Consider the following 72089-nt stretch of genomic DNA (forward strand, 5'->3'; position numbering starts at 1 on the left):
TCTGACTTTTCTACATCCAACTCATAGGTTTATCATTGCTTTGAGAATTTTTTTTATTAATTTACCCCTTTTAGAAGTGAAGATATAGTCATTTGTTCTGGGAATGTCATTTTTGAGCCTGAGACCTGAAAAACAGGCTTGGGGCTTAACAGGATAACCAGTGGTGCAATGTAACACACTACTAAAGTACTGTAGTAAAACAATTAAGTACTTGTACCTTACTTGAGTATTTTCCCATTGTGCTACTTTATGTGCCATTGTCTGTAAACGTTATACTCTTCACCCCACTTCATTTATTTTACAGATTTTGTTACTTTGCAGATTTAAATTGTTAATGCAAAAAATAAATGAACTTATAATTGATTATATGTAATTATGGGTTAAACTACACAGTAGTATATAAAGTTGTTCAAATAAACCCTACTTAGGGTTAGGGTTAGTGGTTAGGGGTTAGGGGGTTAGGGTTAGGTAAAAGCCACCAGATCTCCCCATGTCACCCGACGACTTCATGGTTATACAGAGATCCAAGGAGAGGCACGGGCCATCGATAACGTGCCAGCGCTTACCCTAGCTTAGTATCACAGACCGAGTCATAAATATGAAGGGTGTGAAGTGGATAAGGTAAGTTATGTTTGAAGAACAGAGACGAGGAGGCTAGCTGTGGTTACGGCGGACACCCCCCCCCCCCGCCAAAATGGCCGTCTCCGTTTTAACCCGTTAACAGCTCGTCAGACCCCGAAGGACTTGAGCGGAGGAAGGGTCAGGAGTGGAGAGAGCAGAATGAAAAAGTGGGTAGAGAGAATGTGGTTTTCTAAATTAATTTTGAGTTTGGAGATTTAGGTAAAAGTGTACCATTAGTTAATTTTAGTAGTTTGAATTTAAATTCAGGTAGCTATTTGTGGAGATGCATTTTAGGATTAGGTAAGGAGCCAGAGTTTAGGTTTAGGCAGCAAAGCTTGATTGGTTAGGTTTAGTGATTAGATTAATGGTCAGGTACTAGACTTATTGATGAATAAGATGGAGAATTATATGACCAGTTCTCATGGTTGTGAGAATTGGCAGTCTGTATAAAAACAAAAGTGGTACAATATATAGAGCAAGTGGAAAAGGTAGTCAGTTGTTGTTTGTGCTCCAAAATAGAGGTATTTGGGGAACAAAATTAGTCCTTTATGATTTTTGTTTGGAACACATCATCAGTAGTGGACCCAGAGATCATCGGGTGTTTCGGCCATTATCACCAGACACCCTCACCCCGGGGTGGCCCCGCCGAGGCTGATCAAATCCCCGGTAGTGTGTTATTGTTTATTCAATTGATCCCAACTAGGGGAGTAAAAGGACTGGTGAATTGGTCAGGTCAGTGAGATTGAAAGTAGAGAAAGACTGGGTCAACAGACCAGAATTAAATGATCATGACACAGATGGATCCAGTGGAAGAAAAGGCTTGGTTGTTGTTCTGACTTTAAAAGTCTAGGAATTAACTACGAGAGAGCATATAGAACGGTATCCTTATTCTAAAAGATATTGTTTTTATAAATACTATGAGTTGTCTAGGAATGAACTATGAGAGAGCATATAGAATGGTATCCTTATTCTAAAATATATTGTTTTTATGAATACTATGAGTTGTATCAATTGAGTTATTTAAAGGGCCCATGTCATGGCCATTTCCACTGATCATAATTACATTGTTGAGGTATACTAAAATAGATTTATACTGTGCAATTTTCCAAACTCACATTGGTTTCGCATACAGCATCTCTGTCAAGCATGTGTATTTAGCAGTATTCACTTTCTCCACTAAACGACTCGTTGGAGCTCTTGCCCCCCCCTCCCTGTGAGCCTAGTGTGCTCCGATTGGTCAGCTCGGCCACTCGTTCTGATTAGTCAACCACCAGAGAGGCTGCGCCCATGTCTAACAGTGCTTTTCCCGGCTGCTCTCAGCGTAACATCAGTCTTATCATGGCGTCGGCACAGCCGTATATTTTATATACATATATATTTTTAACTGTTGTTATAGAAGAGTGTGACGGCCCCAGGGCCTTTGTCTTACGATGGGGTGGAGCTGAAGAGGCTAATCAGCACGATCACGGACACCTCCGGACACTACGGCCCCAGTCTCTCTCCAAAGCGGCTGCAGGAAGACTAACTCTGCGATCCTCTCAACCACCTATCTCTCCATTTACCACAATAAATGTGCCGTGGTTTTGTAAACTCGTGTATGTCTCCTTGTCTTTGTGGCCTACGAGCTGCTCATAACAAAGAGTAAGTTATTTTTACCCGTTATAAACTACTACTGTTTGATGAGAAATCAAATCATGGTTTGCTATATATGAATTCAGGGAAGAAAGGATAGGCCTACTAAGTATTTCCATTAAACTTTATTTTTAGAAATGTACAAAATGAACATAAATATACATATATACACGGTATATCATCCATTCCTCCTCCTCGCATCTTGCCTGCGCACAGTCGGTGCGGTGCCTTTTAGCACGACGCCTCAGTAGTAGTAGAAGTGCCTTTTAGCACGTCATGGATTGTCCGCCAGGATCTGGCTGGACGAAATCAAATGCAAATCACAAAATATTAGAGAAACTTAGTTGTTTTAGATTCGTTAGTAGTAGTTGTGTAATGAACAGCTTGCCTGCTAATATGCTAACCTAGCTTTGTTTACCTTGGTAGCTAACACGATATGAACGTTAGCTTGGAGGAAAGGCAACTATAATGCAGTGTAATAAAACTACTATGAACAAAAGCTAGTGGTTCATATTAGGCTAGCAATAACGTGTTTATAATTGCAATCGTATACGGGTATTCTGCTACCATACAATGTAACTTGCATGAATACATTGTTTTGCGCTAGCATACAGCTAGCCTCGTTAGCTACATGCAGTATATGTACGGTCACAATGTACGGTAAATCACAGTACAGTATACTGTATGAGTATTCCGTGTGTGTGAATGCAGACCTTCTCCTGCTATGAGATACATGTATGCAAGGCCATCTGCTGATATTAGAGTTGATATATGGAAACTCTAGCAACTTAGTTAGCACAGTTAGCACTGTGTCAATGGCTTAGCAGTCCAACACAGTTTACACATTTAAACAGTCTTGTTTGATAAATACACAAATAACAACGCAAACTTACAGGTTGTATACCCAGATCTTCCCCTGCTCCAAACGGTCCAAACAAGCTGTGCATATCCGGCCTCAAACTGGGCAATGTTTTGGAAGCTTTCGTCTGTGAAATGCCGGTTCGTCGAACCTCTGGAGGAGGAACACGCCGCTGCTGGTGTGGCCATAGCTCTTCGGGATTGGTCCATTTCGTTCCGGGTACCGCATGACATCAGGCGGTACCCGGAACTAAATGGAAGACTCAAATGGGCAGTGACGTATCTCCAACGAGGCGTTTTGGGGAGGTATTTTCTGTGTTAGAGTTTTACTCGCTACAGGGTGTACTTTGAGGGTTTTGACTCTGCACACCGTTTACATGCATAAAAACCTTCATAACACTAGGGATGGGTACCGAGCCCCGGTATTAAACGGGCCCCGGGGCTGAATTATTAAAGACCGTGGTACCGTTAAGCTCCGACGTTATCGGTCTTTTTATCGGTACTGGAGACATCTAAAAAATATGGCATGTGTATTATTGCTACACAAACATTATATTGCAGTTTTAGTGTCGCCAACTCCGTTTCTAATACGCAAAAAGACTGCAAAATGCGTCATTTTTAGTATTTTCGATCTCTCCAATCCAGACGAGAGATCTCTCTCCCCCGCCTGTGTGCGAGGGGGCGGGGCAGTTTACACACACGCAGCTGCTACATGCAGCAACACACACACACGGAGGAGATGGCGGAGAGAACGCGCTCCGAGGTGTGGTTAAACTTTACCCGTCTCGCTCGTTGCCTAAAGTGCAATAAGAGTTTAGCATGTCAGGGCGGTAACACGAGCAATTTGTCTAAACATCTTGCAAAAGTGCACCACGTTCAGACGGAGAAATGCACCGGGTTCGACTGTCTTTCTAGTAGCTCTGTAGCCCCATCCACGAGTAACGTTTCCACGTCAGGTATATTATCTATGCTAGCAGCAACACACGGAGCTAACTCAATGATTCAAACATGGGTTAATGATTAGAGGGAACTGAGTTATTTAGTTTGTTAAAGTTTCAGCCATTCTGTTCACAGTTCTGTCATCAGATTATTTAATATGATTTGTTAAAACGTTGTTGTTTCTGTTGATGTGAAATATTATGTATTTCATTTAAATAAAAAGCAATGTTAGTTTTGTTCACAATTTGTTAATTTTCATTTAATCGTTTATTTGAATAGGGACAATGCACATTAATGAACACTTTAGACAAATAATGCTTCAAGTGTAAATATGCCAGATTTTAGCTTTGAGCTAATTTCCATCCGTAGTCCCTGACATACAACATATAGTTAGTTTACCTCATTTTTCTCTCCAAAAGAACCGATAAGAGTACCGTTAAAAGACCGGACCGATAAGCGGTATCGATAAAAGTAGTAGTACCGTTAAAACCTTAACGATACCCATCCCTACATAACACACAAGGGGACGGGTAATAACCGGAAAAGCATGACATGGGAGCTTTAAGTTTAAGAATTGAATAAATTAATTTTAATTGTTAATAATCTATTTTTAAGTTTTAAATATTTATAAATAGTTATATTATTAATGTTATATTAGTAAAATAAATTCGTATTAATTTATTAAAGTATCAAAATAGATTTAACAGGAGAAAAGGCAGAGGTGTTAAGTCCCGTTGCATCCTACGGCTAGTCCCTAAATGGACCAGAGGACGTGTCATCAGAGGAATCAAATGTACTAGGTCCCGGTGTATCCACGGCCAGTCCCTAAAATGGACTAGTGGATGATGTTTCTACATAGACTTGGGTCTAAAAAGGGAAAATTATTTAAGGGGAAGAAGGATTCAAACTAAACGTATGTGGTGAAAAATGGGCTGTTGCAATGGTGGGTCTAAACCCATAGAATACTTGCCGACGTTTAAGGTCCTGATTGCCTGGACCACCCACCCTGCGTGCTGTTCCAAGTGGAACCCAGGGGGGCCGCATACTTACCATCCAACCCACTTAAAACCAATAGTTTGCACCATTTCTGGCTACCCCAGTCTTAAGTCAATTGGATCTGAAGAAGGATGATCTCCAATCTAGGATGTACCGCACCAGTCCAGACAAGGTCTCACCAGGCCTGGGGGAACCGGGTCCGATCAATATCAGCTGTGATGGGGCACTGCCTAATTGAAACGAACCGCACCTCCCGTATCCGTCCTTTCAGGGGTTCGCAGCCCCCAAATGCTCCCTTAGCGTTTTTGACCAGTGCAATCAAAAGAAAGAACTCTTACCCTAAGGTGAAGCTCAGTCAATCGGTGGTGAATATAGGCTGGGAATGCCAGTCAACCGATGTAATTGGCAACCTCCCTGACTTATGGTGCCATATGAACATTTTATTTTATTTGAAAAAAGGCAATTTTATGATGGTATATTGTTCTTTGATATTAGAAATTAAGTTTTCAAAGAAAAAATATGTTGATTAATAGTTGTTTATAAGGTTTTTAATCCATTTTATCTGTACCCAGGATGCTTTGCAATACTGAACCAGGAAATGCATTGGTTTCAGCATAAGTCTGTGTTGTGGTCAAATGGCGGTACTGCAATTGTTGTATTTAGAATGCTGCGATGGGTCCTGTGGTGGTGGTGCTACAACTTCCGTATAGGGTCATGACGTCACCCATTAGCGTTAGCATTAGCCTGTTAGCATAGCATGTAGCATACAATTAGCATTTCGTTTGAGTTATTTTTGTTATTTTTAATATTGTTATGTTCTTGCTTGTGCTTCTAGCATTAGCATATAGCTTAGCATGTAGCATACAATTAGCATTTCGTTTTTTGAGTTATTTTTGTTATTTTTAATATTGTTATGTTCTTGTTTGTGTTTCTAGCATTAGCATATAGCTTAGCATGTAGCATAAAATTAGTATTTGTTTTTTAGAGGTATTTTTGTTAAGTTTTATTCTTGGTTTATTGTTGTTCCTTTGTTGTGGGTTTTATTGTTGGTATTTAATAATAGTTGTTATAGTCCTAGCCTTTAGTATTTGTAAAAGAGAAGGGTGAGAACATAAGTGTTGTACTAATTGAGTTTTTTAAAAAAGGTTTTATTTGAGATATAATTGTTGTCTATTAGTGTGGGCTTTATTGCTAAAACTAAGTAACAGCTATCATTGGTATTTTAATACTAATAAAAAAAGAGAGAAGGGTATGGACCTCAGTAGTAGTTATGATCCTGTTGTCAGCCGACAGTAGGATTTTAAACATCTTTCCTCATAGGTTCCCCCAAATTCTCTCTTTTAAGAAAAAGATTTGTATTTCTTTTTTTAGGAACAATATATTTTTTTTAATTTATTTTGTTTCCAAGTTTCTTTGAACATACATATTTGGAATCTTTATGACCATTGTGGAAAAAGGAAGGAAATACACATAGGAAAATTTACCAAGAAAGAACAGTTAAACATATTAATAACAATTTAGAGGTCGATGATCGGTCATCTATTTCTTTCAGGAACCCTCTCAGATCAAATGTTCTCATGTCTGAGGCCTCTGAGACCCAGGGAACACCTCCAGTGGTCCCACATCTTCTTTGCTGTATCCGAGGTCCAGTGAATCAGATCCCTTTCAGTGGTAAAGTCCCTTCTACTGAGTTTTGTTATGTGACCTGGGATTTGTTCTATGATTTTGTTCAGATTTGCGATGTTTTGGGCAGTTGTGAGAGGTAGTCTTGTGGAAGAATTGATACTGGGGATATGTATGGCTGCGTTGGGGAACGTGTCCCTGGCCGAGGACAGTAATCGGTTCAGATTGTTGTTCAGGATGGCAGTGTTAGCCTTGTTACGGTCATTGAGACCGAAACAAAGAAGGACTTTTTTCGTGTCAACTGTTGTTGGGGTCTTGTATTTTATTAGGTGGATTGCCTGGATCAAATTTGCCCCCGGGTAACTGTCGACCTGTATTTTTATGTCGTTGATTGGTGGAAGGCGGGAGATGTTAGAGGCCCCTATGATGAGGATTTCCCGGTTGGGGGTTAGAGACCAGTTCTCTTTTTTATTGCCACGGTGTTCGTGGCGTGTGGCAAGGCTTTTTGGAGGGGTGGGAGGAAGGTTGAAATCCTCTAAAGTAAGAGGCCTAGAGCGACCTGGTTCTGGTTCCGGGTGGGTGGTTGTGGTGAGTAGGGGTTTCATCGGAGCTCCGCCCTTCAGGTGGTGAGGGGTTGGGAATTGAGGTATGGTGGGAGATACATCAAGGATTTGGGAGACCACCTCAACAGTTGTTGATCGTGGGTCTCTTGGTTCAGTTGTGGGGGACAGGTTCGTAGTGGGCAAAATACTGGACGTCAGTGAGACTATGGTGTCCCCAATAGAGGGTTGCTCGTTGTTTGGACGTTGGGTTGTGGCGCTCTCGGGATGGGGGGTCGGAGCGGTGGTTTCACGAAAAACAGGTCTGCGAAGGGAGATCTTAATACCCATCAGGTCAAGATCCTCGGCTACTTGAATACAAATCCAGTCCTGTATTTGACAATATTTGGATCTTGCCCAATTGCAAGCCACCTCCCAGGCTTGTTGTTCCTCTTCTTTCGTAATTTTATTTAATTTGAAGAGTAGGGTTGCGATTGTTTGGGTGTGATGTTCGTCCGATATTTGTAGACCGGTTTGGAGCCAGTTACTGGCATTTCCCTGTAGGAGGTGGGAGGTGTCTACTGTTGGGATGCAGGGGTTGAATGCGTTTGCGACCCGGTTTTTCATCCGAATCAGATGTGGGAGGGTGTTCACTGAGCCCTGAATGGTCCGTCTGATGGACTGTTGATGGTAGTAAGTTCGCAGGCACCCAAAAATGGTCCTGGTTAGTACTTGAAAATCTGTGAGTTGTCTTGGAGCCATATTGTTGTTTTTTTTGGAAATCTAGAAAAGGAGCATAGATAAAACGTAAGTAATTGTAATTATAAATAGTGATAATGAAAGGGAAGAGTTAGAATAAATGTATTGATGGGATTTAATGGAGAGGTAACGTAGGTCAGGTACTGGATCTATTGTTGATTCCGGGTTTTTTGCTTGTGCTTCTAGCATTAGCATATAGTTTAGCATGTAGCATAAAAATTAGCATTTGTTTTTTAGAGGTATTTTTGTTTAGTTTTATTCTAGGTTTATTGTTGTTTCCATTTCGGTTTTTAAGGATTTTTTTTAATTATTTTTAGTTTTGTTATGTTTACGCTTGTGTTCCTAGCATCAGCATTTAGTTTAGCATACAAATAGCATTCGTTTTTAAAGGTTATTTGTGGAGATAATTTAGGATTAGGCAGCAAGGCTCGATTGGTTAGGTTTAGTGGTTAAATTAAAGGTTAGGTACTAGACCTATTGATGAGTAGAATATAGAATTATATTTATAGAAAAGAGAAAGAAGATAAAGGTCCCTACTGGGATCTTTGGTTGGAAATGGTGAGAGGTAAGGAGTAGGTCAGTGAATACGTTCCACACTCCCCCGACCGGGATAGGCGTTCTCTCTTAACCTGTTACCCTCTGAGCGGAACCCCGAGAGGTCCGAGAGGGGAAAGGCTGGGAAAGCGATAGATTAAAGGGATGAGGAGTAGATAAAAATGGTCCCTGCTGGGATCTTAGTTGGAGTTGGTGAGAGGTATGGAGGTATGCTGCGTACACGGTGGATACCCTCCCTCTGGTAACCTATACCCCATGTCAAGGATCCAGAGGGTCCGAGAGGGTAACGGTTTAGAATAGAAAGGAGAGAGGTGAGATAGATGAAAGGACTATTTTAGATATTAGATTTCAAATATTTGATGTTAAACTATAATATTAATACTGATTTTGGGGATATTTAACTGTTCAAAATAGTAAAAGTTTAGCATGTTAGCATAAAAATAGCATTTATTTTAAAAGGTTTTTTGTGGAGATGTTTTAGGATTAGGCAGCAAGGCTCGATTGGTTAGGTTTAGGAATCAAATGAAAGGTCAAGTACTAGTCCTATTGATGAGTAGGATAGAGAATTATATTTAGAGTGAAGAGAAAGAAGATAAATTAACCCTAGTGTAGATTTTATTGTTGACATTGAATAATAATTATTATGGTACTGGTCTTTAGTTATTTGTGAAAGAGAAGGGTATGTCACCTCAGTAGTTCTGGTTTTGGTCTTCTATCAGTCGGCAGACAGGACTGACTTTTTTCGTCATTGGTTTCCCCAAGTTCTCTTATTTTTATTTTTTGGGAATTGTAGGAAAACATATTCTTTTCTTTTTCTTAAACATTTTTGTCAAAGGTTGTAAATAGATGGTCAATCAAAAACTTATATTGGCAGGGTTTTTAGAGGAGGGGGAGAAAGGAGAAAAGGTACCCCACGGAACCTTTAGGAATGGTGAGAGGTAAAGAGTAGGTCAGTGAATACGTTCCACACTCCCCCGCCGGGATAGGCTTTCTCTCTTAACCTGTTACCCTCTAAACGGAGCCCCAAGAGGTCCGAGAGGGGAAAGGTTGGGAAAGCGATAGATTAAAGTGATGAGGAGTAGATAAAAAAGGACCCTACTGGGACCTTAGTTGGGGTTGGTGAGAGGTATGGAGGTATGCTGCGTACACGATGGGTATGGCCGGGGTAGGCCACTCTGGTAAACCTATGCCCCATGTCAAGGGTTTAGAAGAGGCCGAGAGGGTAAAGGTTTAGACTAGAAAGGAAAGAGGTGAGATAGATCAAAAAGATTTAGATTTTAAAGATGTTTAGATTTAGATATTAGATTATAAATATTTTAGTGTTGAACTTTAATATTAATGTTAATTTTCGGGATATTCAACTGTTCCATGTTAAGAGGTTCTTTGTATTTATCTGTATGCTTTATTTAACCCCATCGGGTATATTGTCCCGAGTTTTTTAATCCAGTTTCTTTCTTCTTTTTGTCTGTCCGAGGTTGTCCAAAGAGGATTGTGTTCGATTCCTCGGAGATGTAGGTTTTGAAGTCCATGAAGACTAAAATGCTGGACTAAGTGGGTTGAGATTTTTAGTTTCTGTCGGATATTGTATCTGTGGTGTGATAGACGGGTTTTTAATGCGCTTCTGGTTTCGCCGACATAGAGGATTCCGCATTGTTTGCATTTGATTAGGTACACACAATTTGTGTGATTCAATGTGACGCCCTCTTGCAGTGTGTGGGTTTTTTTCGACCTGGGGTTTGTCGCCGTTTTGAGGCCTTGAGGTATTTGGATACTTGTGCCTAATGGGGGAAGTTTAGCCCGGACCAATAGGTCTTTTAGGTTGGGGTTCCTTCTGAACGCTGAAATGACTTTGGTTGGTTGGTTCACGAATTGGTCTCCCATGGTTTCCTGAAAGTTACGTTTTATTTTCCTACCCATGACTGTGGAATGAGATGAGTAGGTTGTGATAAAAGGGATACTTTTGGTGTTTGGGTTAGGGGTTAGGGTAAGGGTTAGGGTTAGGGTTAGGTTAGGGTTAGGGTGCAACACTAAGGGGATGAACACATTTACATTTATGCATCAATAACTATGATACAATTGTTCAAGATATATGGTGCTTCAATGGGACATGATGAATGAATATTTTCACTTTTGGTAATTAAAATATATTTGAATGCTAATACTTTTACTAAAATATATTTTAATGCTAGACCTTTTACACTGTAATATTGCTACTTTTAATGTAAATATTCTGAGTACTTATTCCACCTCTGGCTTTTACTGAGAACAATGGAGGGGTAAAACTATATAAACATAACACCTGGTTTCTAATAAAATGAAACTGAAGTACAGATTGGTATGTATATTTTTTGTTTAAGCAAGCAACAGCACAGCACGGTGAAGCTGAGCTCTGCTGGTCCCAGAGAGTGAGACTGCTGTGTGATGTATTCAGAGAGATCACTCTAAAATAGTTTGGGGGATCACTGAGAGTCAGGGTATGAGCCTCGCAGATTGGAGAGATTGTCAGACTCCAGCAGACTGTGAAATGGAATCCTGTGTGTGTGTGTGTTACAGTCTCATTCTTGGTGAGTATATAGTGTTGGCCTGCAGCGAGACAGGCTGAGCAGCTCGACCTGTCATCGTGTCGTCAAACACTCCAACACGATGGCAGCCATTTTGTAAAACATTGCTCAGTGATTCCTCAGCTCTATGCTGTTCTCCATTAGTTCTCACTCAAACACAGCTGCAGTGATCAGGTCAGGAAGGTGGATGGTAGTAGCCTCGTTTTGGACTAAGCCTTAGTCCCATGGGTGTCAAACATATGACCCCAGCCCGTGTGAGGACTTTGCAAAGTGTAAAACGTACAGATATTAACTGCAATGTTGTTGTCATGTATTTTGTTATACATACATTCCTTATTTTCATTTACATTAAAGTATTCCGTTAGGCCTACTTAACATATTGAAATAAAAAAGTAGGGTTGTTGTTGCAGAGTTTGCGAATTAACATGAACCCAAGCTGTTGTTTATTTATGTACCCTATAAATGTATTTGATGTGACTTAAACTATATCTTTAGATAATGTGTTTCTGATGTGCAACAACTTAACTCTCTATTTAAGATCGAGAAGTTGCAGGTCATCCAAATGTATATCCCTTTAGGCATGCTTGAATGCTCATGGTCAATGATTGCAGCACTGAGGTCTAACATGACAAGCAGAGACTGGTCCTTTGACTGATGCTATTAAAAGGTAATCTGTAACCAGTGCAATATATGTACTAAATCCAGACTAAATATCTTCACATGATCTAATGTTATGTAGAAAATCACACAGCTGTTTTGTGACTGTGAACTGTTGGATTTCAGGTAATAGTTGACTTACACCTTGTGATCAAGACTGAGCATTTTAAGAACAGGTTTCAGTACAGTTCTGTTATTTGGAAGAGCATTCTTATATATGTTAAGCCTATCTAGCCAAACTAAACAACATTTTTCTAGTTTGGAAGAACGCCATTGTTGTGGAGATCTAGCACTCACACAACAGGAAAGAATGAAACAGAGAGGAATCAATAAAACACAAACACAGATATAGCTGATCAGTAATTATTATTTAGTTGTTGCAACAAACAAACAATAATGGGGAGTACATCACCTGCTGCCACAGCAGCCAATCGCGGAACTGCCCCCCAACGAATACAAGAAACACAGGGCAGATATACTTTTCTAAATGACACACGAACATGTTCCCTCAACATGTTTAACGCACACATTGTCAGTTCTCCTGAACTTGGACATGTTCCAACCTTATACAGTCATACATGTTGCATCCTCTGAGTTCTATATGATCCCAGATTTCATGACCTTATTTAGCAGCTACCACACATGCCAATGTATACAACTGCTGGTGAAGAGTTTCAGCTGGTTGCCTAAAGATGGGCCTCCTTCCAGCAAACCAAATGAACACCACACCGTCCACTATACTGTTGCTTAATACCATGTGACATTAATGAATATACCAGAAATACGCTGTAATAAACACTCTGCTATAACACCATTTCCTAAATGTTCTCAACTTTTACATAGCAGGTATTCCATAGAGCTAGCAATATGTTTTACTTCTTAAGAGAGGCGACAGGATCCAATCAATTCTAAACCTTACTGTTTTGCTTCTTCACTTGTGTTTACATTGTTTCTTAGGCTGCATTATACAATGGCATACAGTTTGTACAAATGTAATGAAATTAAATACAATTGTCAATTCGATGTTTTCGGAAAAAAATTAATAATTTAGATTGTTGTTAGTTGATTGATTGATCAATTAAATGTCAGTCGACTAAGGCGTCCTGCCACCACAAACCTCCTAAACTGCTTCAGTGCTTCTTGTCAAGTGTTTGGAAGTCTCCTGGAAGGGTGAACAGTAATGTTCCTTCATTTGCTGTTTTGATGAATTTGAAAATAATGGAAAAGATGGCTGGGTGGAGTACAACATTTTCCCTCAACTGACTCAATGAGGCAAATAACTTGTTTATATAAAGATATATTCCACCGTTACCCCAGATCTTAAAAGCAGAATCTATGTATCGTTGAAGTTCGAAACATGGTTAGAATACATTTGTGATCCAATAGACACTAAATGTAATCCAAAACGATTCTTACACTGTTCCCAAATTCTACGAGAAATATAAACTGGACGTATTACACTTGTAGATATAAAACTCCAATGGAATAGCCGATCCCAGCATACATGGCAGAGAGGTGTTTCTGCAGTATGGCGATTCAATAAGAAGCCAAGCTGGTGTCACCGTAGTAGGAGCACTTTTGAAAATTATGTACATTCATTGCCCAATAATCGAACTGGAAATTGGATAAGGCTAGCCCTGCTGATGGTTTTGTTCTTTGAATGAAATCTTTACTTATCCTAGAGGGTTTTATTATTCCAAATAATTGCAGAAATATTTGTCCGGTCCAACGATTGAGTGGGAAATAATGGGAGTGTGTGGCATTTGTCCTAGCCCGAGCCATCGTGAATTATATAGGAGTTTTAGTAATTAAATACAATTCTGGCCTAGACCAAATGTATTGAGGGTGTAATATAGGTAATCCCACTCCACCCAGTCAACCGCTTTTAAACATCAAGTGATAAGGCTATCTAAGGTAATGGGGATGATGGAGTATACATAATATTTAAAAGCCTACGTAAATTGGGAAAGGCCAAAAATGTCCCCAAAATGCAGCCATGTCTGCCCTTCACAAATCCTGTTTGATCCGAAGGGATTTTTTAGGGCAGATATGGCTGCATTTAGGGGACATTTTTGGCCTTTCCCACTTCTCAGATAGGGTCATTGAAATGACAAACTCTTTCATCAGTTTTGAACTTGTCCCGGCTGTCAGTCTGAGTTTATTCTCTCTGCTTTTTGCAAAACATAAACGTTAATTGGACCTTCACATACAAAATATGAATATTTAAAGTGGACCGATCAAGCTATATTTGAAAAATATATTGTATGTGAAGTTTTTTTTTCAAAATACCAAACAGATCATGCATTTTAGCCATGCCTCATTTCGCTCTATTTGCTCTTTTCCAGCCCTGTTTTTGCAAGGGCTGATTCTGTGACGTAGCTTTAATGCAAATGAGCTGCAGCTGACCACGCCCCCCTGCAGGAGAGGGGGGCGTGCTCAAAGATCAGCTGCTGGGCTCTCAGAAGAGGGGGAGGAAAAGAGGGGCTCCGTCCTCCGTGTATTATTCTTATATTATTATATAGTCGTTATTCATTTGTTTTAAAGCTCAATAAATAACAAAGAAGACCTTTGACCGGCATTTTTCTAATTTTGTCCGGAAGATTTCAACTTTAACGGACATGTTGACCGGCGAAAAAAAATCTAACTTAAACTCTGTCGCACGGTCCCCTCATCCCTAGGAAGAGGCGGAGAGGTGGGTGTTTGTCATCTGCTGGTGGACTAACTGGAGAGAATTACAGCGCTTGCCTCGGGGAGGGATTGCATTGAATTACAGCAGCAGGAGCAAACGCTTGCCTCGGGGAGGGAGAAAAAGAGCCAGAGCGTCCACAGCGGAGAATAAACAGAAGGGCAACCATGCGCGGGAAGTCTTCTTCGCTGCTTTTGTGGCAGACTACAGCGCCACTTACAGGCCTGGCATATGTACTACAGCGTCTCCAGCGCTTTCGAGCGGCAATGGCCGTGACCCAACCTCTCATTCCCCTGATAGGTGGAGAGTTGCCCATATAGGCGGAGCACCCCTTTTCTGACGTCAGAAAAATTAAAATCTGTATCAGATCCGTTGCAGCCCCGTTTTTAGAGATTTGGGTACGGAGGAAAAGAGAGAGGGTTGTGTTTTCTGACACTTGGTGAGTTCTCTGACACACCGGGGACACATATTCATGTATAAAAGACGTACAAAAGTGCATTTTGCATGACAGGTCCCCTTTAACTAAGTGCTGACCATTTTTGATGTGAATTAAGCTTTGGGCAGAAAGGCAAGTGAAGGTATAAGCAGACAAACCATGTTTGATTATATCAGGGGAAATCATTATATCACAAGTATACATCCTCCTTTGTACTGTCACACACACACAAACACACACACACACACACTATACTTTACTTTTATATGAGCTTTCTCTGGGCTGTAAGGAGAGCTGCAGGGCTCTGTTGAGCTCCCCTCAGGTATTTAATATCTCTATTCTAGCCTGCTATACTCCCTCCTGTACAGCTCACACACACACACACACACACACACACACACACACACACACACACACACACACACCCAGCCAGAGTTTCAGTCTCTTTGATTGCCCTCCAGTTCTCTAATGAATAATTTAGCTGCAAATACATTCTGACACAGTGACAGTGAGATAAAGTAAGTGAAGGATGGACTGTGGGAGGAGGAAAAAAGAAAAAAAGAATGAGGGCACATCCCCTTAAAAGAGAGATATGCTTGAGTGTGTGTGTGTGTGTGTGTGTGTGTGTGTGTGTGTGTGTGTGTGTGTGTGTGTGTGTGTGTGTGTGTGTGTGTGTGTGTGTGTGTGTGTGTGTGTGTGTGTGTGTGTGTGGGAGTTGGGAGTTGGGACAGCAGCTTGTATTAAAGGTGGGGTAGGTAAGTTTGAGAAACCGGCTCGAGATCGCTAGAATTTGAAAATACACAACCGGAGAAAATCTGCCACTTCCTTACAGAGCCCCTCCTCCAACACACACGAACGCGCACATGACCAATGAGGGCACGAGATAAGTTTGTGCACAGATGGAAGGCTAACAGGCAGGTAGGCCATCCAGTTATTTTGCTATCGGGATGTTAAGAGCATTCCATGGAATATAACAAAAAGTGTATCTCGAGCCGGTTTCTCAAACTTACCTACCCCACCTTTAACGTACGGTAAATAGTTGGTGTTAATAATAAACAAAGATGAATATGTGTTTAAAATGTTCAATTAAAAAAATCTAAGGCTTTTACAAGGAGGCCTGGATATTATTTTTGTGTTATCGACACCTACTGTTGCTATGAGCAACACATTTGGTTGAGAGTGCACCAGTTGATGTGATGAGCAGACACTGAGTCACTGTTTGTGTTCTGATTGTGATGCAGATGATTTACTCTGTGATCATCGGGTTGCCCTAGTTAGAGCAAATGACATTATTTGGACATCATTATCAAAAGTACCATTAGAGACAATAATATAATAATCTAACACACCATCCGGACTGCGACGTCACTAATCATGGGCACCGTGCACCATAGTTCTACTAACAAACGAGCCAACAGATTGTCATGTTGTCTCTAAGTTGTGCGTCGAGAGAGAGAGAGAGAGAGAGAGAGAGAGAGAGAGAGAGAGAGAGAGAGAGAGAGAGAGAGAGAGAGAGAGAGAGAGAGAGAGAGAGAGAGAGAGAGGATCTATATCTATATATCGCTAAGCGCTATCGCTCGATCTAGCTCTCTCTCTCGTCCTCTACGCTATCTTCGCCGATCTCTCTCTCTCTCTATCCGCTCTCTCGGACTCCGACTCTCTTCTCCAGACGAGGAGCCTATAGAGAGAATTCAGAGTTCTGCTCTTGATTACAATATTTCACCGTTGCTGTTGTATGATTTGGTGTTAACTCGTATTTAGCGTCTACGCACCTCCGCTTTTAGCGGTTGACGTCGACCCAAACGTCGCCCGGCGATTCCCCCGGTGTGGTTAGCGGGAGCTGCCTGACACTAGCTTAACGCTACGAATTAGCATGAACAAACGCACATGTTATTTTGCAAAAGGTGCAGCGGGCTTCAAACAAGTTCCCTCCGCTGGTTTCAACCAAGCACTAAATTCGATGTTTTCCAACCAAATACGGTTGAACTTACACTTCCCCATATTTATTTGGAAGTAGATTTGAAGATACATGAGATTCTGACTGCCGCTAGCTGAAGCTTGGTTGCTAGGTTACTAGCTGGGTGTTCTCCAATAAGGGGCCGGGGGAAACAAAGTTAGTGATTACTGGTTCCATGTTGATTTATTTCAATACAGATTGTTGGGGGGAACTGAAAGGCTCTTACCGTACTGGTTACTTTGCAGCCCGGACATTTCCCCCAAAACACATTTAGACGCGATCGCAACACAGAAGTACCTTTCAAATCCCATCATTTTTAAGACCTTCTAAATCATTTTTAAGACCTTTCTTATTTTTTTTGTCATATTTAAGACCTTTTTAAGGCCTTAAATTCAGATTATCAAATGTAAGACTTTTTAAGACTTTTTAAGACCCCGCAGGAACGCTGGGCAGGAGGAAAGCTTCCGCGATCACCGTCTCCTCTCTCTTCCTCCAAACCCCGCCCCCTCCCTGAAAATAATGAGTGACAGGCTGATAGAAACGTTATTATTCACTTAATCGCTGATTGAGATATGATGAAGCTAACTCATACATTCGTGGGATTTATGTAACAGTAAGACAGAGAATAAGTGTGCACCCACATGCAGTATTTTTGTTTTTATATGCTGTTGTAAATACTCCTGTTGTCTGCTGTGTTCAGACTCAAGTCATGTTTGTGATGCCACATGAAGAAAAAGATGGCTGAACTGTTCAGTGTCAATCCTGTGGAGATGGAGATGGAGGTTATAAATCTCCAAAATCATGTTCAGCTTAAGTCTCAGCAAAACTCACAACATTTCTGGAGCCTTGCAGACCCAGAAAACTATAAGAACATCACCAAGCAGCACTGAAAATGTCTGCTTTATTTGGCTCTACATACCTTTGTGAAGCAGCTTTTTCTGACATGAATGAAATCTAAATACAGAACAAGACTGACTGATGAACATTTAAATGACTATTTGAGTGAACCTAAGTGGGTACACTCCAGCATACACCTTTATGGTGGACTCCATGTAGTGCCAGTCATCTCACTAGTGATGGGAATTATGGCTCTTTGAAGGGAGCCGGATCCTATGGCTCCGTTCCTTTGCGAGAGCCGTTCAAAAGAGCCATTCAAAAGAGTAAATAGGCAAAAGATCATCTATTAAGGATTTTTTTCCTTCAATATCACATTATTTAGGATATTGAACTAAATCAAAATGGAACCAGGTATCAAAACCACACCAACTATTTTATCCTATCTCTATTCTTAATGCTAAGCTACGCTAGCCATTACCTGATTCCTGCTCACACAAGTGACTGATATCAATATTGTATTTTTTAAAAGACAGTAAAACAAACTATTTCATTTTAATCAAATGAAGTATGGACAATTTGGTATTTATTTTTTAGAATGTCAAAAAATGTTTTACACTGTAGCTATGTTCGCATGACTAAATAAAGAACCTTGAACCTTGAAGACAGCAGATGCATGGATTCACACACACACACACACACACACAGAATCACTGAACGCTGATCTCCTGCTGCAGCGGCACTGAGAATAGTGAGAGATCCGTTCACGGAACATTATTGATTGAGTGACCAAACACAAATTGTCTGACGTGTTCTTCCTGCTTGTGCATTACATACCTATTTACCTCTGAAGTGGGAGATCTGTTCTCTGTTTTTCAGGCTCTGCTGCAGCATATGCTACTGTTAAACAAGGGCTGCTAAGCACTAAACGCTGCAGCCAAGAAGAGTATAGTTTTGAAAACTCAAACAATTTAAAACAATAAAAATATGTACGCAGTTTTAAAGGCTTGTTTAATTAGTTATTGTGAAACTACATTCTGCAATGTTAAATATTTTCTCTAGTAGTCAAACAATGAAAATACCATGTGAGGCCCCTGTGATGACATCATTGAGTCTCACTGTCATCCTGTGGGTGTGTCTCTAACCTCTGCCCCTCCCTCTCCAGCAGGGGGAGGGGCTCACCTGGGCCTGGTGCTGCTCCCCCTCCAGCAGGCTCCTGTCCTCCTTCTCTTTTCTACGCTGGCTGTCTCCACAGGCACATGAGGATTGGTTTGATTGGTTTACCTTTTTCTGTGTTTGCACCTTAGAACACACACACACACACACACACACACACACACACACACACACACACACACACACACACACACACACACACACACACACACACACACACACACACACACACACACACACACACACACACACACACACACACACACACACACACACACACACACACACACACACACACACACACACACAACTGTTTCTGTGAAGAGTTACCAAGTTTCATAAATCAATAAGTAGCCGGATCAAGTACTAAGCACTAATTGCTCCTGAGTGAGTGAGTGTTCTTAGGTAAGTGGCTGTAAAAGCTTTTTGTCATCTGATGAGTTATTTCCCAACGGGGTGCAAGCATTACAATCACACTTGTTTCTTCCCAATTTTCAATTACGGGGCCCCTGCCGTTTGCTTGATCCAGCTGCTTCGTATGGCTGGGGTTCATTGTTCTGTAGTTAAGTCTCAGCAGAACAAGAACACAGCGACAGGCAGTTTCTCTTTCTGTTGAAACTTTGGCTCAGTGTGCACTACAAGACCTCCTTAGCTTGTAAACATGTAAGTCATGGTTTCCAAGTCTGGTAGATAAGCTGAACTTCACTAAGGTCACCACGCTATCAGGATGATTTATGGGTAAACCAGAGCTGCTCACACCAGTTATGTAAATAAGGAAATGGCTTAACAATAAAAACAATAGAGGCCAAGAATAATCAACAGAATGAGGGAAAATACCTGCAGTAATGTATTTCATTTACATAGTTTTGATTATTATATGAGACTTTTATTAAAGATTTGATATCCTAGATAATCATTCTGAAACAAGACGTACTAATAGATGCCGTTTTAAGCTTTATCTTCTTCTTCGAGTCCGTAGCAATCTCAGATGTCGTTCTGCCAGTATCGGGCACAGGCCACAGCTGATGGGGTAGGTTCTGCCAGGTCTTCTGGACTGCACCGGGGGGCATCGGCACATTCCAGTAGGTGCGTAGAGTCAAGCTTTATTATATGTGGTTAGGCTGATAAAGTTGCAGGTGTTAGCTGCTTGTATTATCCATCCCTCATTTAATTCAAGGGAAAGCGATGGAGGAGATTCCAACTAGTGTGCAAAATCAACTTTAGGCTTAGGTCAAAAGGACCAGACTTTACTGCTCTTTTTCTGATGCTAAAACCTCACAGGTAGTATAGTAGTACTCCCTGCTTTTAGCGAATGATGAGGGTCAGATGGGAGGAGACAGAGGGGCAGAGCCAGGACATGTGCCCTGTACTACGAAGCAGGATTTTCGGTTAGAGAGGTAATTTCAGGGTTAACTCTGGGTTAGAGAGGTAACTTCAGGGTTAACTCTGGGTTTTCGGTCCTACGACGCTGGTTCACTTCTTACCGGGGTAGATTACATTACATTAGCAGAGCGCCGAGCAGAGCGCCGAGCAGAGCTTTTACTCATCCGCCTCACGGAGCGTGGAAAGTGAGGGTCAGGGTTGCCTCTCTTCCGCTGGCGTGGAAAGGAGGATTTGCACAGAGGGCATTGCGGAGTGGCCTGAACGTTCTCCCCGTCTCGGGCTGCGACCTGTTTCTGCCTGTTTTGCACTGCTGTAGCGGAGGCCAGCTTCCACCTGAACTGTGCTGCTGTGGTACCGACTCCGGAGGAGGATTTTGCCCCGGAGACGGAGCGGAGAGACGGAGCGGTTCCACGTTTTTGTCGGGCTGCGGCCTGCTTTACACCTGTCCTGTTTCTGCTGTAGCGGAGGCCTGCTTCCACCTGTCGCTGTCGGGTGCTGCTGTGCTGTGGAGATTTTCCCCCGGGGACTTCGCGGAGAGACCAGAGCGGCTCCACTTTCGGGCTTGGGCCTGCCTTCCAGCTGTCCTGTTTCTGCTGTAGCGGAGGCCTGCTTCCACCTGTCGTGTGCTGCGGTGCTGAGGAGGTTTTACCCCGGGGACATCGCGGAGAGACCGGAGCGCCTCCACGTTTTGGCTGTCCTGTGCAGCTGTGCGGTAGAGGATTTGCCCCAAAAACATCACGGTTGCTGTGCTGGTCTGGGAATATGGCCCTCATCGTGATTCTGCTGTGCCTGCTGGCTGTTTTGGACAGTGAGAAGTTCTCTCATCATCCTGAGAAGTCGTCTGGATTCAGGTCTGTTCTGCCGCCCACAGTGGGCATCCCCAGCAAAGGATCGGGTGTGTTACACGAACAATTGCCGGTTGCCTTGTCACAGACAATCAGTTCGGCAAAATATGTTTGTCTTTTTTATTTGCCTGCTATGATGGTCCTTCAGGACTGCTTCTTGAGCTCTAATCACACTTTCGCAGACTTTTCTGGTGATTTTAAAGTACAATTTATGTGTGTCGATTAAGAGGAAAACATTTCTGGTTTTCTTGTTATTATTGACATTTAATCTTGACGTTTTTCATGTCTGTGTTTGCTTCCCCTGTCGCGAGTTCTGATCTCTCAGTGATGATACTAATAGCTATAGAATCTGTGGAATCTCAGCTTTAATCTGATATCTTGTAGGTGCATATACGATCAGTAATAAGGGTATTTCTACCGTGAGTTCTGTGCTAAGTGTGCTAGCATTTTTTTCGCTCAGGGCTCATTTAGATGCTTCTTGTGAGACTTGTGCTTTGTTTCGGTAAAAATGGTTCGTATCTTCAGTTAGCTGAGTTTCTTACCGTTAAGTGAGTATGGCACATTAATAGGTTTTTAAATATTAAGATGCCCTGAGACAGTTTTGTGAAAAAACACCCCGCAGCCCCCTGTACTGGGGGCTCTCGGGCTTAACAGGTTAATCAAGCTGGATCTGGCTAACCATGGGGACCAAAATGTTAAAACATTATGTTGTTTGAATATTGTTGGGAAACGCAAAATGTCATCTTGTGTGCCGCCTTTAGTCTGCAAGTTCTCCATCACCATGGTTCCCTGGATTCCTACAATACTGCAGTCATAATTACATTTCTAGATGCAATATATAATACAGTCATACAGGAGAGACATAGCAGCTCCGGAGATGTCAGGATTTTTGGATGATATTAGTTCCTACTGGGCTGTTTTGGTTGGGGACTAATTCACCGACCACAATAACTTACATATTTGCCCTCACTACCCTTTTCTCAATCTGATCCCGGAATTATTTCGGCTGGGCGTGGGAAAGTGTATGATTGCTACATGCCACAGTAAACAATAACATGATGTTGTGATTTATGTACCGTAATTCTATCCTTGTTTTTGCGTTCACTGAAACGTCAATGTCCTGTACTAGAATAATCTTTCACAAAAGCATTTTTATTAAAAAAGGTTTACTAGAAAATGTGTTGTATATAGCACATCAGTGTGTTGTTCTTGCTTTGAAATAATAATTGAAGTGATGCATGTGTGTTTCATTTAGTTGGAAAAAAGACATTGTTTAACCTGTTAAGCCCCAAGCCTGTTTTTCAGGTTTCAGGCTCGAAAATGGCATTCCCAGAACAAATGACTATATCTTCACTTTTAAAAGGGGTAAATTGATTATCTTTTTTCTCAAAGCAATGATAAACCTGTGAGTTGGATTCTGAGTCAGAATCAATATAGAATTTTGTTTATTTTAAAGTAAATTCAGATTGAACATAGTAAAAAAATGTAAATTATAGTGTCAGTCCAAAAAAAAAACATTACTTATAGTGAAAACCACCCTTGATTGATGGGATAGACTAAAAGCTTTAGGAATCCAAATTATAACATATAATAAGTACCCTGTATCAAGATTGATGCAAAACAAGTGAAATTTGACTTTTTTAGAGAGATTTAGCAAAAGAAAACCACTTCTCGGGTCATTTGTGTGGATTGTACCTATGGCTGGCCCCCCTTGGTCGATTTTGATGATTGACATCTCTTTTTAACCTCTCTGGTGGTTGACTAATCAGAACAGAGTGGCCGAGCTGACCAATCGGAGCACACTAGGCTCACAGGGAGGGGGGGGCAAGAGCTCCAACGAGCCGTTTAGTGGAGAGAATGAATACTGCTGAATACACATACTTTACAGAGATGCTGTATGCGAAACCAATGTGAGTTTGGAAAATTGCACAGTATAAATCTATTTTAGTATACCTCAACAATGGAATTATGATCAGTGGAAATGGCCATGACACCTCTCCTTTAACGTTTTTGCATGAATTAGGGCGTGGTCACCTTGAATGACAGGTCTCTGCGGTGAATGCTGCTAGTGGCTTTCTGTCTCTGTGCTGAAATTCAAGCACTTTATGTCTTACTGGTGTTTTTATTCAGCTAACGTGAATGAATGTTTAGACTTGAGTTGTCTTGAGAACCCCTGTGTGAATCCGAACTAGAATACGACAGCCAGTGTCGACTTATAAGTGTGGAAACTCTGGTGAGTTGAGGCTTTAGCTCCTTGTTAGCACTGTGAAGGGCTAGCCTGCTAATATGATAATGACAGTTCGTTTTAGTTGTCTATTATCAGATACATTTCATATAAAAAACAATCGGGGTTATGAAAGTGATGTCTAATGATGTTGATGTACTTTGGTGCACATTGTATCATTGTAAAACTATTTGAATAAGATCGTTAGCTTATGCTAGCTCGCGCTAACTGTGAGTTGATGCTAAACGCTAGCTGTAGTGCAGTTACATGCTGACTACAATGTCTGTTCATGGTTAAGAATAACTGTTAACATAACTGTTAAAAAGTGGTTAAAAACTATTAAACTGGTAGTTAAAAACATAAAGTGTATAATGTGTTTATTTCTACTTGAATGTAAGATGTGTTGTTTAAAAATTTAAGTTATTTATCACTAGTTAAAATACACATTGGTGATTAAGGTAAATAATTTCATTATAAATGAAATATGATTTAAGTTAGTTTAAATTGTGAAACATGCTAACTAAAGATGTTTATAAGAGTGATGATAGAACAGAAAGATAATATTCTGCACTATTTGTGCAGGTTTTTTTCTTTTCTTCATGTCAGCAAGCCAGATCCAATCTGACTTGGGATTGATGGCGAGCCAAGCCCAGTGAGTCTTTGAGCGGTTGTTGGAAGCGGTGTGGCCTACCGTTGGACCTGCATACAAAGGACGTTGGATTTGAAGGAATCCTGCTGAATTCACACTGATTTCCAGATAAGAACCAGTACACTTATTAGCACTCAACCCAGTCTCACGGCATTTCGTGTTATAGTCACGACATTTAATCTATTGATTCGTGTTCACCAACACGATTTTCCCCTTTTTTTGGTGTCACACAGAACGATTTTAAAAGCAATGTATTTCTATTGGTAGTGTGTTTCGTGCCTGCACCACGTCTTTTTGTCCGGTCGGGTCTTGGAAGACCGGAAGCTGTGGGGTTCATAAAAACATTTGATTACTCAATATCAAGCCACGATTATTGTTTTTATTTTAAAGCGTATAATGTCTGACTTTTTTTGCCGTCCGCAAGGAAAATAAATGGGGCTCAGAGCCTCAGAATACAGAAATCTGTATTTTTTAAATCTTTTTTTCGTTCTAATTTGTTATTCTTTTCTAAATAACACACTGTTATTTACTCAACAATAACACAGAATTATCCTTGTCTTTATTTATTTGTTTAATTCTATAATCTCTGGCTTTTTTGGCGTCCGTGAGGAACTGAATTTCAAAATAAAGTAACAGGAAACAGACGTAGGCCTATAAGGGACATTTCGAGCATCATTGCGATACACACCCACTGAACTGATTACCCAAGATCCTCAGCTATGGTTTAAGCTCGGTGATTGGATGTTTTAGCCGCAATGCACGTTGGGATATGGTGTTAATGCGATATAAAATCCGAAAAACATTTCGGAGTTTAGAATGGCCGAAGACACTACACTACCCATAATCCTCAGCTATCGTTTGGGACTACAGTCCCTTTGCTTGAAAACCCCTTGATTAAACTTCAAGCTCTGGGATTGGATGTTGGAGTGGCAGTGCGCCAAGGTTACGCCGAGCGTCAAACAGCCCCCCACCCCCCAGAACTACACATGCTGGCTATTGTGTTTCGCAAAATGTTCTATGGGACGTCTCTACTGGGAACGTTTTCATTTTTCCCACAATTAGAAGTTGCCAGTATTAAACACAATGGTGTTATCACATTTAAAACATATAATTAATAAATGGGTGAAAATTGCTTGTGTCCATAATGGGCAGCATTAATATATACCCACATGACAGCTCATTGTTACTTTGTAATTCTACTCCACTACAATTCAGAGGTTAACCTGGTATTTTTACTCCACTACATTTATTTTAGTTACTTTGCAGATTCTGATTAATGATGTGAAATATAAACAACCCTTGAATCAGACTTAAGTTACACCTGAGTAAAATTCAGGAAAGGTGATTGTCAAGTGCCAACAATCAGGCGACATATTTGATAGTTGGTGCTTGAGAAGACTAAACATTTATCTGCATATCTCTATAAAGTATATTAATTACTCGTTATTCTCTACTAATAGTTAATTAAAGACTGTATATAATGGCTATTTTGCACATCTATCAATATGTGTACCTCCACCATTAAACTGTCATATTCTGCACATTTCTTATACTATCTACATACATAAGAGTATAATTAATATGTATAATTTCAGTTAAAATAAGTGCTTCAACATAGTTAACATTGCAGGAAAGCAATATATTAGATGATAAGTACTTTGTCAGGCTTAATATTTATCTGTAGATACCCCCAAAGCTTTTTTCTTATTTAAAGGAAGACCTTAACCTAAAGTATTCTTTAATGTTTAAATAAAGGTTAATTAGTTTTTCTTTTTGCACATCCTCCTATTAATATCTTTGTACATCCGGCACTAAACAGTTTTATTGTAGAGATCACTTACAGTATCTTCGTGATTTTTTATATTCTATATTTCTATCATTGACCTTCTACTTTCCCCCAAAGAGTATGTACTCTTAATATTTTTTTCATTAAATATAACATATTAAAAAAATAATTAAATAACGTGCTTTAACCACTAGGCGGTGCACACAAGGTACACACAGCATAGAATGCCATAATAACTTTGCATTATTAGTGTAGGACACTTATGTATGTATAACATCTGAAGATGTGTAGTTTTATTCATGTTTTCACATAATTTTACAGGATATTGATATATTATTTCACATATTGTTGTTCTACACATTAATATCTGATTTGTAAAACATCACAGACAGAAAGGTATATCCGTCATTTAATGGTAAGCTATTGAAATTCTGATTCCATAGATGTGTCTCCCATCACCCAAAACCCCTGACTATTCTCTCAACTCAGTATTTACATTCTTTAATTCAAAGAAAATCAGTAATATCTTTAAAAACTACAAGTCATTTTCTATCAGCTGTGTTACCTTATATGTAAATATAACCTATCTACCAATTGGATCAAATATAAAAGTCATCCGAATTAGTATTGATACTGCAAGGAGACGTATTGTGTGAAGAGAAATTGAAGATGTTTAATAATATATTTATGATCCACGTCACATATTCAGTTTCGGTGGCAGTTCTTCCAGTTTGTCTAGAAGTCTTCTAATCAAGGCTCTATAAATAAAGAACTACGGCAGATGTGTAATATTTAATGCAGCCAAACCGTGTATTACAATGCCGTTAAGTGATGACTTCCAAAGAGAAAAGCAAGTACACTCGGATTAAAGTATTATTATTATTTTTTTTAAATGTTTTTCGGATTTCATATTGCATTAACACCATATCCCAACGTGCATTGTGGCTAAACAATCCAATCACCAAGCTTAAACCATAGCTGAGGATCTTGGGTAATCAGTTCAGTGGGTGTATATCTGTTTCCGGTTATTTTATTTTAAAATTCAGTTTCTGACGGACGCCAAAAAAGCCTGAGATTATAGAATTAAACAAATAAATAAAAACAAGGATAATTGTGTGTTATTGTTGAGTAAATAACAGTGTGTTATTTAGAAAAGAATAACAAATTAGAAGGAAAAAATGATAAAAAAAATACAGATTTCAGTATTCTGTGGCTCTGAGCCCCATTTCTTTTCCTCACGGACTGCAAAAAGAGTCCGACATTATACGATTTAAAATAAAAACAATAATCGTGGCTTGATATTGAGTAAGAACATGTTTTTATGAACCCCACAGCTTCCGGTCTTCCAAGACCCGACCTGACAAAAAGACGTGGTGCAGGCACAAAACATACTACCAATAGAAATACATTGCTTTTAAAATCGTTCTGTGTGAACACGAATCAATAGATTAAATGTCGTGACTATAACACGAAATGCCGTGAGACTGGGTTGTAGCACTACCCGGTAAAGTTAACAGATATGGTTCTAAACTGTATTGAAGTAAACATGTATTATTTTGAACTGTATTTTAGTGAACATGTATTGTTCGAACTGTTTTAACCTGTTAAGCACCGAGCCTGTTTTTCATGTTTCAGGCTCGAAGATGACATGCCCAAAACAAATGACTACAACTTAACTTCTAAAAGGGTTATATGAATAATTTCTTTTATCAAAGCAAGGTTACATCTGTGAGTTGGATGTAGAAGTGTCAGAATCAATATAAATGTTTTTAATTTTAAAGAAAATTCAGATTTGACATAGTAAACAACTGTAAATTATAGTGTCCGTCCAAAAATTATTTTTTACAGATAGTGAAAACTACCCTTGGATGATGGGTTAGTAGACTAAAAGCTTTAGGAATCCAAAGTACAACATATAATAAGTACCCTGTATCAAGATTGATGCAAAACAAGTGAAATTTGACCTTATTAGAGAGATTTAGCCAAAAACCCCCCTTCTGGGGTCATTTGGGTGGATTTGACCTATCTCTGCCCCCCCTTGCTCGATTTGGATCGTTGACACACCTTTCTGACCGTTAGAGCCAATAGAATCGAAGGGGGAGGCCCACATACACACTCATTGTAAAGAGAAAAGGTGGGGGCTGCGCGTCTGGAAATGAAAGCAGATTGGGAGATTCTCTCCTTCTGGAGTTTGGAAACTAAAAAGCAGTTTTATTGCTTATGGATTATCAGAAATAATTTCAAAGAAGGCACAGATACATAGGATGAACCTATGGATTAACTGCAGCATCGTTTTTCTATAGTTTTTCTACATCCGTCACACTTAGCGCTTTCACACCGGAGTACTTTTCCCCCCGAACTAGGCCGATAGGGGGGGGGATATTTGGTTTCACACCAAAAAGTATCTGGGCCTAGTCCCTAGTTCGTGCTGTGGTGGAACATTACGGGACATAATTCACGTGGTATATAGTGTGTGTTGCACCACGGACCTGTTAGAGAGTGTATCTTGTTGTAAAAATTAAGAAAATGACAGAACTGAATCTTTTTTTTTGTTTTTACAAACTTTATTGGAATGTTGCAAGCATTACACTCTTTTCATACATTCAATTAGTGCAAAAAGATTCTGTCTGTCTGTATAAATATAAAAAATGTTTATCAACTTTTCAATCTGTTGAATACTATGCATGTAGATGAAAACTTGAACAGGAAATATAATGTTCTTTATCTCGAGCAGCATGGTAAGGTGAGAAAGTTAGCTACAGTTCTGTCATTTTCTTCATTTTTCTAATGCAAAAAGTGAGGAAAAGTGTTGTTTTTGCCTTATTTCATTGTTTGAACTCCTAATGTCATGTTTACCAGTGTTCTTTTACCAAAAGTTTGGTAACACTTTATATTAAGGTACACAAATTAACCATCAACTAGTTGTTAATTAACATGCATATTAGCAGTATATTGGCTCTTTATTAGTCATTATAAAACACTTATTAATGCCTTATTCTGCATGACCATATTCTACAAGTAATAAGCCATTAGTTGAGAGTTTTTCCTCAATAACCCTCTAATTAGTGCTTATTTATTGCAAGTAAGGAAGTTGTTGTAGGCCTACATGAGTTTTGGTCTTAATATGCTCTGCTCAATATGGACCTAATAAGGCAGTAGTACCACAAGAATAGTAATTCTACCATAATAACACTTATTAACAAGACATGAAACTATAAGTGTTAATTGTGTCTAAATAATTCAAAATTAGGTATTTATATCTAAGAATATGTTTTGGGGTATTGACAGTTCAGCTACCTATAGCAAGGTGATATTGACCTGTATGTTTCATATTTGCACATTTATATATTTGTAAAATTTGTACTGAAGGTTAGACAGGAAACCGGGTAGGCCTACAGGAAGTAGGAGAAAGTGAACTGAATAGCATGGCAGTAGACATCCATGAGTAGACTGCTACTAATTTTCCCTTTGCAACCTGAAGAGTAAAAGGGTCAAGTCCGTCCGAAAGCAATGACTGTAAGTGTAAGCCTTACACTTACACTGTAAGGATTAGTAACATGTATTGTGTTTATGTGATGACATTTGGAGATGTTTAAACGGTTTAAACACAATGAGAAAATGTATTAGCATTCGCGCTAGTGTTAGCATACACGGTAGCGTTAGCATACATGCTAGCGTTAGCCATACTAGCCTGTACACATGCTTATTGCACAGCTAGCATTAGCTATATTTACCTTGTTTACACTTAGTGGTCCTATGTGTTAATATGTGTATGTTACACTTGCATGTATGAGATCATTAAGTGCCTTGTAACTTATTTTTGTATAGTTTCACTCCGTTTGAATGTCAGTGGACTGCAAATAATTCAATAAAGGAGCATGGCTGCTCATTCCCTGGCTCTCAAAAGAGTTTGGCTGGCTGTTTAATCTATGTTCACACTGAGACAGTACAACACATAGAGAGAACAGTACACCTATTGTGTAAGTGCATACAAGCAGGTCACACAGTATGATCACAAATACATACAAATCTTATTAAAAAGTACAGGCTGCATATGTGTTCTCAGCCTTGGAGAAACTTGACATGTTTTGGTACATGTGTCTGAGCCTCTCTTTAGTGGATCATTAATAAAACAGATATTTCAACATGTGCCTACTTTGTTCATGTACTGTTGAGGTTAATTTCAGTAGTTGTGTGCTATAATGTATTTACAAAGTGTGAAGAGGAGGCAACTTTAGAATAGGGAACATGTTCAGGTCAATTAGAGTCAAACTAATAGCTTATTGATTATGAACAAGACTTCACTTTAAAATAGGGAACATATTCTTAGATAGAAATACCTAATTAGAGTCAAACTACTAGCTTATTGGTTATGAACAAGACTTCACTTTCAAATAGTGTTGGCTGAAAGCCCCCCCCTCCGCAACGCGCCGTTCGTTAGATGAGGCTGGTTATATTTAATAAAGAAAGGAATTGAAAACACCGGAATTAAAGGTTATAACAATAATCTGAGTTTACTGGTAAGAAACAAAACACGTATACAAGTTTTACAGAGTACTCCGGACTTCAGGTTTCCACTGCTGTATCGGGTATCGGGACCAGCCAGTCAGCAAACAAGAAGCATTTTACATGCATAAACAACAGTATTCATATTCATATTTTGGGGCGGAGATGTGTTGACTTCTTCCTTCCCATTTTACTCCGAAGCTAATCAGAGAGTCCGTGGGGAGGAGCTGTGTGAGCTGCTCACTCCCCCAGGTGTTTTTACTGGTTGGATTCACTTCTGGTCGGGTCCAATACAGCGAATCAGAGTTCTGACCAGAACGTGAGATTCTGAAGTTCAACAGGGGCAAAGTCAATCTTATCTCTGCACCGATATTTACTCCCTTACTTTCCCATGGAATATTTCACATAAACTATTCTTTCTCAGACAATTAAACATTGTGCACAGATATAATGATGCCCAGAAAGAACCTTGAAAAGAATATGTGTGTGTGTGCTGGTGGGAGGAGGTGCATGTGTGTGTAACAGGATCTCTGGGTCAGTGAGTTGTAAGTGAGAATACAATATCTATATATGTGATTACTTAAAACAGTTCAAACAATACATGTTCACTAAAATACAATTCAAAATAATACATGTTTACTTCAATACAGTTTAGAACCATATCTGTTTACTTCAATAGGGAACATATTCTTAGATAGAAATACCTAATTAGGAGTCAAACTACTAGCTTATTGGTTATGAACAAGACTTCACTTTCAAATAGGGAACATATTCTTAGATAGAAATACCTCATTTTGAGTTATTTAGACACAATTAACACTTATAGTTTCATGTCTTGTTACATAAGAAGAGATCATATTTGTTAAGTGTTATTATGGGAGAGTTACTATTCTTGTGCTACTACTGCCTTATTAGGCCCATATTGAGCAGAGCATATTAAGACCAAAACTCATGTACAACAACTTCCTTACTTGCAATAAATAAGCACTAATTAGAGGGTTATTGAGGAAAAACTCTCAACTAATGGCTTATTACTTGTAGAATATGGTCATGTAGAATAAGGCATTAATAAGTGTTTTATAATGACTAAGAAAGAGCCAATATACTGTTAATATGCATGTTAATTAACAACTAGTTGATGGTTAATTTGTGTACCTTAATATAAAGTGTTACCAAAAGTTTTTATATATGTTAGTGTTGACATGAAATGTTAAGCTATAGATGTAAATGTGAAAACACACATTTCATTTGACTGAATATTGACACAAATACTGAGATACTTCAGGCTAGCTATTTGATACAAACTATTTAAGTGAATGGGTCGTACGTTATTGCCTTTGCATTCTTTAAAGCAGCCTAGCTTCCTAGCAACATGATCAAAAGCATTTTGCCTGTTTTATTAGGCTAACTTTCCCTAGCAAGTGAATGCAAGCCAGGGCAAGCTTACAGCCTGCGATAAACTTCTTTTTATCATTTCAAGTATCTGAATGTAGTTTTTGTTGCCTACAGAACAGGAGGCAATGGCCAGACAGAGCAGAATGAGTGAGCTGTGTCAGATAGATGATCTGGCCACCGGTTTGGTCCTTGACCCTCTACTTGGCTTCAGAACATATCAAATGAACATCATTCATCCACCAGCGATACAGTGTTGGGATAATCTCAAAAATATCCACGGCGAATTTCAGCGTACGCATGACTTCAAAACAACATTTGAGGCAATGACTGGGCGAACTGGCTGGTCAATATTTGAAGTCTCTGGGAAGCCATCGTCAGGAGCTACTGAGGCAACATGGAGCAAAGGTCACCTCTACAAGGCAATGATTTGCAGGGCAGCATGTACGTGTCCTGCAGGGCTGCATGGCAGATTTGAGTCCTGCAGACAAAGCGTTGCTGAGAACAGGAGTCAATAGGCGCGTTCACACCGGAGTACTTTTCCCACAATAGTTCATCAGAACTACGATATATTTGCGTTCACACCAAAAAGCCCCAGGAACTAAAGTAGTTCAAATTAGTTCATCTGACCCGCTTTCTAGCAGGGACTGTCGTGGGAGAAGATAGTTCATACGTCTGATTGGCTGTGCGGAATGCAAACCACGCCCCGTTTAACTCTGAATTTCTTTTTGGAGCGGCCATTGTATTTGCTGGCATTATTAGCCCAGCGCACCAACGAGAGTACTTTTGTGAAAGCAGTTATTATGGCAACAATAAGAATACGAAAATCATCGGAGCGGTGGAGTGATGAGGATGTGTCGGCACGTCTGGTGATTTACTCTGAGGATGGGATCCAGCAGCTTCTACTGAAGGCAGTTTCCAACTGCAAAATGTATCAGCGTTGTTCGGTAAAGTTAGCCGACATGGGAATCTTCCACAGCGCACACTCATGCCGGGACAAAATAAAGAAACTAAAAGCAGGACTACAAACAAATAAAAGACTATAATAACAAGAGTGGTAAAGGCCGGAAAACCCGTAAATGGTATGATCGATTGGATGCTCTGCTCGGCGACAGACCCTCATTCTCCGGCACTTGTGGTGAAACGGCGGATTCAGTGGCCTGTGAATTGTCCAACGACGACTACTACGAAGGTAAAATAAACTACATGCACTGCACTGTTTTAATCTGCACAATACTGGTCTCAGATGTACTTTTATTTGCTCAGTAGATCGAGCTAGCCATGCTAGCCAGTTCAGCCTAGCATAGCTAATAACATCATTCTCGGCCGCTATGAAAACGTTTTTGACTTGTGAATAAGTGTGTAATGTTTTCTGTAATTTGCTTCACTAACTCATGGCACTAATCGTGTGTTTCAGGCGAGGCAGGACAACTCTCTGGATTGGAAACAAGTGAGCTTTCCCCTCCGGATCACAACAGCAGCACTTTCTCGTCTCCTTTTCAACCATCCAAACGCAAAAGTACGTACAAACACACTGTAACTACTCTGGTCTTGAAAGAACGTTACGCATCGAACTGATGTACACTAATCACGTTTATTTCCTTCTTGGTACAATTATGAAACACCGTGAAAATACATCGTTTACACTTTTAGCGCCCTTTTCACTCTCATAAACATCCGGGCTAGAGGTCACATGACTGCCGGTAAGAAAACTTATCATTTTTGGACAAAGTTCAAGCGTACATTAAGCACTCTAAACAAATATAAAACAATAAATAAGGGCACTTTGAGCGTCAGCTATTTGATGCTATCTTATCTTCTACTTTACACCTGCATTTTGTACACTGTCCCTGTCAGCACCATGTCCAATGTTGTCTCTGTTGACAATTAAACTGATCTTGTATCTTGCTTATTTCTCCTTAGGAAAGCGGGCACGGGATGACAGCTTCCTTGACACCATCATGGCGATGGACTGCCGTGCCATGGTCAGCAAGGAGAATGAGGACCTGCGTGCCAAGGAGATGCACGACAAACGGCTGCTGCATTCACACAAGGCCCAGGAATCGGACGACCTGCTGCTCATGGTGATGGCGCGCCAGGTGGAGCAACAAAATACCTTTCAGGCTGGGCTTCTGGCAGTGCTAAGCGAGCTGATTAAATCCAACAGGCCTTCAATACAAAAATTAAGAAAAACTTGTCGTCGTTGATAAACTGTTGCGTTGGTGTTCGGATCAGGGGAGCACAGGTTCAAACCCCACTGCAGTCAGGATGTCGTTGTCTTTACAGTGACCTGTGTAGCATCCTATACATCACATGTAAGTGATTATACTGATACCATCATGTTTTCATCGGTTATAAACTGGCGAAGCTTTATTTATTGTGTCCCACCCCAAATATGTGGCTTTGAAAAAGATAATTTCATTGTATTTCAAAATAGCGTCCATCAACACAAACACTATTTATAGAAAGAGAAATGGTTAAGTTTGTAATTACCAGTGTTGTGAGTTCAATATTTTTAATTAATTATAGTAAGGGAACATCTTAGGAGTTAGTGTACTGAGTTCCTCTCAGGAGGATATATAATAAAGGTGTGTTAACTGCTGAGCCTATTTACTGTGCAATACTTTTTTCCATAATCACAGTTTTATTCATTTAGATTATTATGGACCTCTAAAACACATCTGCCACATCATTTGAGTTTTGACATACCACAACCAGCCAGCCAGTCTTAACTTTCATTGTTATCCTAACCCTCATAGAGAAAGAGATACAGACATGTGGTGTGTTGTCTTTTTTCACCTGTATGGTGCGGTTCTGGGCGACAACACACAGTGAAGATGATCTGCTGCACGGCACTAGCATCATGACTGTCTTTGTTTAAACCAGCAGCAGTGCAGCGGTACACAGACTAACCTGTGTGTGTGTAACGTAGTTCTTCAGGTGTGTATGCTTAACATGTATGTATTTATCACAGTAAAGATGGTATACAAAAGCTTTTTAAAGAGCTTTCAACCTTATCCCATTGTCTTTAACATAATAATATACTCTTATTAATATACAAATATACAGTATGAGTACTGTTTTGATACTGACATTTTATCTTTGCACTAAGGTGTGTCTGCACTATTGTAATTGTGTCTGTTGACTGTGGTAAATAAAAGAGAGAACCAAATGCACTGTACAAAAGATCAGCTTTATTGTCAATTTACAATTTCCATGCTGTTCAGATGCCTCATAAGGGCTGTGCGCGTGTCTTGCCCCCCGGTGATTTTTTTAGGCACGGGTACACACTCCCTGTAGTTGGTGTTGCGTCTCCCCAACGTTGCTTCCAGGCGAATACAGAGGAGTTGAAAAGAGCCCTTGGACATTCGGAAATCTTTGATCCACTGCACATTGGTGTACGTTGGCACCACCTTCTCCCACCAGGCCGATGTTCTATTGTTCACCCAGAGAGAGCGCGGGACACGACGCGTTCCGTAGTATTCGCATATCTGGAACACATACAAAGACACAAATTAGCCCTACATAACTCCATAAATCCTACATTAGATAGTATTAATGTGATTTACTGAACGTACCATTGCTGTTCTTTGGGCGTGATAACGGTCATCATCCTCAGCTGTCCTACATGTCCATAGCGTGTGCTTTTCGTCGTCCAATCCTTTTGTTAAGGCTTCTTAACCGCCTTCGCCGACTCAGCATTTCTATTGCATTTGAATGGTCGATCTGTATTTGTATTTGTGGCTGAGTTATTGGCTGTATAACACGAGCACCAAAATGTCAACTCCATACCGTGTCTGAGGTCGGAAGGTAAACAGAAGCATACAGTGGAAGCGGACGTTTTTTTTCTTCTTCTTCTCTCGGTTTTTTGGCGGATTGCAACTTTAAGGTGCATACCGCCACCTACTGTACTCGCCGTGAAGTTGTTTGCGGCCTGCCAGTAAACCCAAAGCAGAAGAAGAAGAAGTGACGTCAGCGGCTCATTTGCCTAATCCACCCCCAGGAACTCATTTTGGTGTGAACGCGATCTGCTTTAGTTAATCAGAACTAAAAGAGTTCTCATGAACTAAAGTTCTCATGAACTATTGTGGGAAAAGTACTTGGTGTGAACGCGCCTAATGACTTCAGCTTAATGTATTCCAGCCGCAAACGCTGCACTCAGCTGTATCTTGGACCTGCAGCATTTATTAACCATGATTGCCAACCAAATTGCCAGTACCTTGCTGGTGAAAAGAGTATCACTTATATTGTAGTGATATGATGTTATGATCACTGTTACGAATCGCGGAAAAAGGTAGGACCCAAATGCAGACTAATGAAGCTCAGCGCAAGTTCAATCAGGAAGACCAAGCTCTTCATTCAGATTACACGTCACCACATTACACTCTCCTTACTCATTAAGTGATCGGGGGCGTCACTCCCCAGCTAACCAATCTCTCCTCTCCATTCTCACAAGCCTATCATAGCTCCCGCTAATCCCTTTTATATCTGCTCTTCCCTCTGCCAGCTGTCATTTCAGGTGACAACAACGCAATGGTAGCAACCTTACTACTCCTCGTTAAAACACCTTAAAGAAGAATAAACTCAAGATGTCCAATTTGGACGATTCCATTCACGAACCTTTCTCGGAGGTTCTCGATCCTGGCTCCGATGTACCGCTCGAGGTAGCTTCCATTTCCTCGAGCCAACGGCGCCAGAGCGCTCGCGTGGCTTCCCGCAGAGGCTCATGCACAGCCGAGGTAGACTTCCTCATCGCTCATCTCCTGCAGCAGGGCATTTCGCGAGCTGTCGGACCAAGTCTCCGGCGCGGTTCCCCAGACCGTGCCAGCAGCTTCAGTCAGCTCTTCCGGAAGACCAGGGCGAGGACGCGGCCGCGGAGGTAAAAAGTCTAGGAAGTCAAGCAGTCCAGGAGCCCGGCCGCCCAAAAAATCAACCCCTCCCCAGGCTCGCCAGCCCGGGAGCACCGCTAATCAGCCCCTCATGGATCATAGCTTAGCTAGCTCCCTGCAATCCCTGGCTAGCTCCATGCTACTAATCGACGCCCGCCTTCAGTCCATGGATAATATCTCTGCTGGAGCTTCAACTTCAGCTGCATGGGCAGTGCTTCCTGCCCCCGTGCCGCCGGGTCAGGTCGCTCCACTTTTACAAGTAGCTCCCTCTCATTTCCTGGCTTCTGCCCTCCCAGCTCCTCCTCCAGACATTCCGGAACCTCTGCCCAGAAGCCAGCTCGCAACCTGTCGGGATCCCTCCCCTTCATCTCCTCTCTCTCTTTTAAATGAGAGCCCCTTAGCCAGGCACCTCGAGTCCGCCAGATTCTTCATGAGGAAGGGCTTAGCCACTTCCACCCTTAAAACCTACGATTTTGCTTGGAGAATGTTCGCTTTTTTCTGCTCCTCTATAGGCATTTCTCTTAGACCCGTCCTCATCTCCACAGTGTGCGCCTTCATGTGCTACTGCACCACTGACCGGCACCTCAAACCTCAATACATCCGGGGCCTCCTAGCCGGAGTCCAATTTAATGTTCGCTGCGTCGATCCCAGCTTTCCGAGCTTATTTTCTAACCAAGCAGTTAAACTCATCCTAAAAGGCTTATATAAAACGTTCCCCCCCGCTGCAGACCGCAGACTACCTATTACGCTCTCTATCCTGCGCCTCATGCTTTCCAAACTCAGACAAGGTTTATTCTCCCCTTACATCGACGCTTTGCTCGATGCTTTATTTCTCCTAGCATTTTATGCTTTCCTCAGACCAGGCGAATTCGTCACAGCTTCCCTTACGTTCGATCCCAATCAAGATGTCTGTCTTTCCGACTTATCTTTTCACGCCAGCCACTTTAGCTTAAGCCTTAAACACTCCAAATGTGGAGGAGCTTGCTCCGTTATCGCGGCTCGCAATGACTCCCCGTTTTGCCCTCATAAATCCATGATTAAATTCTTGCACCTCAGATCTTCCACAAATCCGTCCTCACCACTATTTCTCATTAAAGGGAATGTTCCATTAACTCAGCGCTGGTTTAAATATTACCTTAAGCAAGTTCTCATTAAATCCAGCTTATCACCCCTTTTATACTCGGGGCATTCGTTCAGGATAGGTGCAGCCACCTCTGCTGCTAATCAAGGCCTTTCTCCTTCATCCCTGCAACAACTCGGACGGTGGTCCTCTTCTGCCTTCACATCCTACATTCGCCCGGACATCAGTGCCGTGCTGGCTACCCAAAGATCCCTCAAACCCTAACTCTGATCGCCGCAATCAGCTCACAAGCTCTCGATGGATCCTGCTGAACATTGTCAGAATGCCCCTCCACGCTGAACGGGCCCCACATCCTCGCGTGCGAAGCTTCACCTCATCTCCCGCTTCTCCTGCGCCCCGCCTCTACGTAACAACAGGCGTCAAGTGCAGGCTGCAAGAGGCAGTTTGCAACAAATTCATGAGGATTTCCGACATAGGTTATTGCTATCTTTAGTTTCAGGTTCAGGGTAAGGCAAATCTAGCTAGACTTGTCGCATCACGTAAGGTAAATACACGCCCACATTCAGCGCAGCACTACTATCTTATCATGCACCATTACAACAACAACAAAAAACTCTAAGGACGTGTACTGCACATGCTCCGTTTTGGGGGGGAATCTCGCAGGGAAGCGAGTCTCGAGCCCACTCTCTTCAGTAGTGACTCTTCCCTGCACGAGATCATCTGCATAGCGGCACGCTCATATTTCCACCATTGCTTACACATTTATCACACTCGTTGGATCTAACCTAGTGTCCCTCATCATTCTCTCTCAGGTGATAGAAGACAGTCTTAATCACCCATCAGCTTATCAGCACGGCGCTTAACTGCTAATTAAGCTAGACCTATATCATGGGTCACGTTTCAGTATTTAACTAAGCGCATGTCATTCATGCGTGCTTCCTGCACTTCATTCATATTATTGGCTCATGCTCACATGGCTTGTATTAAGCCTGGTTATGATATTCATGCATCACTGTACTCAAGTAACAGCTCACTTGCATTACGTGGTCTACATCTCCCTCTTCGCCCGGACATCGGCTCGTGCTGGCAATCCAAGATCTCTCCAGCTTACCTATGGTAAATATGCATATAACTGGTGGTGGTTTATAGCACGTTTGCATGTATATGTTGTACATTGGATTTTCATCGCTTTCTGCCCTAGTCCGCGGGCTCGTGCCCCGGGGAATTATGTCTCATCACGTTAGTATTTCATGTCACGGGCCTACGTCCCCCTGCACTGCAGGCACCTGACTTGGTCCGTGTTCACGTTTACCCAGGCTGTCGACCTTCGGGTCCGTGTTACATGTTTATCTTGCGATGTCAGGCTGTCGACCTTCGGGTCTCTGTTGTATGTCTATCCTGCGACGTCTGAAGTAAAAAGATATGATTCTAAACTGTATTGAAGTGAACATGTATTGTTTGAACTGTTTTAAGTAATCCCATATATAATGTCTTCTCACTTACAACTCACTGACCCAGAGATCCTGTTACACACACATGCAGCTCCCTTCTCACCAGAGCACACACACATGTTCTTTTCAAGGTTCTTTCTGGGTATCAGTATGTTCTTTCTGGGCTCATTATATCTATGTACAATGTTTAATTGTCTGAGAGTAACAGTTTATGTGAAATATTCGTTGGGAAAATAAGGGAGTGAAGACCGAGATAAGATTGACTTTGACCTTGTGGAACTTTAGAATCTCACGTTCTGGTCAGAACTCTGATTCGCTGTATTGGATCCAACCAGTAAGGACACCTGGGGGAGTGAGCAGCTCACACAGCTCCTCCCCACGGACTCTCTGATTCGCTTGGGAGTAAAATGGGAAGGAAGAGTCGACACATCTCCGCCCCAAAATATGGATATGACCCTCGGGTCTGTGTTGTATGTCTATCCTGCGACGTCAGGCCGTCGACCTTCGGGTCTGTGTTATATGTTTATCCTGCGACGTCAGGCTGTCGACCTTCGGGTCTGTGTTGTATGTCTATCCTGCGACGTCAGGCTGTCGACCTTCGGGTCTGTGTTGTATGTCTATCCTGCGACGTCAGGCTGTCGACCTTCGGGTCTGTGTTGTATGTCTATTCTGCGACGTCAGGCTGTCGACCTTCGGGTCTGTGTTGTATGTTTACCCTGCGACGTCAGGCTGGACTTCGGTCCGTATAGACCTCCGTGTCTACGTAATAAAGATCCCTGCATCGTCAGGCCGTCCGACCATCGTGTCGGCGTAGTCAAGCCCTGCATAGCCAGGCAGGCGACCGTTGGGTCGTTTTCATCTAAGCCCGGCACTGATTTCGGCAGTTAGCGTCCGCGGGTGGACCCGTATCATCAGATCATGTGCTAATCTCTCATTTCCTCCATAGATCATTGCAGTCAGCCCACAAGGTAAGACACTCACTTCATCTCAGTATATTATACTTCACTTCTTTTGGGGTTTCATCGGAGCGGTTCTTCCCCCTCCTGAATGATTATCCTGCAAACTGGGGCCTAGTCGCCAAACACCATTTCATTCTCCTGTTATAATTGTGGCAATCATTATCATTCATTTATGTGTCCCGGTAATAAATATGTATTCCATACATCAACGTCTCTCCTGATTGAAATGAAGCTCAGCGCAAGTTCAATCAGGAAGACCAAGCTCTTCATTCAGATTACATGTCACCACATTACACTCTCCTTACTCATTAAGTGATCGGGGGCGTCACTCCCCAGCTAACCAATCTCTCCTCTCTCCATTCTCACAAGCCTATCATAGCTCCCGCTAATCCCTTTTATATCTGCTCTTCCCTCTGCCAGCTGTCATTTCAGATGACAACAACGCAATGGTAGCAACCTTACTACTCCTCGTTAAAACACCTTAAAGAAGAATAAACTCAAGATGTCCAATTCGGACGATTCCATTCACAAACCTTTCTCTGAGGTTCTCGATCCTGGCTCCGATGTACCACTCGAGGTAGCTTCCATGTCCTCGAGCCAACGGCGCCAGAGTGGGCCAGCTTTTTCCAGGTAGCATTTCCCTCCGAATAATGGTTGAAGACCTGACTGATGATATGAATTCATTGAAATATCCAATATCAACGTAAGAGCTATAAAGACACAAAAATAACAAATACATTTAGGCTCCATCCGTATTAGAATCACTTTAGCATACTACCAAAAGTGAACTGTAAACAGACAGCAAAGCTACAAAACAGCATACAAACGAATTAGGACACAACCTACATGTTTATATTATAGTAAATACCAACCTTGTGCCTCATCGGGGGGTGCTAAACTTAAACATAAACGTTATCCTTTACTTTCTCCGTCTTTATATGTAGATTAATCTCCGCTCCTTTTCTCCGCCACGTTGTTTCCATAGCAACAACAACTTCCTGTCAACAGTTTAAACTCGCCTTCAAAATAAAAGCATCTAAATAACACAGGAAGTTAACCTAAATTACATTTAAGACATATTTACAACTGCAACGAAAGTAACAAAAACAATGTAATATCCTTTTCAGCTCTCTGCCTCTCTCACGTTACTATGGCGCGCGCCGGAACCAACAACCAGTTTTTACCGTAAATGAGTTTGGTTCAGAGGATAAAACACATACAACATTAATTCAACTCGATATTTGTTCACTTGAATTTCACTTTGAATGCTTGGATATTCTCAATGGGTGAATACATTTTGTTATAATAATAATAAAACATTTAAAAAAATAAATAAATAAAAAAATTACAACGAAGCTTTCTCAGGGTGGGCCAATGAGTAAAGGGGGTGGGCCTGGGCCCACCCTGGCTCTATGGTGGCTACACCACTGCATGTTACTATGGTGCTAGCTTTTTCGGGGAAGAAAATGAAATGTGTGAATGCAGTACCTGTGAGAGGAATGGAAAGGGTCACTTCAAACAAAGGGAGAAGCCTCATTCTGAAGAAACAGTGCCACAAGGTTCAGGAGCAGAAAAGACCTCTGAAGACAGAAAAGTGTTAAGAAGATAAAGCAAAAAGAGTTCTAGACCAGCTCTGACAGCACAGTCCGGAAGAAGAGGGACCAGAGCTCCGAAGAGGCAGCAAGGGAGTATAGAGATCTGCACAGCTGAAGGTAAGAGGAGGGTGAGGGAAATGTTTTTTCAAAGCAATAGAGGTGAAAGTAAAAAACATTTTTAAAAAGTCGACATGTTACTGTTAAATAATAAAAAGTTCTCATTGTTTGGATGTGCTGTGTTCAACTGTATTAGCAGTGTTTTTGAGTATATATCGAGGGGTGAAAACCTCGAGTGACATTTTGGTCAAAAATGAGTTATATAGCAAATGAAAGCTCTCTGAGCTCTTTCTACTGCCAAAACATTGCATGCGAATTCTAAACCAATCCAGAGTTATTAATCAAAAACCAAAAGACCTAACACAGAACACACTGAACTATTTGGGGCCAAAAGTACTGCCATGTGGTAAATACTTGTGTGTGCTGCTCTTGCTCTTTTGCATATCATGTATTTATTTTTTGCTATGTTTACAAATGTCATGTTCTTATATGTTGTATTTCAGGGACTACGGATGGAAATTACCTGGAAAAGTCATGGAAATTCAAAATGCTAATTCCAGGCCCTGGAAAAGCTGATCAGAGCACGCTCCCCTCTCCTGCAGGGGGGCGTGGTCAGCTGCAGCTCACAGAATCAGCCCCCTGCTAAAACAGGGCTGGAAAGAGTAAATGGAGCGAAATGAGGCATGGCTAAAATGGAGGATCTGTTTGGTATTTTGAAAAAAAAACTATATTTATATACTTTATATAGGTATGGCCCTACAATATATTGTTCAAATATAGCATGATAGGTCCACTTTAAGTATATTGTCATCCACATGTTTATAAAGTTTTCATATTAAAGATTGAATTTGATAAACAAAGTCAGGACAAAGTATGATCATTTTTTGTTTTGGCTCTCCTGTAAAGTTGGTCAAATGTCACTTACGCCCCTCAAATTTCACAAATGTAATTGTACCTGTGATTCACTAAGAAGAGCACTGAAAAGAAGGCTTGTATCATCTTGTCATTTTGAATTTTCCATCTAACTATCCACAATCTACACTTCATCTTTCTACAATGTAGTTTAATAGTTTTTGTAAATAACCTAAAATGTTATAATATAGACTGGAATTTGAAACCAAAGGGTTTTAATTTCCAATTGAAATATTCTACCCTTTATTATAGAGGATGCTGTTCCTCCGCGTGGAGAAGTGGTACCGGTACCAAGTGAGCAGTGGTTCAACCAGGTGGAGGATGGCTACACCGTCGTCGTGGAAGGGGAACTGGAGGAGGAGTTCCACGAGGTGAGGGAGGGTCTTGCGTTGCTCGTGGCGGAAGTGGTCTCCTCAGAGACCAGCAGTGAGCCACTTCCCTGCGCCCAGGCTCCTTCCTCCCCTCACTCCTCTCCCAGTGCCCCTTCCACTCCTCTCCCACCACCAGCCAAGGCAAGTTCATCTGGGAACTGCAGCTGCAAGTGCCCAGATGTTGAAAAACGTCTTCAAAAGCTGGAAGAGAAGGTGGAGCGGCTCCAGACCCTGTTCTCCCACGGAGGAAAGAGGCCCGAAGCCCAAAAGGGAGAGCAGGTGGACTTCCGGTTATAGCGCGGTGTTGATCAGACGTAGTTCAGTCGTCGCTCTGCCCTAATATTGTAAACTATTGTAACTATTTGGAACGCGGGAGGTAAAAGGAAAACGCAATTTACACAATCATAACGGTGTTACTAATGCCTCCACGCAAGAAAACAACTAGAAAGGAAAACTTTTTGGAAACTTTATCCGAAGAAGATTGGCCACCGCTGTCTCAACCTGGCCTTACTCCCGACATGGAACACGAGGAGGGAGAAGACCTGTCGCAGGATAAATCCTCAGGTTAAATTCGGAGTGCAATCAACAATTTAAAGAAAGACCTGAAGGAAGACTTTGCATCAAAATTTCATACGGTGATACATTCAATACAATCTATCGAAGGCGAACTAAAACAATACTCTGGCCGATTAACGGAGGCTGAGGAGCGGCTTGGAGCGGTGGAAGACGATGCCTCAGCGCTGAATAAAACAACGAAACAGCTGAGACAACAGGTGGAAAGTTTGGAGGCGAAAATGGAAGATCTGGAAAATCGTAGCCGCAGATCTAATGTGCGACTGATAGGCTTGCCCGAAAACGCTGAAGGGAAGGATGCATGCACCTTTCTGGAAAAATGGATCCCTGAAATTCTGGGTGCCGGATCGTTTTTAAAGATCGAATTTAAAGATAAGCTACTACAACCACTTTTGGATATGCTGTTGGAGTCATACGAAAAGGAGGACCTACCACCATCTCTTAGAGGGGCACTAATCACTCTGATGCTAAAACCAGGAAAGGACCCCACTGACTGTGCATCGTACAGACCAATCTCACTGCTTAATACAGATAGCAAAATGTTATGCAAGACGTTGTCGAGACGCCTAAACAAACTACTGCCTTCCATGATTAAAGATGATCAAAATGGTTTTATTCAGGGAAGGCAAGCTTCCATAGTTAGAAGGGTACTAAATATTCTTTATGAAAAAAGAGGGTCACCTAACATGGCACTGCAGTCCTTCGACGCAGAGTGGAAGTATTTGTTTGAAGTGTTGGAGAGGTTTGGAATAGGCGAAGGCTTTCTCAAATGGATCAGGACGATATATAAGAACCCAACAGCTGAAGTGGTGACAAATAATATTACTTCTACATCCTTCTCATTGTACAGATCTACACGTCAGGGCTGCCCCCTCTCCCCATTGCTGTTTGTGTTAGCAATGGAGCCATTTGCCATGGCTATTAGAGACTCTCCATCTATATCTGGGATCTCAGTAGGTGACTTGGATCATCGAATATCACTTTATGCGGACAATGTTGTTCTTTTTTTTATCAAATCTTGAGTATTCTGTACCATCTCTGTTAGAACTAATTACGACCTTTGGGGAATTTTCAGGCTACAAAATAAATATGCATAAATCCTCAATACTTTATCTAAATGAACAAGAGAGGCAGCAACCTAGAATACAAACTCTTTTCAGCTCATAGGGAAGGATTCACCTATTTAGGAATAAAAATCACACCTGAAATGAATGATCTGGTTCCAGCCAACTATAACCCTGTTGTAGACTCTGGTAGAATCGCTTAACAGATGGACTTTAATGCCAATCTCCTTAATCGGTCGTGTTAACATCTTAAAAATGAATACATTACCCAAATTGCTCTATTCGTTTCAATCAATCCCCTTACCCCCACCCGAGTCATTTTCTCAAAAATTGAAGAAAATATTTACCAACTTTATCTGGAATAATAGACGCTCTAGGCTCCGTTTTACCCTACTTTACTTGCCTTATGACAGAGGGGGTCTAAAACTGCCCAACCTACGCTGGTACTATTGGGCAGCACAACTGAGAGCAGCCATGTGCTACTTCTCCCCAGAGGAAGCTCCAGCGTGGGTCAAGATTGAAGCATGCTCAGCTCAAGGGTTATCGCTTAGTAGCTATCTTTATTCTTCTGAGCCAAAGAAGCTATGGAAGAACACAAAAAAAAACTTTTTAAGAAATACCATACACATCTGGCATGAGGTCCAAAGATATATAGGGGACAACCCCCCCCCCACTGTCAGGTTTCACCCCCATATGGGGCAATAGTCAATTTATACCTGGTAGAGAAGATGCTGGTTTTAAGACTTGGGCGAACAAGGGATTAAGCAGGATTACCGATTTGTACAATGATGGAAAATGAATGTCATTTACTGAACTACAAGAAAAGTATGATATTCCTTCTAAGCACTTCTTTAAGTTTTTACAAATAATAAATATTATCTCTGTATCTCAAAACCGCTCACTTACTCAGCCACCTCTCTCAATGTTGGAAGACATTACAGTTAAACACGTGGTTGGTAGAGGCCAGCTATCGCTGCTCTATAAAATCTTTGTAGACAAGTCACCTGAATCTTCAGAAGATAAACTTAAAAGCTGGAGGCTTGATTTACAAGAGGAAATCTCTGAAAAGGAATGGTCTGAAGTGTGCCTGAAGGCTCAAACACAAACAATCAACACACGGCTTAAGTTGATACAATACAATTGGATTTTAAGAACATATATAACGCCATCAAAACTACATCACTTTAATCCCAATACCCCAGACACCTGCTTTAAATGTAACGATGCTAAAGGATCACTCTTTCACTGTTTGTGGGACTGTAATGTGGTCAATAGTTTTTGGAAGGAGGCTCTTAACATGATTAACCAGATAACAAAGCTGAAAATCCCTTGTCAGCCAAAGTTGTGCATCCTGGGTATTTATCCAAAATACTTTGTTTCTAAGAAGAGTGAGCGTGCACTTATGGACTTGTGTCTTTTACAAGCTAAGAGGGCAATAGCTATAGAATGGAAAAATGTGAACAAACCTAGTATGAATAAATATATTAAGGATCTGTCAGCATGTGTCGCTTTAGAAAAGCTAACATACTAAAGGAAAGCTGGCAGTTTTCGGAAATATCTGGGGGAGCTTCATGGAGTTTCTGAAAAATAATGTTTGTAATGATTAATAACACCAAAGACCGGGGCGGGGAAGGGGACAATGGGAATACGATTCTAAAGTGTAGTCGCCCACGTCATATTCTTTCAGATTTTTGTCCTGTATCATCTGTATACTGACCTGTGTTTATTTACATGCCTATTCATTTGATTTTATACTGTATCTGCCACCTAGACTGACCATGTATGTATGTGTAATGTTCGTTATTGTATGTATGTGTAACGCCCGTATTTGAAAACTTCAATAAAAAAAAGGGAGAGCAGGTGGTGAAATTAAAGAAGGGCTCTTCTTTCTACGGTAAGTTTTCCTTTCATTGTAGAGAACATTTCAGACACACACACAATCAAGAATGAAATCCTTATCCTACTTAAGACACATTTGTTGATTACAAGATGTCACTACAGTTACAGTCAGATGATCCCTTCCCTTTTGAACTTGCTCTTTTAGCCATTATTCAACTAATACGTACTGTTTTTGTTTATTCAGAAAGAGTTCTCGAGGACTTCCAAAAGTTCCGCCTTGGGCCACGGACGGGACGCAAGGATAGGGAGAACGCCAGGCAGGCGTCGAGCCATGGGCTCCGTTTCTGCCTGTACATGGCTGCTGGCCGTCAAATTGACAAACTGCGCGCGTAAGTATTCTTTCTGTTATGTTTCTGTTTTGTTTACCGAAAAAAAGGATCATGATGATACATCAGAGCTATCCATGAACACATTCATTTCAAATGTTAATCTATGATGTTATGAAATAGATGAGAGTTGTAGGTTGCAATATGGAATGTGGTGTTCAATAGGAAATAGGAATATTTGACTTGTAACTACATACCTTTTTCCATAGATGGCCATCATACCTGGTGGAGAAGGGCTACGCCCCCACTTCCATCAAGAACGTGCTGAACAACATTTCCACGTTGATTCAGCACGTGGAAAACTCCTGCAGGGCGGCCAGCAAGCTGAAAGGGAAGGATTTCAGCCGCATACATTACGAGCTGAAGCGGCTAAAGTCGGAGGTGCAGAGGAAGGTCTGCATCCACCGGCCGAAAGTCCTCCTCCACAAGACAGGTTAATGTTTTCACTGTCTTCCAGTGTACTTTCTCAAATATAACTTGTATGTATAAAATGCATATATATTGTCATATAAAGAAATTTATATTTGTGGTGTTTGTCGCACTGTTTTCACAGGGGATCAGCTTCATGCAGCCGAGGAAAGGGCATTCCTTACGGCTGCAAAGACAAAGATTCCTGAACTGCTTGGTAAGTAGACTAAATCATGTTGTGTTCCTTCTTCTTTGGTAGCTTGTAAGTTCCACAGGTGGTGTTGTTCCTGCAGGCATATTCCCCTACTGCACCTCCGCCAGTGCCGACTGGGTCTGCTACAGGGCCGTCAGCTGGAACCACAGATTACCGATGTTTCCCCCCTTACAAAAGTCAAAGTAAACTTTATTGTCAATCTTCCAGTTTGTGTGTACAGACTAGGGCTGTATCCGAATATTCGGTCGTTGGCCTACTATTCGGTTTTCGATTTCATTATTCAATTTGGCAGCCGCGCTGCACTGCGGCTGCCAAATTGAATTTATTGAAATCTCCAATATCAACATAAGAGCTTGTGCCTCTTCGGGGGGTGCTAACACATAACCATATAGTTTACTTTCTCCGTCTTTATATGTAGATATTACTTTTCTCCGTTAATCTATGCTCCTTTTCTCCGTCACATTGTTTCCATAGCAACAACAACTTCCTGTCAACAGCGCTAACTCGCCTTCAAAATAAAAGCATGTCCATAGGAAGCCAAGCCAAATTACACTTAAGACATATATACAACTGCAACGAAAGTAACAAACACAATATCCTTTTCAATTTCAAAGAACATCAATTGGGTTATTTACATGAATAAATAACTATAAAACAACAAAACTGTAGAATAACAAATAACAAAAATGTGTTGAAGCGCGTGTGCTGTGCTGTGATATTACTACTCCCCAGCCCTAGTACAGACAGAGAGATCAAAATACCGTTTTCCACAATCCAGAGTATAAAAAAGCCAGTACATCTCCAGGTGATGGGGCAGTGGACAGTTTGGGCTGTCTCTGCCACCTGCAGATGACCCTACTAGTTTGTTAGACCCCGTGCTTCATCCCTCCTCAGTAGCTGCACCCACTAGCTGGCTTTCTTCTCTGCCAGCTATTTGTGGCCCTCAGATAACTCTGACAAGATGGGCTGTACTGCTACAAAATTAACACTTGTCCATTCTACTTGTCCATAGAACCTTCCTAACCATTTGTAATATGTTATGTCTTGTTATGTTTTGTAGCACTCTTACCTGATGATGAAACCCAGGACCACTATTCTAAGCTCACGGGCTACGTGATGGGATACCTGAGTATCCTGACGGGACACAGGTCCGTGGTCCTCACCAACATGACCAAGGATAACATGAAGACATATGAAACCTGGAGCCACGGAACAAAGTTCCAAGTTCTGGTTAGTATTATTTAGGCAGCGGGGCCATGTTATACTGGTAATACAGGCCCTACAATTACACCAATCATTACCAAACCGGTGGCCAGATCATCTATCTGATACAGCTCACTCATTCTGCTCTGTCTGGCCATTGCCTCCTGTTCTGTAGGCAACAAAAACTACATTCAGATACTTGAAATTATAAAAAGAAGTTTATCACAGGCTGTAAGCTTGCCCTGGCTTGCATTCACTTGCTAGGGCAAGTTAGCCTAGTAAAACAGACAAAATGCTTTTGATCATGTTGCTGGGAAGCTTGGCTGCTTTAACCTGTTAAGCCCGAGAGACCCCGGTACCGGGGCACTGCCGCAACATCTTGCAGGAAACAGTGTCTGAGGGCATGTTCATTTAATAAACTATGAATGTGTTATATCCATGTAACGGGAAGAAACTCATCTAACTGATCATTTTCTTTTTTTTTTTTAAAAGAAAACCCGCAATGCTAACACTGAGCCTCTGAATTAGCAACGAGCGAAAAATGCTAACACCTTACTGCACCGAAAATCACTCAGAAAACCTTATTTATCTCTTCTCTACATCCATGACATCGTTTCACATCGTGAGGTGACACAGAATCGATGGGTACCCACATTATCACTGAATTATACGAATTTGCGACGTTATAAGTAGGGATGTCCCGATCACCTTTTTTTGCTCCCGATCCGATTCCGATCATTTGATTTTGACAATCTGCCGATACCGATTTTTCCCGATCCGATCTTTATGCAATGCATTAAGAGAAAAAAAATGGAAAAAGCATTCAAGTTGTCCCTTAAGGTTATTTTTTTATTTAAATGACAGTACCCAACTACCCATTCTATCCAACATGGATATAGCTTCTTTTTTTCACAGCAGCATTGGATCAGTTCAGTTGTGCAACATTGGATCAAAACAAAATAAAGCTTATCAGTGGTCCACCACAAAATAACCATGTAAACAAATTGAGTGCAGATAGTGCAGTAACAAAACAAAAATAACTCTACTGGAAAGAGGTAGCTTGACTAGCTTCACAAGTTCACATTCAGTCACAAATAATAAAATAAAATACAAATTTGGCTTAGTGCAGAATTCTAGCCTTAAGACTAACTAGTCTAGTATTAATGCAATGAACAACAGCAGCTTAACATAACATGAATAAACAAAGTATTATATTTCCATCGTACTGGAGTAACACAATTCAAATATAAAATGTAAACAAAAACATTGATATAAAATTGCAAGGCACTGTTTTTTTTTGTTTGTTTTTTAAATCAAGGGACGGTCAGCTCTGCACTCTTACTTCTTACTCACTCTCACTCTCCGGCTTCACAATTAAGTGGAGGTTTTTTTTAAGGAAAATCAGCATCTCTACCCTGTCAGGTGAGAGCCGGTTCCTTTTCTCATCAAGGACGTTGGACACTGCACTAAAGAGTCTCTCACTGTCCACAGAGGTGCAGGGGGCACAGAGAAACCTGGTTGCAACAGCAGCCAGTGAGGGGAACCGTGAAGCATTATCTTTCCAGTAGTGTAGAGGATTGCTTTTCCTAGGGCTGGTTTGCTCTGAGAGATAGGTCTGTACCTGGACATCAGCTGATGTACTCACGGACCGGGCCTCTAGCTGATTCTCTTCCAAGATCTCGTCCAAGACGCTGCCCAGGCTGCTGCTTGCTTCTTGGCGTGGTGTCTTGCGCATAGGCTCTGCTGCCTCTGGCTCTTCACTGGCAGCCCTCTCTATCTTCGCCACCTCCAGGATGAGGTTATCCGTGGCAAGCCTCAGATTGTCTGACTTTGTGAAGAATCTGAAAATAGATAAATGTAACAATTACCCACAACAAAGAAAAACATAAGACAAGACACCACACAGCACAACAGTTAAGTCAGGCAACTGCCTTACTTCTATAAAAATCTAACCATTAACAGACCTAAATTTAAAAGGAAAGAAAAATTGAAATTGGCTTGAATAATGAATACTGGTTGGTTTGATATACATAATTCATAACGTAATAGATACGATTATAATAGCATTTACTGTACTTGCCTGTCTTTGTATCTTGGATCCACTAGAGTGGCGATGCTGTACAGTGGCTCCTCCTCTACCTCAGCAAAGCGGGTCTCCACTGCCTCTAGGAGCGTGCTCTTCATTGTTCTGACCCCCTGGTCAGTGGTCTTCTCCCGAGAGAGTACACGTTTGAGGGCTGTTTGAATGAATTAAATTAATGGTTTATTTAGAATATAAAATAATTATAGTAAAATAAAACATTTCTATTCTTTTATTTAAAAATATAGAAAATTATTATTATTATTATTATTATTATAATAATAACCTGTTATTGCAGGGATGACATCAGCTGCAGATGCAGTGGGATTGCTCACATCCCTCGTGAGTTCCTCAAATGGAGCTAACACCTCAGCTGTCTTCTCCATCAGGGTCCACTGGTTGGCTGTCAGTGTGGCAGGCAGGCTGTAGTCAGCTGCATACACAGAGAGAGCCCGCTTTTGCTCCAGGATGCTCTGCAGCATGTAGAGGCTGCTGTTCCATCTCACTTGCACGTCCTGCTGTAGACGCTTGACATCCATCTTCAGATCCTTCTGGATATCTTCCAGCCGGGAATAGGCCAACGGGGAATGTTTGAAATGGCCAACAAATTTCCTCGCGGTGGCCAATGCGTCTATGACGCTGCGCTGAGACAGCAGACCCTCATGCACAGCAAGTTGGAGCGTGTGTGCGACACAGCCCACACTCTTTACTTCCATATCATCCATGGCTTTCACCATATTTCGCGCGTTGTCCCGCAAAATCACATGGACCCGTGGCTTATCTATTCCCCAACTGTTAAGCATCCCCTCGATCGCCGCTGTGTGAGATCCGCGAAAGTTCTGAGCTTGCAAGGTTGCATGTTGTAAATTAAACTGGGAGTCGATCCACTGTGCAGTGAAGCTAAGGAGTGACATTGGACACACAGAAGAACTCCATATGTCTGTGGTAAATCCGAAAGCAGGCACGTCTGTTAACAGGGCTTGCAGGTGGCCACGAAGCTTGTTGTGAAGGGCAGGCAGAGCTTTCTCTGTCAAGTAGTGACGAGAAGGCAACTCATAACGTGGCTCCAAGTGTTCCATGAGACGGCGAAACCCCACGTTCTCCACCACAGATAACGGCTGGTCATCCAAAGCGATGAATTCAGCTATCTTGGCTGTTATTTTTTGGGCCTTGTCACTGTTCTGGGGCAGTTTCTCTTTCCTTTTAAAAGTCTCAGAAAGTGTCGGTTGTTTCAGTGCCGTTACCTGAGTGGCCGCTGTGTACTCGTTGTGTTGTTGTTGGTGTTTGTTTCTCAGGTGGCGTATTAGGTTGGTCGTGTTGAACGTAGCTCTGTTCTTTCCACCACGCGGAACCTCTGCCTTGCAAACATTGCATCTGGCTGTTACACTGCCTTCGCTTTCAATTTTAAAATACTTCCAAACTGCTGACATTTTCTCTGTCCGACTCCCGAGTCACCAGCTGAACGTAGCCTCTCGTTAGCTTACTGCTACTATTAGACACTGCGCCCTGCCCACTCTGTTGCCAGATTTGAGAGAAATAAGCAAGTTGTGTAATTTTAAACCAAAACTACGGCCTCAGGATGACTTTAAGACGTGAACATGTTCGGCTCCGATCCCCGATCACGTGATCGGATCGGGACATCTCTAGTTATAAGCAAAAACGGACATAAAAACAGGTGACGCTAGGTAGCTAAAAATGCTAACATTTTTACCTTGGCTCTGTAGTCTCTCCAAAGTGGTCTTCAATGGCATTAAAACGATAAAAACGCTGCTGAAGTTAATCCATAGGTTAATCCAATGTGTCTGTGTCCCTTTTAAATGATTTCTGATAATCCATAAGCAATAAAACTGCTATTCCGTTTCTAGATGTCAAAGCTAGAGATAGGTTCACTCTGATGCAAAACTGCATGCGCGAAGCCCCCACCTTTTTGTTTCACAATGAGTGTGTGTGGGGGACTCCACCTTCGATTCTATTGGCTCTAACGCAGTGGCGAGCCGTCAGGGCCCTCTAGGCCCTCTGTGAGGGCGTAAGATATTCTAAAAAATAATATTTGAAAACATTAAAAAAAAAAAAAAAAATTTAAATATTATTATTATTTTCTTTTTTTGTTACATTTTTCATTAGTTTTACCAAAATAACTTGATTCATTTGTATTTAAAATAACATTTCCAAAGAAATAAATCCTTCGAATCTGCCTGTTCAGTTTCTGTTGGAATGTGAAGGGTTAAAGGCTGTCTCTGCGAGTTACTGTGAAGACGGGAGAGCTTGTTGGTCCCTCTGTACATTCACAGAGGGCCCGCTATAGTAACTCAATGAGAGAGTAATGCCAAATGACAGTACAATTGACCAATCATACCTTCCCTCTAAATGGGTGGGCTTTATTTTCGCGGACTTTATGACAAGTTCCGACCGCTGTGAGGTTTATGCATGTGGTGCAGTGACGCGTCCTAAAACCCGGAAGTAAGCTGCGCTCGGGTTCCCTCGACAGAAAAGCAATGGGATTTCTCATGGATGTAATAGCTCGAAATAAGGTCTGTGGAAAACGAACCTGTTAGATAAATGCACATTTTGTTCAGCCGGATAATATCCACATGTCTACCCTACTTTTATTATTTTCGAATCATAAATCTAATCAATAGATTTATGATTAGCATAAGTTCGTTCATGATGGCTCATGTCAGTGATAGTGATGACATCGTTGCGAAATTATTAACCGAGTCATTTTCAAGATTGAGTTACAATGATAAATTGGAGTGGCAAAGGATCAGCTGCATGACCCCGCCATCAAGTGCTTCATCCAAAAGGACAGGAGGATGGACTTTGTGTTTCAGTGATTTGATCATCAAAGGTAGGCCTAAGTCATTTTCAATGTGGGCCGCCGTGCCGACTTAATTCATTTGTAATTGTTACTTGGCTGTGGGTGCCCTGTCATGATAGGTGTTTATATAAATGGTGTTGTTTTGTGTGGTAGAGGGTCGCTGTCATTGATGCGTTTTGCACCCTGGGCCGCTGTTTTGATATTCCGCTGAAGTATACGCTGAGACGTAATAACTCTTCTTTTTTTTCGAGGGAAGGTATAAAAAGGTATAAAAGTCACGGCTCGCCACTGCTCTAACGGTCAGAAAGAGGTGTCAACCATCAAAATCGAGCAAAGTTGGCCAGAGATATGGAAAATCCACCCAAATGACCCCAGAAGTGGTTTCTTTTTGCTAAATCTCTCTAAAAAGGTCAAATGTCACTTGTTTTGCATCAATCTTGATACAGGGTACTTATTATATGTTGTACTTTGGATTCCTAAAGCTTTTAGTCTACTAACCCATCATCCAAGGGTGGTTTTCACTATAAGTAAAAAATAATTTTTGGACAGACACTATCATTTACAGTTTTTTACTATGTAAAATCTGAATTTTCTTTAAAATAAAAAAAATCTATATTGATTCTGACTTTTCTACATCCAACTCAAAGGTTTATCATTACTTTGAGAAAAAAGATTATTAATTTAACCCTTTTAGAAGGGAAGATATGGTCATTTGTGAGCCTGAGACCTGAAAAACAGGCTCGGGGCTTAACAGGTTAAAGAATGCAAAGGCAATAACGTACGACCCATTCACTTAAATAGTTTGTATCAAATAGCTAGCCTGAAGTATCTCGGTATTTGTGTCAATATTCAGTCAAATAGATTGAAATTTGCAAATGAAATGCGTGTTTTCACATGTACATCTATAGCATAACATTTCATGTCCACACTAACATATATAAACATATTTTAAAGTGCTCAAAAACACTGGTAAACATGACATTAGGAGTTCAAACAATGAAATAAGGCAAAAACAAACACTTTTTGCATTAGAAAAATTAAGAAAATGACAGAACAGTATCTAACTTACTCCAATGACCATGCTGCTCTCGCTAGAGATGGGCGAGTCCTGATTCATCCGGATCATTAACCCGGATCCTAGAAATGAGCTGGTCGTGACGAGTCTCCCCTCTCCATTAACCCGAGTCCTTGAGTCCCACACTTGGTGTGACGTACAAATTAAAACTATAAATTGCGTCACTCGCTACTCTCTTTATAACATGTAAAATCACATTACAACGTACCCCAGTCCATCTGCCTACCCTTTAGCAAGTATACAGGATAGCTGCCTGCCAGAAGTTATCGTTTGGCTCAGGGGAGGGGACGCGGATCAGTGAAACTTCCTGCAGACTCGTGGGGACTCAGAGGAGCCGACGGCTCCTAACCGTAATAGCATAGCAGATCCAGCAATCCATACTCGTCATGTGCACGAGCATAGCCCCTCCTCCAGCACCCGGCTCCCGCGCTATCAACAGCAGACTCGCAGTCAACAGCAGACTCGCAGATTCGCAAATCCTGACTCGCTGCAACACACAGCGGATCAGACTCGTGCGGACTCGGAGCCGTAACCATATAGCAGCAGATCCAGAGATCCAGCAGACTCGTCGTCATGCACGAGTCAACAGCAGACTCAGATTCGCAAATCCTGACTCACTGTGCGCAACACACAGCAGAGCAGACTCGTGCGGACTCGGAGCCGTATATAGCAGCAGATCCAGAGATCCAGCAGACTCGTCCTCATGCACGAGTCAACAGCAGACTCAGATTTGCCAAATCGCAAAATAACCCTTTTTTTTGTGATCAACATTTTTTATTAAAGCAAAATACACTGTGTAGCGGAGGTTAATATAACGTCAGTTTAATAGATAGATAGTACTTTATTGATCCCAAATTGGGAAATTGTTGTTGTTACAGCAGCATAAAAGGCATTTTACAATAAAACAAAACTACAAAATATACAAGAATAGAAAGAAAAATAAAATAAAATATAAAATATAAATGTCGAAATAGAAAATATACATGCAGATATTATATATATATATACAAATATATATATATATATATATATTCAAAATATATGGAATAATAATATGCTCGTGAAATGCATCAACTTTTCGGTTTCACCGATAGGATTTCTACGGTCTTGGTGATGCTGACTCATATGACTCAAATGACTCGTATGATCCGGATCTCTTCAATGACTGACTCAGAAGACCCTGAGTCCGTAAAAGGATCCGGATTTGCCATCTCTAGCTCTCGCTAAAGAACGTTCTACTTCCTGTTTAAACAGGAAGTTCAAGTTTTCATCTACATGCAGTATTCAACAGATTGAAAATTGCAAGGTGAAAATGTATGGGTTCAATTTTAATTTAGAACTTATGTTTACTTGTTTATAATTATTCTTTACTTCCAGATTCTCATTCATCTCACTCATTCAATCTTTTAATACATACAGTGATGACTTGGGACCCTTGCTCTTGTGATTTGTTCTGCTCAATTGAAATCCACCTGTCCACAGAAATATGTTAACTTTTCATTTTTATTTCCCAAGGTGGGTGACCACAAAACAGCTGCAGCCTTCAGCCATGCTGCCTTGTCGCTGGAGGAGGAGGAGTACAGGTGGCTAGAAACCCTGTGCCAGGGACAATGCTGCAGTGCAGAAAGTCTCTATGTTTTCCACACTATTCGTGGAAAACAGATCCAGAAGCCAATCCAATTCCTCCACCTGGCATGGGAGGACGCTAGGTTGTTAGCTTCAATAAAATCAGAAGCAGCGTGTCCACACAGGTAAGAAATGGATATAAGTTTTGTAATCTAACCATGTGACAGAAGTTCCAAGTTGTAATATTCCCAATTTATATTCATTTGTTTGTGTTTCCAGGCAAACCAACACCTGTCAGAGAAGGCGAGGAGGCAGGTGGCGAAAGCCATGTGCCACGACCAGAATACGGCGGAAAAATGTTACGTGGCTTTGCCTGACAAGACTCAAGGCTTTGAGACACTGTGCACACGGCGACCAACTCTGTCGTCCAGTGATCTAAGCATCTGCCTCCTGTAAAAGCTTCACAGGCCCGTCGGTTATGGCCAGCGCGCCTCGGCCAGCACCCAATTCAATCAGTCCAAGAACGTCCGAAGATTTTTTGCAGGTAGCGAAACGCCAAATGCTTAAAGTCTTTTTTTTTTTACATGTTAGTAGTTTACTCCATTGAGTGTTGATAAGAAACACGTGTATACAAAATATGTGTTTTGTTTTGATGAGCTATCAGGTACGCAAAGGCGCGTAGTGACACAAGTGACGTTACACATTTCAGATTTCTGCCGCCCATGCGTACCAGTTATGTGCACCCCTGTTTATAATCACCAGGGGCCTCATTTATAAAACTTTGCGTAGGATTCACGTGGGAAGGTGGCGTACGTAGGACAAAGCAAGTAAATACGCACAAAAATATCCCGATTTATAACTTATGGAGGCTTCACGTGATGCCCATATTTGCCTATAAATAGTCCAAGAAACGCCCCGTATTAATATTCATTCAGACTGACTGCAGGAAGAAAATAGCAGGAAATGACGACAGAACCAACACACTCTCACTCTCTAAACGTCCAGGAGCGACGCTTGGTCAGGGTCCCGTGGCGTGCAGTTGGGACGCGCCGAGTCTCCTTCAGCTTCATAAACGGACGCAAAGAGCTTTCAACTGATTGCAATGTATTCCCATCGGCGGCGATATTTGACGCTCATGGAAGCACCGCATCTGTCCATGTTGGCGGCCCTTAAAGGCAATGTGAGCGTCCATTCCCATTGGATAACGGAGGATTTTACACCCAGAAGTAACTATTCTCCTTACTGTCGATTGATTTTACAGTGATATCTGCACTACTTATCAACTCAAAAACACCAGATTATCCTTGTTAATTACACAACATTGATTGGTTTAAATTGTGTGCAATGCTTTTGTATTTTTCCCCTTCGATTCGGAGAAACAAATATTTTTTCGGAGTTTAGGATGGCAGAAGACACTACACTACCCAGAATCCCCAGCTATCGTTTAGGACTACACCATGTGCTTTGTTTGACAAACCCCGTGATTAGTTCTCAAGCTCTGTGATTGGTTGACCTCCAACTGCATTCCATATGGAAAAAAACGTTTCGTAAAAAGATCAAATCATACTTTATTCAGCAGTGCTTGCTTTACTCTTTGAAAGTCATCACATGAATGCATTGTAATGAATGGTTCGGCTGCATTAAATATTACACATCTGTCGTAGTTCTTTATTTATCTGCAGAGATCGGGCCTCAGAATAGACCGGAAACTATTCTTTTACCGTTCTGTTTTAATTTCACACTAAAGTTAGTAGTAATATTTTGTTTTGATATTATTGTTTTTTATTAACTACTAGTCCGCTGGGTCATGTTAAGACCATGTGTTGCTGTGGGTTTTTTACATCGCTTTTGTGTTACAAATATCAAAACAATAACAGAATATATCCGTCGTAAACTAAACCAGAAACAGCAGTATATTTTATTTTGTTAACCTGTTACGCACCGGGCGGATAAACGCGTCATTTGCAGGAAACAACGTCTAAGGGATCTTAATATTTAATAAACTATGAATGTTTTATATCCATGTAACGGGAAGAAACTCAGCTAACTGCTCTTTTTAATTTTTTTTTCCAAAAAAACCCCACAATGCTAGCACTCAGCCTCTGAATTAGCCACGAGCGAAAAAATGTAACCTAAAACGGCACTTAAACTCCCTTATTACTTATCCTAGATGCACAGCCAACCACTCGTTTTTGGTGTCCTGGAGACACAGAATCTGTGTAAAAAACCTCAATACTCAGTGATAAACATTTGCGACGCTATAAACGAAAGCGTACATCATAACATGTGGAGCTAGGTAGCTAGAAACGCTAACATGGCTTACCTTGGTCAAAACTGGTCTTCAATGGCATTAAAACGATAAAAAAACGATGCTGCAGTTAATCCATAGGTTCATCCAATGTATCTGTGCCCTCTTTGAAATTATTTCTGATAATCCATAAGCAATAAAACTGCTTTTTAGTTTCCAAATGCCAGAGCTAGAATGTAGCTCCACTCTGCTCCACAGTTACATGCGCGCAGCCCCCACCTTTTCTCTTCACAATGAGTGTGTGTGTGGGCCTCCCCCTTCGATTCTATTGGCTCTAACGGTCAGAAAGAGGTGTCAACCATCAAAATCGAGCAAGGGGGGCCAGAGATATGGAAAAAAAAACATTTTCACCCAAATCACCTCAGAGGTGGGGTGGTTTTGGCTAAACCTCTCTAAAAAGGTCAAATGTCACTTGTTTTGCATCAATCTTGATACAGGGTACTTATTATATGTTGTACTTTGGATTCCTAAAGCTTTTAGTCTACTAACCCATCATCCAAGGGTAGTTTTCACTATCTGTAAAAAATAATTTTTGGACGGACACTATAATTTACAATTTTTTACGATGTAAAATCTGATTCTGACACTTCTACATCCAACTCACAGATGTAACCTTGCTTTGATAAAAGAAATTATTCATATAACCCTTTTAGAAGTTAAGTTGTAGTCATTTGTTTTGGGCATGTCATTTTCGAGCCTGAAACATGAAAAACAGGCTTGGTGCTTAACAGGTTAACACTGTAAACTTGACAGCTTTTTAACCCGCACCTCCTACTGGTTAAAGCACGTTATTACACGTTTAGAGTAATTGCAATGCAGGTAGATTGTGTTGCTTTTTAATTAATGTTTTAAAATGCCTTTTTCTTAATGTCTTTCATTTTTGTAAAACACTTTTGAATGTGTTATATTTTATGAAAACATTTAAATATTAAGAGTATATACAAAATAGGAGGAAAGTAGAAGGTCAATGATAGAAATATAGAATAGAAAATATCAAGAAGATACTGTAAATGGTATCTAGAATAAAACAGTTTAGTTCCGGATGTACAAAGATATTAATAGGAGGATGTGCAAAACAGACAAACTAATTAGGCTTTATTTAAACATTAAATAATACTTTAGGTTAAGGTCTTCTTTTAAATACATGTAAGCAAAAAGCTTTGGGGGTATCTATATTAAGCCTGACAAAGTACTTAACGTTTAATATATTGCATGGTTTGTTTTGGGACTTGACAATCAACTTTCCTGCAATGTTAACTATGTTGAAGCACTTATTTTAACCAATATTATACATATGTATTATACTCTTATAAGATGTATGTAGATAGAATAGGAAATGTGCAGAATATGACAGTTTAATGGTGGAGGTACAAACATATTGATAGGTGTCTTGTTGAGGAACCTATGACCCAAGTTTGTCATCATTGCATAACTACACCGTAGTTGTGTACATGATATTTCAATAAACCTTTGAAAATCTTGAAATCTTGAAAGGGATGTGCAAAATAGCCATTATATACAGTTTTTGATGAACAATTAGAGAATAACGAGTAATGAATATGCTTTATAGGGATCTGCAGGTACATTTTTTGTCTTCTCAAGCACCAACTATCAAATATGTTTTGCCTGATTGTTTGCACTTGACAATCACCTTCACTGAATTTTACTCAGGTGTAACTAAAGTCTGATTTAAGGGTTGTTTATATTTCACGTTTGAGTCTTGATTTGGATAGTGTGCCGTCGATGGGTTTCATTCCAAAGTGCTGTTTGACGCGGTGTAAACTTCGCGCACTGCCACTCCAACATCCAATCACAGAGCTTGAGAACTAATCACGGGGTTTGTCAAACAAAGCACATGGTGTAGTCCTAAACGATAGCTGAGGATTCTGGGTAGTGTAGTGTCTTCTGCCATCCTAAACGCCGAAAAAATATTTGTTTCTCCGAATCGAAGGGGAAAAATACAAAAGCATTGCACACAATTTAAGTAGTGCAGATATCACTGTCAAATCAATCGACAGTAAGGAGAATACTTACTTCCGGGTGTAAAATCCTCCGTTATCCAATGGGAATGGACGCTCACATTGCCTTTAAACAGCCGCCGACATAAACGGATGCGGTGCTTCCCTGAGCGTCAAATACCGACTGTACGCCACGGGACCCTGACCAAGCGTCGCTCCTGGACGTTTAGGGAGTGAGAGTGTGTTGACAGAACAGCAAAAAAGACATTTCACACCGAGTCAGATTTTGATTCTTTTGGGGAGGTGGAGACAAATCATATTGTTTGGTGGATGCAGTTTGAACCAGAGTAGCAGCATGGAGGTCGGATCGTCACCAAAATAAATAAATAAGTGGTCCGAAAAAGGTTAAAGACAAAATACACATAACCTTCCTCAGGCAGTGTGTCAGTGTGATGTGCCAGGGACAGGAGACACCCCCTTGATGAGAAACTGCAAGAAATGATAGGGGAATCCCTCCGGAGTGGAGTCATGACGACTGGATCTGAATTTTTTTTTTTTTATTTCGTGTTTTGTGTTCCAGCTTTCAATCAGCTGTGCGCAGCGTCTCCACTGCAGCCTTTGCATCTTAACCCCCCAGCAGCAACTCTGTCCACCAGTTCAATGAATTGAACAGACGTCTGTTAAATCATTTTAAGATTGGCTTTAATCAATTTTTGCAAATTAATTCTTCGTATAATTTTATAATTAATTAATTCTTCTTAACATTTTATATATGGTATTATTTTTCACATATCAAAGGAATACTTACTATAAACAAAAAACAACAATAAAATAAATGGATAATTATTAAATAATATAAGTCCGTATATGGCTCCATCACTATTTAAAGAGTTTCTCAGGGTCCTGACCGACTGTGAAACAGCTGCCGTCGTGTTTTCATGGCTGTCAGCATCATTTGCCTCTCCCTTCATCTTATTTGTGTATAACAGTTCATTTGCTCTATTTATATTGTGCAATGCATTGGCTTTTTTTTATTTGGCCCGTACGCCTTTGCTATTCCTGCCTCTTTGTTCCTGTCAAGTTATTCCATCAAATAGCCTCCCCCCTCCTTTGCTCATCCTCCTTCCTCTCACTCTCTCTTCTCTCACGCTCTCTGAACCAAATTGTATTCTATAAATGTTAATTAGCATGCCATGGTCTGGGGGATAAGAGTAATGGTGTACATGGGGCGCTGGCGGAGAAGAATTCATTACCACCGAGACACCTGCTAGATTATAAACAAGTAGCAAACACTGATAATGCTTCTGTTTGCCGTCTGCCTAATGGAGAAGTTTACAAATGGACTTTTAAGGTTCACAGAGAAAATAAACAACAAATATAAAGTTTAGAAGCAAAATATTATGTTTTTTTTTACATTAGGATAACGGGTTGGAGAAAAACTGTCAAACTTTTGTCTAAGTCAAGATAAGTGTAAACAATAGGGTGGTGCAGTGATGAAAAGTATTTTTGTAGGCCAAGCACATGGGCTCCCTCGACTGAAAGCAATGGGATTTTCCTATTTGATTTTGGAATTTTGCACACAATGAGCTTTGTGTCAAACAAACATTGTTTTTGTTACATGTTTTTGTTACATGTTTTTGTTCAGCAGGATAATCTCCTCATATTTTTGCCACTTTATTATTTTTGAAGTGTGGATGCAATCGCTAGTAAAAAAAAGTCAAAAGTAAGAAGAAGTAAAAATGAACTCCATCATGGTCGTATGGCTGCGCATCACCAGCGCTAAACTGAAGACGCCTCGTGTCGTCTCATTTAGCCACTTGTTAACCGTTTTTATGACCCAAAGAAGTAATGGACATTCAGGAGTGGGGTAATTACTGACATATTTTATGTTGCAGAGCAAAACATGAAACTATTGTAAGCTTGTGTTAACCACAGTTAAGTCAAGCTTCTTCAACCAAAAACACATTCAGTAAACCATTGACGACTAGGGAACCGGAAGTGGAAAAAGCTGAGTCTTTTCCAGGTTTTTGGACTCATTACTGTACCACGCTATAGAAGTAGTCATTTTAAAGTTAGTAAACGCTTGCTTTATCTGGACATTGATATTAATTTAACCATTTGCTAAACCCAATTAAACTAGACTAAAAACCCAACAGCTGTAGAAAAAGTAAGTTTCCATTTTTCAAGTCGACATACCTTTAAATTTGAAGGGTTTAAACGACATCCTGCTATCAGATTTGATTAACTCTAGTTGGCTAGCTTATTACTTAAATATGTCAGTCAGTTGGCTGACTTGAATGAGGAAAAGCAAACCTGAATGTATAAGTTACCTCCCATACAAATGTATAAAGCTAATGTGTGGAAGCAATTCAAGATAACTGTAGAAATATTTGTACTGTTACTTTTCTCTTGCACTTTAACATTTTAATAGCCTGGATTTATTTCTCTGTTGCAGCCAGATATAGATGTGGCTTCTTAACCCTTCATGTAGATATCAAAGAGCAAACCAATAAACCTTTAAAGCTCATAACTCACCCTGGTTTGCATTAACCTTTTTAACATGTTCAGTTGACCAACTCCCCGGAAGAACTGCACGTTTCCTAATCATAGGATTAATCCATCTGATAGTATTCATGCTGCTGTGCTTCTGACATGAAAATACTTTCCCCCTCTCTGAGGTGATTACTCAAATCAAATCAGCCAAATATTTAGAGAAATGCATGAGTCAGTTCACTATCTTAATTGTATTATGCATCGTCTCAGAAGGCTACATGAGAGGCCTGTACTACGAATCTAGTTCAACATATCCTGGATATGTTTGAGTTAGCTGGTTTACCTTATCCAAAACAAACCCGCTCTCGCTAAGCTGTCCTACGACGCCGGTTATCAACTTGTTAACTCAAGCCAGCTTTGTCCTATCTAGTTAGGTGCGCGTTCACATAAAATGGGTGGTATTTGGAGCATTTGACCAATCGGAATAATGGAGAAGCCTGGAGCAGCGTACTTCACAGCGGAGGAACAAACTGTCATCATGGGCCGCTTTGAGGATCTAAAGCACATTATTAAGGCGAAAAGCAACACGGTTGCGACTGCCAAAAGTCGCCAAAGCGGTTGGCAACAGATTTCTGACTCCGTGAATGCGTAAGTAAAATACGTCCTATGTAACAGCATGCTCAGCTGCACAAAAAGTTTATTGGATGCACGGCAGTCATGAACAAAAATAAATCTGGCGCTTCCAGATTCATTTTCTAGTTTAGCGGATAAATAGTCATTAAAATACCAAATTGATCATTGAGTGGCAGCCTTTTTGTCTTTATAATATCATCGCCCGAGGGTCACAAGAGGACTTTAAGCCATGCTTTAAGCCTAATGTATTTTGTAATCCTTTTAATTCATAGCATTTTTTTTTATTCAAGCTGTACATTTTTCAGATGTAACCCTCTTTTGAGGGTCTAAAACAGGGGTCGGCAACCCCTGGATGCTGGCACGCGACACCGTAACCAGTGGCACATTAGGATTAAGTGGAATAAGTGTGCAAAATATTTAAATTGTATTTTCGGATCCTGAACCAATTATTTAAATGTGTTTGTTAAATTCGGCTCCCCCCGCCCTCCTGTTGATAGTTCACCAGCGTCAAGCTCCTCAACGCTCCTCAACACCCCCCCCCCCGTTGATGATTCTCGATCGTTGGCACGCTGATAACAATGAATTGTTTTAATGGCACATCATATCAAAAAGGTTGCCGACCCCTGGTCTAAAAGGACCTGGGAACAAACTCAAATTAAATATAAAAACATCATTCAATCTGGTAAGTTTCCCTCTTGAGATCTTAAAAATACATACAAGTTTTGTATTGCTTCAATTAGTCTGTGTTTCATAACTGTATAGGAAAGCAGTCACATTTTTTCCCAATTCTTGCAGCCAACAGGAAAAAAAAGGACCAGAGGAAGACAGGAGGGGGCCCTCCTCCAGCAGAATTCACCCCTGCCGAGGAGCTGGCCCTCAGCAACAATGAGGGTCGGCCCTTGATGGTAGGAGTGGAAGGGGGGGTCTCTACTGACCCTGGTGGCAGCAGCTCCCACCACCTTTTTATACAGGATAAGAGTCAGGGAGCTTTAAACAGCTGGGATGCTATAAAACACAATTATATAATATATCTATTTTTGTGGGAGTAAGTAACATGTATTTGATTGTTCTGCAGATGATGGGGAGAACGTGGTGTTGCTGCCCCCCCCAAATCACCCACTACCTCATACAGAGGTAACGTAACCTTTGGTATGTCACCTATATGGTCGCAGAATATGGATAAAATAGACCATTTACATTTCTTCTTTATTTCAGGAGTGCCTAGATGATGATGAGACGCTGTCGGTCTGCTCAGAGAGCGCTCTGGCGGTACACTTTAGTATTTTGTTACCAATGATATGAAGTTTTAAATTTGCCCTAACACAGATAGAGAGGGTGTGGACACGTTGCTTTAATTGATTCTTTCTGATTACTTGCACATGGTGGTGGTCTGCACATGGGACAAATAACTACTGTATATTGAAAAGATATTTGCTTTGCTCAATTTGCAGGAAGAAGGAACTCTTCCTCCCCCGCAGCCTGGGCCCTCATTTGGCCCTCATCTAGGCCCTCATCACGACAAGTAATTAATTAAACAAAATGTAAAAGTATAGTCAAGTTTAAAATGGTCAGCTTTCTTGCTGTGAGCCATGCTTGAATGTTAAAGCAACATATATGTGTTTCATGTGTTTCAGGCTGAAGCAGACACTGTGAGGGCCCTGTACAAACAGACCCTAGTCCAAAGCATTCAATTGAACGACCTCATAGAGCACCGAAAGCTCTTAATAAAACAAAACAAGCTGGAGGTGGAACAATTGGACAGAGAAAGACAGGTAATTTTGTAACATTCAGTAATTTATTTTCAAGTCAAATGAAAGGTGCACAAGGTGACCTTTACATCTTTTCGGATACCTAAAAGAGAAATCCCTTTTTTCTTTACAGAAAAAGTAAACCAAAATTATGTTTTTTTCTCTTTTTCCTTCAGGAATGGCTGAAAAAATACATAAATCATCCAAGGCCTCTCTCTCTCTCTCTGTGTGTTCTTTTTTTATTAAGCAAATAATAATGCGATGGCTTCTCTGACAGCCCTGCCAGTTGGGTAGTCCAGGGTGATGGGGTCTACCACATCAGGAGGTTCGGGGGTTTGCAGGAGGGGCCCTCTCCTTCCTCATTGTGGCAATGTTGTGCAGCACAACACAGGCCGTTATGATGCGGCATGCTCTTTCAGGGGCCACTCTGAGCCCTCGCAGGCAGGTGAATCGGGCCTTCAGTATGCCAAAGGTCATTTCAATCCTGACCCTGGTTTTGGCATGGGCCACATTTAAACTGGTTTGTGGCCCACATTTAAACTGGTTTGTGGCCCTTCACCAGGGTTATGATACAGGGTCATCAGGAAAGGCTGGCAGGCATAACCCCTGTCCCCGAGCAGCACTCCACTGAAGAGCCCTGAAGATAAAGGAACATTTCCATAAGTATACACAAAAGGCAGTTTAAGAAGCCCGAAACAATAAGAATGTACAGTTGCCATACCCTGCTCGAGTTTGTGACACAGTGAAGACTCTGAGAAGATTGTCTCCTCAAGGCTGGTGATGAGACACCTGTGGTCACATGTGGCCTGCAAAAGCATGTGGGGTTAACAAGCCTACTTCCACAATAAGAGCATCATAGTCAGTGTAGCATCAATGTTCATTTGAAATGAGTCCATGTTATAGAGAAAGATAGATGTATTTAAATGTGTGATTTCCTTTAAATCACCCAGACTTCAATGTGTGTTCTAGTGAATGTGCAAGATTTACCTGAATGTTGAGGCTGTGGAATGATTTGCGATTCACATAGTCGCCTTCATTATCTCCCAGGCACGCAGAGATCGGTATGTGTGTACAGTCGATACAGCCAAGCACCCTGGGAAACCCTATGAAATAGTAGGCTGCATTTATTATAAAACAGTGTACGTCATAGGAACAACATTCACTGTAAAGATATAATCACATACCTGCCATGCTGTAAAATCCCTCTTTGATCGTCTGCGTGGGACATGTGCCAGGAAACACAACAAAGGACTCTGCAAGCCCTGTCAGAGCTTGTGCGACCTTATGAATAGCACTGCAGACTGTATTCTTGCTTAGGTTCTCTGCGTGATGCACAGCATACAGAAAACTACCGCTCTCAAAGTAGCGCAAAGCAATACATACAGTCTGCGGCACTGTAAGTGCACAACTCCGATGTGTGGCATTAGCAATATATACTACTCGTTTTATGAAGGAGATGTCCGGTCACTAAGGCGTATGATGTGTGTGTGTTTGTGCTCTGCTCAGCTCTGCTCTGTGTGTGTGTGTTCGGTGTGTTTGTGTGTGTCCGACAACGGCATTTGTTTTCAAATTACCATGAACACTAATTTACACACATCTGGCCAACTCCATATGTATATGTGGGTGTTCCCAAATGAAAGACATTTGTTTAATCTTAATGTTGCACTGTCTGCACACAAACACACATATCATGCGCCCTGGTACATACACTATTCCATTGTATTGGCTTTGATGCAATATTTCTTTGTGCACAGACACAGTTAGGAAAACAATGAGACAGTGTCATATGGGAGCACCTTATGGCGCGTTTCCACTACACGGCCTCGCTCGGTATGGCTAGGCCTCGTTAGGACTGGCTCACTTCATGGCGCATTTCCATTACAGTTTAGGAACTGGGGTAGTACGGCTCCGCCTACACTGCGTTACTATAGATACTACTAGTATCTATAGTAACGCAGTGTAGGCGGAGCCGTGACGTCATCTTCAATGAGAACCCCAGAAAAACAACACAGCCGTTAGCTGTTAGCACTCAGAGCTCCTCATATATGTTCAGAAACTAGACAAAAGTTAAACAAGTACAAACCACAGACTGCCTGTGTCATGGCGAATACAGTCGCTGCTTTATTTATGTCTGTATAGGCCGTTGTTGTGAGTGTGGACGGTCGGAGCATATACTGCGTTAGCTTAGCCAATCTCCATTTAGAAAACACGCATTTTAAAAGGTTTTTCGCCTGCCGTCTGTCTGCAGACTTGTCAAAGCATTAATTCATGGTTTTTACTAACCGGTATCAGTATGTTGTTACTTCGGCATCATTTTGAAACGTGTATTACAATTAAATCACGGTCAAATATGTCCATCTTGTTGTAGTTGTAGCCCCCTTGCCAGCGATTCTCTCTCTAGTTTAGCATACTCAGCCCGACTCAGCCTCGTTGTCTCTGGCCCTAGACCCACGATTTTATGAGGCCAGAAAAACTGTGAATTAGGACCCGCCGGCCGGTACTAGGCCAAGTGGAAACGCAACCAAAGACGGGCCGCTGACGTCACAGCCCTCTTAAACCGTGCTCCGCGCTGTAGTGGAAACGCGCCATTAGACAGACCATGGAGAAATGCTGTGACCCTGCTGAAGGGGAGCCAGGACAGGAGGCTTAACATGTTGATGTAAAATATTTGTGTTGTACTCCTGTTATCACTTTAGAGCCCTTTTACAACTTATAGGGTTATAATTTCAGCGCCCCACTCTCCATTGCTGTTTATGTTGCAAATAAAACTAAACTTTTCATAACCACAATATTTTAACTGATTTAAATGCGGAAACTGGGGTTATTCATCAGAATTTCGTATGACTTGACTTGTGACTTGCTTGACCTGAGCAATGACCAACCTGGTCTCACCAGAATGCGTGACTCCACCACGACTCCTTAACACCGCAGTGCGTGGTGGAGTCACGAACTTTGCTACATTTACGTGTCGGCACCACGCAAACAACCCCAATGTAAAGTGAATGAGGCTCCTTTGTCGTGGTGCACACACGCATTTCTACAACGTCCCGCAGTGAGCTTTTATTCTATAAAACGTTTTTAAAATCTACTTTATAGCTTGTAGTAACTCACGGGAGGCTTCTTTTCTTTTATTTGTATTCATAATAATTTTTATTTTTCGTCAGAATGTATTATGGTGCATTATTTACCAATTTTTGTTCTCAAAAAACAGTGCATTGTGTGTAATACAACTGTGATTTTTATTAAATTAGTTAGTTTTTAAGGAAGGCCAGAGCTTCAGCTGCGTCAAATAGATTGTTCCCTTTAGTTAACGTTATTTAAAAGATAATTATATTCCTATTTGTTCATGTCCCCTTTATTGTATTACGAACCCAAAGAGCGATGAGCGTCCATTCCCATTGGATAACGGAGGATTTTACACCCGGAAGTAAGTATTCTCCTTACTGTCGATTGATTTTATTTACAGTGATATCTGCACTACTCATCGACTCAAAAACACCAGATTATCCTTGTTAATTACACAACATTGATTGGTTTAAATTGTGTGCAATGCTTTTGTATTTTCCCCTTTCGATTCGGAGAAACAAATATTTGTTCGTAGTGTGTGGATGGCAGAAGACACTACTCTACCCAGAATCCTCAGCTATGGGACTACACCATGTGCTTAGAACGTGTCCTACCCCCCCCCCCCTTAGGTCACAGGCTCCTCCAACAGTGCAACACAATAAAACAGATACACAGACAAAATAGTGCAGTAAATACAAAAATAAAAATAGTAAAATAGTAAAAAGTGAAATAGTGCAATAAGAGTATTTGGATTAATGATGTGAAATATAAACAACCCTTAAATCAGACTTTAGTTACACCTGAGTAAAATTCAGTGAAGGTGATTGTCAAGTGCCAACAATCAGGCGAGATATTTGGTAGTGGGTGCTTGAGAAGGCTAAATATTTATCTGCAGATCCCTATAAAGTATATTCATTACTCGTTATTCTCTACTAATAGTTAATTAAAAACTGTATATAATGGCTATTTTGCACATCCCTTTCAAGATTTCAAGATTTTCTAAGGTTCATTGACATATCATACACAACTACGGTGTAGTTATGCAATGAATGAAAAACTTGGGTCACAGGTTCCTCAACAGTGCATTACAAGACATCTATCGATATCTGTGTACCTCCACCATTAAACATATTCTGCACATTTCTTATACTATCTACATACATCTTATAAGAGTATAATTAATATGTATAATATCAGTTAAAATAAGTGCTTCAACATAGTTAACATTGCAGGAAAGTTGATTGTCAAGTTCCAAAACAAACCATGCAATATATTAGACGTTAAGTACTTTGTCAGGCTTAGTATCTGTAGATACCCCCAAAGCTTTTTTCTTATTTAAAAGAAGACCTTAACCTAAAGTATTCTTTAATGTTTAAATAAAGCCTTATTAGTTTGTCTGTTTTGCACATCCTCCTATCAGGCACTAAACTGTTTTATTGTAGAGATCACTTACAGTATCTCCTTGATATTTTCTATTCTATATTATTTATATCATTGACCTTCCACTTTCCCACTATATTAAGAGTATGTACTCTTAATATTTAAATGTTTTCATCAAATATAACACATTCAAAAGTGCTTTACAAAAATGAAAAAGGCATTTTAAAACAGTCATTAAAAAGCAACACAATCTACCTGCATTGCAATTACTCTAAACGTGTAATAACGTGCTTTAACCAGTAGGAGGTGCGGGTTAAAAAGCTGTCAAGTTTACAGTGTTAACAAAATAAAATATACTGCTGTTTCTGGTTTAGTTTACGACGGATATATTCTGTTATTGTTTTGATATTTGTAACACAAAAGCGATGTAAAAAACCCACAGCAACACAGAAAATATGGTCTTAACATGACCCAGCGGTCTAGTAGTTAATAAAAAACAATAATATCAAAACAAATTATTACTACTAACTTTATTGTGAAATTAAAACCGAACGGTAAAAGAATAGTTTCCGGTCTATTCTGAGGCCCGATCTCTGTAGATAAATAAAGAACTACGACAGATGTGTAATGTTTAATGCAGCCAAACCATTCATTACAATGCATTCATGTGATGACTTTCAAAGAGTAAAGCAAGCACTGCTGAATAAAGTATGATTTTATCTTTTACGAAACGTTTTTTTTCCATATGGAATGCAGTTGGAGGTCAACCAATCACAGAGCTTGAGGCAAAGCGGAACAATAGCTGAGGATTCTGGGTAGTGTAGTGTCTTCGGCCATCCTAAACTCTGAACACATATTTGTTTCTCCGAATCGAAGGGGAAAATTACAAAAGCATTGCACACAATTTAAACCAATCAATGTTGTGTAATTAACAAGTATAATCTGGTGTTTTTGAGTTGATGAGTAGTGCAGATATCACTGTAAAATCAATCGACAGTAAGGAGAATACTTACTTCCGGGTGTAAAATCCTCCGTTATCCAATGGGAATGGACGCTCACATTGCTCTCTGTGTCCGTAATACAATAAAGGGGACATGATCAAATAGGAATATAATTATCTTTTAAATAACGTTAACTAAAGGGAACAATCTATTTGACACAGCTGAAGCTCTGGCCTTCCTTAAAAACTAACTCATTTAATAAAAATCACAGTTGTATTACACACAATGCACTGTTTTTTGAGAACAAAAATTCGTAACTAATGCACCATAATACATTCTGACGAAAAATAAAAATGATTATGAATACAAATAAAATAAAAGAAGCTTCCCGTGAGTTACTACAAGCTATAAAGTAGATTTTAAAAACGTTTTATAGAATAAAAGCTCACTGCGGGACGTTGTAGAAAGCGTGTGTGCACCACGACAAAGGAGCCTCATTCACTTTACATTGGGGTTGTTTGCGTGGTGCAGACACGTAAATGTAGCAAAGTTTGTGACTCCACCACGCACTGCGGTGTTAAGGAGTCGTGGTGGAGTCACGCATTCTGGTGAGACCAGGTTGGCAATGACTTGACTTGACTTGCTTGACTCTCACCACAGTGACTTGGGACTTGCTTGAGACTTGTAGGTTAAGACTTGAGACTTGCTCATGATTTGCACATGTATGACTTACTCCCACCTCTGCGAACCACTAATATCCCCCCCAATCTTATATTTGTCTTAATGGAGAATCACTGAACGCTGATCTCCTGCTGCAGCGGCACTGAGAATAGTGAGAGATCCGTTCACGGAACATTATTGATTGAGTGACCAAACACAAATTGTCTGACGTGTTCTTCCTGCTTGTGCATTACATACCTATTTACCTCTGAAGTGGGAGATCTGTTCTCTGTTTTTCAGGCTCTGCTGCAGCATATGCTACTGTTAAACAAGGGCTGCTAAGCACTAAACGCTGCAGCCAAGAAGAGTATAGTTTTGAAAACTCAAACAATTTAAAACAATAAAAATATGTACGCAGTTTTAAAGGCTTGTTTAATTAGTTATTGTGAAACTACATTCTGCAATGTTAAATATTTTCTCTAGTAGTCAAACAATGAAAATACCATGTGAGGCCCCTGTGATGACATCATTTACCCCTTTCACACCAAGGCTTTTCCCGTTCTAGCTCCGTGCTAGAGCTTTTCTGGTTCAGAACCGGTTCTTCGGTTCAGCTCCCGCTCTGTTCACACCGCTCAGAGTCCGACTGGTGCTGCGTCATTGCGTCATCGTTTGCGTCATGACGTAACCGTTTGCGTGCCTGCTTCATAAAGCCAAACCGCGCGGAAACCCCTCACATCGACAACAACA

At 40.9% G+C, this 72089-nt stretch overlaps 1 long non-coding RNA gene across 1 annotated transcript; it reads left to right on the forward strand.

The window, feature by feature from the left end:
* Window positions 1-32712: 32712 nt before the first annotated feature.
* Window positions 32713-33577, forward strand: LOC117483611. The gene is made up of 3 exons (XR_004555989.1): window positions 32713-32806; window positions 33032-33133; window positions 33538-33577. It is a non-coding gene; the product is annotated as an uncharacterized LOC117483611 (long non-coding RNA).
* Window positions 33578-72089: the final 38512 nt, after the last annotated feature.

This window comes from Trematomus bernacchii, unplaced genomic scaffold (genome assembly GCF_902827165.1).
Source record: "Trematomus bernacchii unplaced genomic scaffold, fTreBer1.1, whole genome shotgun sequence".
Taxonomy (NCBI): Eukaryota; Metazoa; Chordata; class Actinopteri; order Perciformes; family Nototheniidae; genus Trematomus; species Trematomus bernacchii.